At 49.0% G+C, this 70,977-nt stretch overlaps 3 protein-coding genes and 1 pseudogene across 6 annotated transcripts in view; 3 read left to right on the top strand and 1 right to left on the bottom strand.

Moving 5' to 3' along the window:
• TMEM131 (transmembrane protein 131) overlaps positions 1-3,623 on the top strand; it is a 169,210-nt gene extending 165,587 nt beyond the window's left edge. For both annotated transcript variants that reach the window (XM_043467855.1, XM_043467853.1), the window contains exons 39-41: positions 535-632; positions 1,226-1,386; positions 2,574-3,623. In XM_043467855.1, coding sequence (XP_043323790.1) covers positions 535-632; positions 1,226-1,386; positions 2,574-2,858 — 544 coding nt within the window. In that variant the 3' untranslated portion in view covers positions 2,859-3,623. The remainder of the gene's footprint in view (positions 1-534; positions 633-1,225; positions 1,387-2,573) is intronic.
• Positions 3,624-29,117: 25,494 nt separating this feature from the next.
• On the top strand, positions 29,118-29,820 carry LOC122442555 (short transmembrane mitochondrial protein 1). The gene has a single exon (XM_043470407.1). It carries the CDS (start codon positions 29,125-29,127, stop codon positions 29,266-29,268), a length of 144 nt encoding a protein of 47 aa, XP_043326342.1. The 5' UTR covers positions 29,118-29,124; the 3' UTR covers positions 29,269-29,820.
• A 7,100-nt stretch (positions 29,821-36,920) lies between these two features.
• On the bottom strand, positions 36,921-67,080 carry LOC122441383 (tyrosine-protein kinase ZAP-70). 3 transcript variants are annotated; one of them, XM_043467850.1, is made up of 13 exons: positions 66,927-67,080; positions 52,504-52,954; positions 51,593-51,753; positions 45,509-45,647; positions 45,326-45,407; positions 45,194-45,240; positions 44,942-44,993; positions 43,851-44,043; positions 43,130-43,336; positions 41,221-41,413; positions 41,004-41,144; positions 40,793-40,905; positions 36,921-38,985 (listed from the first exon to the last, which is right to left on the bottom strand). In XM_043467850.1, the coding sequence occupies exons 2-13, from the start codon at positions 52,903-52,905 to the stop codon at positions 38,862-38,864; spliced, it is 1,854 nt and encodes a 617-aa protein (XP_043323785.1). In that variant the 5' UTR covers positions 52,906-52,954; positions 66,927-67,080; the 3' UTR covers positions 36,921-38,861. The 3 variants fall into 3 exon arrangements, with proteins under 3 accessions (XP_043323785.1, XP_043323786.1, XP_043323787.1); XM_043467851.1 differs by lacking the exon at positions 66,927-67,080 and adding an exon at positions 66,599-66,877; XM_043467852.1 differs by lacking the exons at positions 52,504-52,954; positions 66,927-67,080 and adding an exon at positions 52,166-52,311.
• LOC122441385 lies at positions 56,685-58,328 on the top strand (annotated as a pseudogene).
• Positions 67,081-70,977: the final 3,897 nt, after the last annotated feature.

Below are 70,977 nucleotides of genomic sequence, written 5' to 3'. Positions count from 1 at the left end.
CTGCGTTGTCACAGTCATTGTGGAAGGGCTGTGACCTCATCATGAGAAACAAGAACCAAAACGTATTTGAGAGGAATGACACTGGAAGATTCCAGGCAGTTATTGTACACTGTCGCTCTTTGACCCAAAGTGGCCTGGGGGCATGCAGGGATTGCCTCGGTTCACTTTCCTGGATAAAATTCCAACAGTAAAATAATAAAAACTGCAAGTAGACTCCCAGTTTTACCTGCTTGATACTAACAAAATGAATCCTAGATTTGAAATAGTTTAATAAATCTTCCATCACCAAAAGGTAAACAAGGCAGCAATACCTCTTTTCTCTGCAGAAGACTTGCTCTGAGCCAGGCTCCCAGCCTGTGACAGAGTGGCCTGAGCTCTGAACCCTCCGTGGGATGGAGCGGCCTCCAGTTCTCCGCGTTTTAACATGCGAGCGCCCGTTGAAGCAGGGCCTCCCGTGTGCAGCTATGAGCGATGGATCTGTCTCCATTGACCATCACATTCTTGTGTGTTGCGTTTTTCTCTCCCAACATTCAGCTCGGGTCTGTGGAGCCCCGTGAGCAACCCCAGCAGCCCTGACTTCACACCCCTCAACTCGTTCTCAGCCTTTGGGAATTCTTTTAACTTAACTGGTGGTGAGTATTTAAGCCCTGGACCGTGACTGATGAGCCGTGGACAGACGGAGGGAGGAGACTGTGGTGGTCATCTGGTGGACGTGTTTGAAAGATGCATTCCACGTCAGCGCTATCAGGCAGCCGTAGGGCATGGGGCTGACTTCCGGGAGGCGGGTCTGTCTCTGCTGTCCTGGCCCTCAGACGGGTCCCTCCCCACACCCCTGCCCGAAGGTGCAGTGGGTCTGCTCCATGCCGTGGGGGTCCCCACTGGCTTATGTTCTGCAGAATTGACTTAAGAGCTTCAAGAAAGTTCTGTGTCTGAGAGGTGACTCCTGGCTACGCTGGAGCTTCTTGTTTTTCTTGCTGTTGAGAATTAGAGGCAGTGATGTGAGTTTCACATCAGCTGTGATGGTGTTTGCACTTGACGATCCAGTGAAAAGTGTGGGTGAGGTGTAGAGACCATGGGCAGGAGTCTGGGGAACCTCCCCACACCCCACTTTCAGTGGTGGGGGCTGCTCGACTGGGTGGGATGCAGACCCCTGAGAGGACACGCGACCCGCCCCGGGAGCACGGCTGGATCCAGCACACACTTGCCTTTGCTGCCTCACTTGCAGAAGTGTTCAGCAAGCTCGGGTTGGCGCGATCGTGCAATCAGGCCTCGCAGAGGAGCTGGAATGAGCTGAGCGGCGGCCCCTCCTACCTCTGGGACTCGCCGGCCACAGAGCCCGGCCCTTCCTGGCCAGCCAGTTCCGGCTCCCCGACCCACACGGCCACGGTGAGTCCTGGGCTTGCTCCGCCTGCCTGCTCAGGCAGCTGTCCCTGGGGTGATGCTGACAGAGATGAATGACAAGAGCAGCATGAAGGCATGGGTCAGCACGCTCACCGTGTCCACTGCTCTGTCTTCATGTCTGCCCAAGTGACCGGCAGTACTCTTCAGAGCCGAGATGGTCCAGAAGTTACAGGAGGGAGGCTGAGACGCTGAGGCTTGAGAGAGAGGCTTCTCTCATTTCAGCCTCTCCCAGCCTGTCAGTCAGACCACAGGGTGACCGAGGGCCCGTCTCGGGTGCCCCCACCTCCAGGCCAGACGGTGCCTGAGCATGGCACGTACCGGCTCCTGAGAGGCCCATGTCTCGAGCTTTTTCTAGGTGCATCTGTTTATTTCTCAGCTAAATGGTTCTGCAAAGATCATGCGCCACAAAAAGTAAATGATTCCTGGTTTCAGCTTTTACAAAATCATGACAGAAAAATAGGATCCCATTGTGATTACTTCTTCATCCTCAGGAAAACTCAATTAGATGTGCAAGGTTTAACAGTAGATATTTTAACTTCACTAGTTCCAAAGTTTGTCTTCACTCGTAATCATTCTGGCTTCAGTTTTACAAGCATCTTAACCATTCTTTTAAAATGGGGTAGAACTCTTTGAAACCTTGCAGGCCATTATTGCTGGGTCTTCCCTGGTGGCTCAGAGGGCAAAAGAATCCACCTGCAATGCAGGAGACTTGGGTTCGATCCCTGGGTTGGGAAGATCCCCTGGAGGAGGAAATGGCAACCCACTCCAGTATTCTTGCCTGGGAAATCCAATGGACAGAGGAGCCTGGCCGGCTCCAGTCCATGGGGTCACAAAAGAGTCTAAGCAACTAACACTATCGCTTTCTTTTCATTGCTGGTGCAGCCTGTCCAGCTCCTCCATGTGGTGCAAAGGTGGCAGGGGCGGCTCACGGCCCTGTAAACTTCACCTTCAGAAACCGGCGGGCTGGACTCAGCCCACCAGCTGTGGTGGGCGCCCCTTTAGAATTTCAGAACCATCTGCTCAGTTGCTGAGGTGGCTACGTGTATAAAACATTCGTTTTAAAGGAAACAGTGAGAGGAACCTGTGTTCTAGCCCGTTTTTGGCATCAGCTTCACTTTGCCGTCCGCCCCCCTCACGTCTGACGCTCAGTGTCGTCTCTCTTGTCTCGTCAGCCCATCCTTGGCAGCACCAGCAGCCTGTGGTCGTCCACTCCGTTCAGCAGCTCCATCTGGTCCAGCAGCCTGCACAGCACCCTGCCCTTCACCAGCCCCGCCAGCGCGTTGCCGAGCATCGGCCTCATGGGCCCCGAGAGCGCCCCGGCACCTCACGCGCCCTCCGCCGCCAGCCCCACCGACGACCTGGGCCAGACCTACAACCCCTGGCGGATATGGAGCCCCACCATCGGACGGAGGAGCTCAGACCCCTGGTCAAATTCACACTTCCCTCACGAGAATTGAAATTAGGCAAAAAAAAAAGAAAAAGAAAACGGTGGTGGCCCCTGGTCTAGATCATGATGTGCCCGTTTCCGAGACATCTCGAAGGCTCTCCCGCTGTCGCTGCCCACGCCCCACCCTCCCCATCTCGCAGGGCAGGCTTATACCACTCGCTTCTTTCAGATCTTTCTTGCAATTATGATAATACGAGATTTGCTGTTGTGCTTTTAGAGAAAAGTCTGGACTCAGCCACAAACTCCAGTAAGCCCTGTACATCTGAAAACCTTACCTGTTATCAACTGTCCACCACCTGTCTTCCTCCCACCTCATCTATCTGTGTGAACACCAATTTGATATTACAGCTAAGGTGACAACTCGAGTTGATTTCAGAAGTCCTGGCATGTGACAGTTTTATTAAATTACCAAGGTTGGTTTTTTAATAATTTCACAATATTACATGCCAAGATCTAATTTTAAAAACGTATGAGGACTTTGTGCTGAAAAATACAGAGTATTTTTTTAAAATAAGGCTGTCTCGGTTTAAAAGCAGATTACAGAAATGTTAAGTCAACTTTAAGAACAGTGAATGAATGTTAAAGCATTCGGTTGAGACCATATGCATTTTCTGTGCTGTTTGTACTTGAGGTATGTAACATTTGTATACCTGAATTTATTTTCAAGATAAACTGAAATGCACATCGCCAAGTCTTGAGATACAAGATTGAAGGTGTATTTCTTAAAAATACAACTTTATGTTGTACTTTGAAATAAATGATGCTTTTTTCAAAAGCCTTGAATTTGTTGTGTGTCTTTTTTTTTAAACACAGAATATGCATATGTTTCATTCTATCAGTGCCTCATTCTGTGGAGTTGGGCTTACTGTGGCTGTAAGCTCTGTGGTCCAATTAAATTCTGAGTATTTCCATAGTGTTCCCTGAAGGACTTTGAGAAAAAAAAAGCTCACACATCTAAAAAGAAGTGTTCGACCCTTTTCCAGTTTTCATATTCGCACAGCTCCTCCAGATGGTGCCTGAAAGACCACACAGTTCCCAGGCCAGTTCCCCGGGCCGTAACACACGAGTTTGGTTTAATTTCTCAGAAAGTGCTGCCTGCCTCAGCAGCCTTCTCGTCATCCTTTTCCTGGCCTGTAAAGCCAGCCTCTGCTGGGGTAACCAGAGATGCTAAACGTGAACATTCTGTGAACCACAGAGAAATCCAGCCTTTCCCATGAAGGTCAGAGTGGCCGAGCTGAAGCATCGTCCGGAGAGATTTTGAACCTGACCTTTTCTGTCCTCTGTCTGAGACTCGACACCAGCTTCCTGTCCATTCAGAGCTCAGGCGTGTCAGGCTCACAGAAGACCTGGGCCTTGGACCTGCGTCTGCCTAGCAGGCGCTTCTGTGTGCAAGTGCAAAATCAAGACACAGTTAAGGCTTGGGGTTCTTTCTACACCAAAGCAACTCATAAGATGTTACAAAGCCACTGAACCACTGAGCTTCACACAAACCCTAGTTTACAGAAAGAAAAGAAAAGTTTTGTTGGCAAACCTTACCTCAGTCAGTATCTCAGGGATCCTAAACTTGCACCTTTGGAAGAATCACCTGAAACTCCCAAATGCCTTCTTTGACCCCACAGGGCCCTCATCCTCAGGCTTGAGAAACACGTGGAAAGGGGAAAAGCACAAAGAGTTTGCTGTTACCTGGGTTTTTCAGATAATTTGGGGCAGGTATTTGAGAGGCAACCCTACTCATCAACCAAACCCAAACCTTTGACCAGATCCAGCCTGACAATTTACCTGCAAAACCGGGTAGCATAGCAGTTTGCTTTGTACTAGGCCAAGGCTGAGTTTAAAAGTTTGTAACAGGGGCTTCCCTGGTGGCTCAGAAGGTAAAGAATCCACCTGTAAAGGCAGGAGACGTGAGTTCAGTCCTTGGGTTGGGAAGATCCCTCCTGGAATCCCCTGATACAGAAAGAATTTTAATTTACCCTTATTTTATGTCAGTGGAGAACAAAACATGCAGATAGTTTTCGATGATAGTATGTTTTTGCCATCTCAAAATTTTAGAGTAATTGAAATAAGTACTCATAAAATATTAACTTGGCAATTTTTATACTTCTGTCTAGAAGGAAGTCTTATGTCTGAAGGAAAAAGTACAGGTTGATTACTGTTATGAGTCATAATTAATGTAGATAGTGATACTAGGTGCAATAATACAGAAACTTCAAGTTACATGCACAGGATAACAGAAGATGTGATTGTCTTGATTTTTTAAAGTTAAAATTCATCTTAATAATTTGATACAGTGCTAACACTGAAAGGTTAATATTTTAAAGCTACAGAAAAACTCTAAATTATCTACTTTATGTCTGTGTGTGCTCACTCAGTTGTGTCCAAATCTTTGTGACCCCATAGAGTGTAGCCCACCAGGCTCCTCTGTCCATGGCTTTCCCAGGCAAGAATACAGCAGTGGGTTGCCATTTCCTCTCCAGAGGGTATTCCCCCCAGGGATTGAACCCGAGTCCCTTACATCTCCTGCATTAGCAGGCAGTCTTTTTTTTCTTAATTATTTATTTGGAGGATAATTACAACATTGTGATGGCCCCTGCCATACATTAACATGAATCGGTCACATGTGCACGTGTTCCCCACATCCTGAACCTCCCCTCCACCTCCCTCCCCACCCTGTCCTTCTAAGTTCTCCCAGAGCACTAGCTTTGGGCACCCTGCTTCACGCATCGAACACACGCTGGTCATCTACTTTACATATGGTAACGTATATGAAAGGGAAAGTCGCTCAGTCATGTCTGACTCTGCGACCGTATGGACTGTAGCCCGCCAGGCTCCTCTGTCCGTGGAATTCTCCAGGCCAGAATACTGGAGTGGGTAGCTGTTCCCTTCTCCAGGGGATCTTCCTGACCCAAGGGTCAAACCCAGGTCTCCTGCATTGCAGGCATATTCTTTACCAGCTGAGCCACCAGGGAAGCGGTAAGGTATATGTTTCAATACTATTCTCTCAAATCATCCCACCCTCGGGCAGGCAGATTCCTTACCACTAGTATCTATATATCTATATATACTTAAATGCATACAAATAAATGTATATTAATCCTTTTTACATTTGGCTTATGTAAATAATGTACCAAAGGAGTAAAATTAATATTTGGGTTTTTTAATGTGAGATGATTTGGTAAGTATATCAAATGAAGAGACTAAATTGTTAACTCTCAGTACTTTTTTAACATACACTTAATTTTGTTGGGGCATAGGCTTGGATTACCATGATATTGAATGGTTTGCCTTGGAAATGAATAGAGATCATTCTGTCGTTTTTGAAATTGCATCCAAGTACTGCATTTCAGACTCCTTTTCATTATAGGGGACAGGAATGCAAAAGTAGCAAGTCAAGAAACACCTGGAGTAACAGGCAAATTTGGCCTTGGAGTATGGAATGAAGCAGGGCAAAGGCTAATAGAGTTTTGCCAAGAGAACGCAGTGGTCATAGCAAACACCCTCTTCCAACAACACAAGAGAAGACTCTACACATGGACATCACCAGATGGCCAACACCAAAATCATATTGATTATATTCTTTGCAGCCAAAGATGGAGAAGCTCTATACAGTCAGCAAAAACAAGACCTGGAGCTGACTGTGGCTCAGATTATGAACTCCTTATTGCCAAATTCAGACTTAAACTGAAGAGAGTAGGGATAACCACTAGACCATTCAGGTATGACCTAAATCAAATCCCTTATGATCATACAGTGGAAGTGAGAAATAGATTTAAGGGACTAGATCTGATAGACAGAGTGTCTGATGAACTATGGACGGAGGTTCGTGACATTATACAGGAGACAGGGATCAAGACCATCCCCATGGAAAAGAAATGCAAAAAGGCAAAATGGTTGTCTGAGGAGGCCTTACAAATAGCTGTGAAAAGAAGAGAAGTGAAAAGCAAAGGAGAAAAGGAAAGATATTCCCATTTGAATGCAGAGTTCCAAAGAATAGCCAGGAGAGATAAGAAAGCCTTCCTCAGCAATCAGTGCAAAGAAATAGAGGAAAACAACAGAAGGGGAAAGACTAGAGATCTCTTCAAGAAAATTAGAGATACCAAGGGAACATTTCATGCAAAGATGGGCTCAATAAAGGACAGAAATGGTATGGACCTAACAGAAGCAGAAGATATTAAGAAGAGGTGGCAAGAATACACAGAAGAACTGTACAAAAAACATCTTTACGACCCAGATAATCACCATGGTGTGATCACTCACCTAGAGCCAGACATCCTGGAATGTGAAGTCAGGTGGGCCTTAGAAATCATCACTAGGAACAAAGCTAGTGGAGGTGATGGAATTCCAGTTGAGCTATTTCAAATCCTGAAAGATGATGCTGTGAAAGTGCTGCACTCAATATGCCAGCAAATTTGGAAAACTCAGCAGTGGCCACAGGACTGGAAAAGGTCAGTTTTCATTCCAATCCCTAAGAAAGGAAATCCCAAAGAATGCTCAGACTACCACACAATTGCACTCATCTCACACGCTAGTAAAGTAATGCTCAAAATTCTCCAAGCCAGGCTTCAGCAATACATGAACTGAGAACTTCCAGATGTTCAAGCTGGTTTTAGAAAAGGCCGAGGAACCAGAGATCAAATTGCCAATATCTGCTGGATCATCAAAAAAGCAAGAGGGTTCCAGAAAAACATCTATTTCTGCTTTATTGACTATACCAAAGCCTTTGACTGTGTGGATCACAACAAACTGTGGAAAATTCTGAAGGAGATGGGAATACCAGACCACCTGACCTGCCTCTTGAGAAATCTGTGTGCAGGTCAGGAAGCAACAGTTAGAACTGGACATGGAACAACAGACTGGTTCCAAATAGGAAAAGGAGTACATCAAGGCTGTATATTGTCACCCTACTTATTTAACTTCTATGCAAGTAACATCTATGAGAAACGCTGGGCTGGAAGCAGCCAAGCTGGAATCAAGATTGCCAGGAGAAATATCAATAACCTCAGATATACAGATGACACCACCCTTATGGCAGAGAGTGAAGAGGAACTAAAAAGCCTCTTGATGAAAGTGAAAGAGTAGAGTGAAAAAGTTGGCTTAAAGCTTAACATTCAGAAAACTAAGATCATGGCATCTGGTCCCATCACTCATGGGAAATAGATGGGGAGACAGTGGAAACAGTGTCAGACTTTATTTTTTTGGGCTCCAAAATCACTGCAGATGGTGACTGCAGCCATGAAATTAAAAGACGCTTACTCCTTGGAAGGAAAGTTATGACCAACCTAGAAGCATATTAAAAAGCAGAGACATTACTTTGCCAACAAAGGTCCATCTGGTCAAGGCTATGGTTTTTCCAGTGGTCGTGTATGGATGTGAGAGTTGGACTGTGAAGAAAGCTGAGCGCCGAAAAATTGATGCTTTTGAACTGTGGTATTGGAAGAAGATCTTGAGAGTCCCTTGGACTGCAAGGAGATCTAACCAGTCCATCCTGAAGGAGATCAGTCCTGGGTGTTCATTGGAAGGACTGATGCTGAAGCTGAAACTCCAATACTTTGGCCACCTCATGCGAAGAGTTGACTCATTGGAAAAGACCCTGATGCCGGGATGGATTAGGGGCAGGAGGAGAAGGGGATGACAGAGGATGAGATGGCTGGATGGCATCACCGACTCAATGGGCATGAGTTTGGGTAAACTCCGGGAGTTTGTGATGGACAGGGAGGCCTAGCGTGCTGCGATTCATGGGGTCGCAAAGAGTCAGACACAACTGAGCAACTGAACTGAACTGACTTTTGTTGGGCTTCCCAGGTGGCTCAGTGGTAAAGAATCCACCTACCAATGCAGGAGATGCAGGTTCAATCCCTGGGTCAGGAAAATCTCCTGGAGGAAATGGCAGCCTACTCCAGTATTCTTGCCTGGAGAACCTCACGGACAGAGGAAACTGGCAAGCTACTGTCCATGAGGTCTCAAGAGAGTTGGCCACATCTTGGCAACTAAACAATATATAATTTTGTTGGAGTCCTTTGAACAGCCCTGACTTAATTTTATTTGTTCCTAAAAGAAAAGGCTATCACAGACTTAAATTCACTCTTAAAATATAGACCTATCCAAGAAATTAAATCATACTGATGACTGAAATATTTGCTTATACCTGGAAAAGTTGGCAAAAAACCCCCCTAAAAACAAATATTTATACTAATTGTTTAAATAAATGGGGGTGGGGAGGAAAGGGTGTCAGTCCACCAAATTTGAATGGTTTAAAAACAAAGAGGCTTTTTTTTTTTCTTTTTGCCTGTACCACATGGCTTGCAGGATCTTAATTCCCTGAACAAAGAATCAAACCAGGACCCCTGCAATGCAAGCACTCAGTCCTGACCACTGTTCCATCAGGTAATTCCCACAGAGAAGCTTCTAAGTTTGGCAAAGCCTATAAAACTTGTGTCAACTACAAATTGGTACTTGCCATGGGTGCTTGTCATCTACCTGTATACCTCTACAAAGATTAAATAACATGCTGCTGCAGCTGCTGACCTTCAACCCGCTGAAGGAATTCAGGGTGGAGAGCAGAAATGAGGCCTCCGTGATAAGGGGAAAAATTGGCAGGATAGGTCTTCAGACAGTTAGATATTTTCGGGAGCTGACTTTATGAGCCCAATTCTTGTATCTCCCCATATCTAGAAAACCACTAAAATCCTTCATGGTGACAATTATTCCTTGTGACTAGCAAAACTTCATGAGACTAGTAGAAACCTTTTGAAAATATATGTGCTTGATTGCATGTACTCCCCCTTCACCAAAATCACATACATACTGACCCTTTGCCCCTGCCTCTTGGGAGCAGTTTCTCAGAGCTGTCTGAGGTGCTGTCTCCTGGGCTAAAGTCCTCATTTTGCCCCAGATAAAACTGAGCTCACCACTCTCACATCGTGCATTTTTTTTTAAGTCGACAGCTGAATGACAAAGACATTTTAGATGCTTTTCTGCTGTTTAAGAAAATACCTACAGTGACAGTAAAAGAGGGCTTCCCTGGCGGCTCAGTGGTGTAAAGAATCCACCTGCAATGCGGAGACTCAGGTTCAATCCCTGGGTCGGGAGGATCCCCTGGAGGAGGAAAAGGCAACCCACTCCAGTATTCTTGCCTGGAGAATCCCATGGACAGAGGAACCCGGTGGGCTAGTCCATGGGGGTCACGAAAGAGTCAGACACGACTGAGTGACAAGACAAGAGTGTAAGTCACAAAGACCCTGGTAAGGCCTGGGCTGGCCGCCAGGCTAAAGGGGAGTACGCCTGCCATCTCACTGGTGAGAAAAGCTGGAGAAATTCGGAGACGCTATATGTTAACTGTCAGGGCAGAAAAGATTAGAAAGAAAGATGGGAGAAGTCACGATGCACATTATATCTTAGGATAGCTGACTTACGCACCAAAAATATTTACAATGGAGTTGAACAAAATTTTTCATGATATTATCCATAAGAGCAGAGATAGAGTGACAATATTCATCCATCACTCACAGAATGTTAGAGGTATTACAAGGATGTCTCCAAACTACATCCTCCCCCAAAATAAAACAATCCTGACAAAATGTAAAGGAGACCAGGGGCAAAACCAGAAGTTTGAAGGTACTTTACACACCTCCATGGGGATGTCAAACACATGTGTCCTGCCAGGGACTATAAATACATTCTGACTGGTGTTTATTTTCAACTGTAGATTGAAATTTTCCTTGTGAGGGCACCACAGACCTAACTAAGGCAAAAAAAAAAAAAAACCCGAGACAGTGCTTAATTGTGTTTCCCAACCTGGAAAATTCCTGCTTACCTGTCTAATATCAGAGTATCTTTTTTCTAGTACTGTTACTAGAAACACTGTTTTGCCTTTAATCCAGAAACTTCACTCTCTTTATGTCTACAATCCTCTAAAAAAAAAAAAATAGAACTAATGATATTTTAAAAATAATAAATACAAAACCTCTCAGAAACCTTAAAAAAATTTTAATGTAAAAAGATTACACTAAGACTTTGCTGGTGGTGCAGTGGATAAGAATCTGCCTGCCAATGCACAGGACACAGGTTCGATCCCTGGTCCGGGAAGATCCTGCGTGCCACAGAGCAGCTAAGCCTGTGCTCCGCAAGAAGAGAAGGCACCACAGTGAGAAGCCCAAGCACTGCTCTCTCCACGACTAGAGAAAGCCCACAGAAAGCAGCGAAGACCCAGTGAGGCCAAAAATAAACAAAATTACATTTTAAATTAAGAAAAAAAATTTAAAGATCACCATTAGCATAGTTTATAAAATCTGTCACCTCCAGGGCCCAAGTCAGCTTCCTATGAATTAATAACATGCCACCTCAGCGACTTCACTGGCAGTGCAATAGTTAAGACTCCATGCTTCCATTGCAGGGGACGTGGGTTCAATCTCTGGTCGGGAACTAAGATCCCGCATGCTGCAAGATTGAGGACAGGAGGAGAAGGAGATGACGGAGGAAGAGATGGTTGGGTAGCATCACTGACTCAATAGACATGAGTTTGAGCAAACTCCAGGATACAGTGAAAGACAGGGAGGCCTGGCGTGCTAGAGTCTTTGGGGTTGCAAAGAGTCGGACCACAACATGCCCTGCAGCTCTAATTACAAAAGTCAAGACAGAAACAGCAAATCTTCACCAACAGATCAAAGCTTAAACAAGATGCCCCACACCTATACGGTGGATTATTACCCAGTCATTAGAGACCGGCACTGAAGTTAGGAAATGATGCCACGGGTGTCCCAGGGTCGACACCAAGGGAACTCTGCCCGACACAGGAAGATAACAGCACAGGGTGTCCTTTCTAGGCAAAAGAGAAACAGAGAAACAAAGGAACAGATTTACAGCCCAAAGAAAAAACCTGAGAATTCAAACTCAAACAATGGTCCCCCCAAAGAGGAAAAACTTAAGGGCCAGGGCTCAATTACAAGGTGGGGACTACCATAGACACAGAGACCTGTATCTGTAATAGATAATGCTCACAAATTAGCAACATCTTTCCATCCTTCCACATACACAAAGAGCTTTCTGTCCTCCACCTATACACAGAAATGTGGATCTCTAAGGGATAATGCACAAGGATATCTATTCGGTCCTTCCGCATATACACCGAAAACTGCCTGTGAGACAGAAAATTCGCAAAAACCTAATATTCAGCACCATGTTCGACATTCTGCAATAAACTCTCCTGCCAAAGAATCCAGGAAAGAGTAGATACACTCCTTGGTTGCGTCACTGCTGAATCAGGGCACTGTACATGGACATGGAGTATACTTCAGCATGTCACTGGCTTGTTAAACAAAAGGAAAGAAATGTGGTAACTATTGTATTCCCTCGGATGTCCCTGAGTTGATTTCAATCGCTTGCCAGAAACCTGAGCAGGCTTGGGTTCCAGGGATGGACTGGGGTGAGCTGGAGACAGCCTGGCAGCGTGCCCTTAATGAAGCCCCTTTTAAAATCTATAATGTCTGTTTGTCTATGGCTGGGACCAGAGTGCTGAGTGGCATAGAGGCCTTGCAGACCTTGGAGGCACTATTCAGCTAGCCTGCAAGTGTGCTGGTGCTGGAGTTCCCAATGCAAGCCTCCCTCCTGACAGTGTAACCTCCTAGGCACCATAGCACCCTCCGCTGGGTGTTGTGGCCAGAACTGACATTAGTCTGACAGTCTGGAATGTGAACTACTGGGGGAAGGACTAGTGGGACACAAGCCTGAAATGATTGCTCGGTCATATTCCACTCCAATTCACAACCCAGGAAGCTGGCTTTGCATGTGGCTCCGTTTGACCCAGGATCCCGAGGTGGGTGAGAACAGTGCCGCCACCGTGTGGACACTGCCTGTAACTACAATGGCACCACCCTTGCTTATCAGTTCAGTTCAGTTGCTCAGTCGTGTCCAACTCTTTGCGACCCCATGAATCGCAGCACGCCAGGCCGCCCTGTCCATCACCAACTCCCAGAGTTTACCCAAACTCATGCCCATTGAGTCGGTGATGCCATCCAGCTCCAGTAGCATATTGGGCACCTACTGACCTGGGGAGTTCCTCCTTCAGTATCCTATCATTTTGCCTTCTCATACTGTTCATGGGGTTCTCAAGGCAAGAATACTGAAGTGGTTTGCCATTCCCTTCTCCAGTCGGCCACATTCTGTCAGGCCTCTCCACCATGACCCAGCCGTCTTGGGTGGCCCCACACGGCATGGCTTAGTTTCACTGAGTTAGACAAGGCTGTGGTCCTGTGATCAGATTGGCTAGTTTTCTGTGATTATGGTTTTAGTGTGTCTGCCCTCTGATGCCCTCTTGCAACATCTACCGTCTTACTTGGGTTTCTCTTACCTTGGACGTGGGGTATCTCTTCACAGCCGCCCCTCCTGACCTTGAACACAAGGCAGAGGGGGCTGTGAATGGTAACAGCTGCCCTCAGGACCTGTTCTGCAGTGGGTATTGCAAATATAAATTCCAAACACAATGGACATTCAGGTAAATCTTCCAACACAAACTTTAAGGGCAAAATAAAACACACATAATACCACACTCAGGACAAAATGCTCAGTATCCCTAATTCTTGACAGAAAGCCAATCAAATGGTCAATGAGAAAGCAAATTTCACCAGTCAGGTTAAATATCCTCAGGAGGCTATAGGCAATAAATGTGGGAGAGGGGCTAGAAAAAAAGGAACCCCCTATACTGTGTGAAGGTACACTGGCAACACCCAGTAAAATGCACGGCCTCCAAGTGCCTGCAAAAAAGCTATCAAGAGAGGCTAAAACTAGGACCTGACATTCCCACACCTGGGCCTGGATCCCCAGAAATCCATCACTCGAAAAGAGACGTGCACCTCAACATGCACTGCAGCAGTACTCACAGGAGCCAGGGAACAGAAACAGCAAAGCCCTCACCGACACGTTAAAGCTTCAACAAGATATGCTACATATACAGGAGGGGCTATTACTCAGACACAGAAAACCACCACCTAAAGATGGAGAGTATGCCCCTGGGGGCCACAGGGATGGAACGGAAGGATCATACCCTAAAGGGACTCAGCCAGACAGCGGAGACCATAGGACCACATGATGTCCCTTCTGGTTAAAATAAAAAAGAGGAACATAGGATCAGATTTATACCCCAAAGAGAGACCCTGAGAATTCTAACTCATACCAAGAGTTCCGGGGTGGGGGGGAAGTGAGGGGATGGGGAGAGTTAGGGGGTCGAGGCCAGCGTAAACAAAACAATCTGTGTCTGTCATAGATAATCCACCAGGACTATCAGCTTTCTAATTTTCTTCTTTCATTCGTTTTTCAGCATACACACAGAAACCTCTATCACTGACTTGTCCACAGAAATGTCGATCTCTAAAAATAATCCACATAGATATTCTCTTTCCTTCCTCACATACACTGAAAACTGGGTCTGAGATAGACAATCCCCAAGGACCCTGTGCTCAGGAGGAGGCTCGACCTTTTACAATAAACTCTGTGACCGGAAAACAAAGAAACACAGATACGCCCGTGGTCACGCCACACCTGACTGGCGTCTGCGGCACTGACAGCAAGGACGGAATGGCCAGTCAACTAACGGCAGCACAACACGGGCACGATGCGAGAGAACCAGAAAAGCAAGACCCCCGGTATCCCTCAAACCTACCTCACTTTGCATTATGTATACCAGAAGTGTGTGCAGATTGTGTCTCAGGCCTGGGCAGGGTGGGCACAAGCGAGCCTGGCAGGCTGCCCTTCACTGAGACCTTTTTTCAATTTCTAGTGTCCTCTTGGCCCTGACTGGGACCATCATCCGGACTGGGACTAAGGCCTGGACGATCTTGGAGGCAATAATCAACTCACCCCCACCTTTCCTGGTGCTAAGGTTCCCAGCTCAAGCCCCCTTCCTGTGAGTGCAGCCTCCTAGGCACCTTCACATCTGGAGCTGGGTGCTCTGTCCCCCTTGGGATTAGTTAAAATTCCGGAGTGTAAAGTTTTAGGGAGAGGAAGTCGTGGGACAGAAGCCCCGAGGTGTTTGTTTAGACACATTCCACTCGAATGCACAATCCAGGAACCTCGCATTCCATAAGACTCTATTGAATGGGAAACAAAAGGTGGCCCTGGGAAAGTGCTGCCGCCTTGTGGACACTTCCCGTAACTACAATCAGGCCAGCGGTGCTTCTGGGCCCCTGGAGCTCACAAGGCATCTGGTGCTATTAAAGACAGCTGCCCTTAGGACATGTTCTGGGGAAGGTATTGCAGAAATAAATTTTGACCAAAATGGAATTCCAGGAAGCCAAGTTCCACAGTAAATTGGTAAATTATCCTCACACCCTGGGAAAAAAAAACACCTAAACCTCAACGACAAACCAAGATGCTCCTCATTCCTAATGACTGCAGGCTCGTCCATCAGAAGGACAAGGAGAAATCAAACCCCACTAGTCAAGCTGTCAGTCTCAGGGAGATACAAAGATTAACTGTGGGAAATAGTCTTGAGAAGAGGAACCCCCTCACACTGTCCGAGGGAACATCCACTGTCGACAGTATAAAGGACAGCAGCTGAATACCTGCTAAAAACTAAAAGAAGAGGCTAGGCCAAGGACCTGAGATTCCGGCACCTGGCCTCCAGATTCTGAGAAATCCATCATTCAAAAAACACGGGCGCCGCAACATGCACTGCAGCGCTAACTGTGAAAGCCACGGGAGGGAAACAGCAAATCCACACCAGCAGATTAATGCCTCAGCAACACGTGCTACATTCATACGACGGAGTGTTACCCAGCCATGAGAAGCCGGCACTGAATATGGAAATAATGCCACTGGCAGAAACAGGGATGGATCGCAAAGGATCAACACTAGCGGAACTCAGCCGGACACAAGAAGACAACAGCATGTGATGTCCTTTCTAGGTAATGAAAAAGAGAGAAACAAAGGAACAGATTTACAGCCCAAAGAGACACCCTGAGAATTCAGACTCAAACAAGGGATCCCAAAGGATGAAAAAAGTTAAGGGCCAGGGATCAATTAGAAGGTCGGGACTAACGTAGACACAGAAATCGGTATCTGTAGTAGATAATTCTCAAAAATTATCAGCTTTCTTCCTTCCATCCATCCTTCCACACACCCACAGAGCATTCTTTCCTCACCTAATCTCAAAAATGTGGATCTCCACAAGGATTATCTCTTCTGTCCTTCCACATATACGCCGAAAGCTGCCTGTGAGATAGAAAATTCGCAAGGAGCTAATTAATGCTCAGCACATTGTTCGACCTTCTGCCATAAACTCATGCAAAAGAATCTTAAAAAGAGAAGATATATTCCATGGTTACATCCATCCTGAATCAGGGGGCAATACCCAGACAACAAGCACAGTATGGCCCATGGACTATACTCCATAATGGCATCGTCTTGTTGCTAAAGAAAACTTAAGAAAAGTGGGGCCTTTTGCATTTGCTCAGATGTCCCTGAATTGATTTTAATCCCATGCCAGGAACCTGATTGGGTTCCAGGGCTGGATTGGGGTGGGGTGAGGTAGAGACAGCCTAGCAGTGTGCCCTTAATTAAGACCCTTTTAAAATCTATACTGTCTGCTTGTCTTGGCTGGGACCAGACTCGCGAATGGGACAGAGGCCTTGGAGAACTTGGAGGCAATGGCCAGCTAGCCTGCAAGTGTGCTGGTGCTGGAGCTCCCAACACAAGCCTCCTTCCTGACAGTGCTTCCTCCCAGGCACCAGGACAGTCTCAGCTGGGTGGTGTGGCCGGGGCGTACACTAGTCTGGTGACCGGGGCGCGAAGCATTGAGGAAGGAATAGTGAGACTGTGACTGTTTCCTCCTGTGACGGTTTCCTCCAGTATATTCCACTCCAATTCACAGCGCAGGGAGCTGACTTGGCCCAAGGTTCTGTTAGACCCAGGAAACTGAGGACAGGAACAGTGCCGCCACCGTGTGGACACTGCCTGTAACTACAATGGCACCACTCCTGCTTACGGCACCTCTAATTCACAAGGCAGAGCGGGCTGTGGATGATAACAGCTGCCCTCGGGATCTGGGTATTGAATTGATAAATTCCAAACACAACAGACTTTCAGGTGGCCTACTGCACAGGTAAATTTTCAAACACAAACCACACTCAGGACAAAATGCTTGGTATCCCTAATTCCTGAAGGGGTGCTAATCACACAGACACAGAGAAATCTAATCCCAACAGTCAGGTTAGGCATCCTCAGGAGGCTACAGGCAATAGTATCAGGGGATGGCCTGGAAAAAGGGAACCTCCTATACTGTCAGTGTGAACGTACACTGGCAACACCCAGTAATATGCGCAGTTTCCAAATGCCTGCAAAAAAGCTATCAAGAGAGGCAAAACCTAGGACCTGACATTCCCACACCTGGGCCTGGATCCCCAGAAATCCATCACTCAAAAAGAGACGTGCACCTCAACATGCACTGCAGCAGTACTCACAGGAGCCAGGGAACAGAAACAGCAAAGCCCTCACCGACACGTTAAAGCTTCAACAAGATATGCTACAAATACAGGAGGGGCTATTACTCAGACACAGAAAACCACCACCGAAAGACGGAGAGTATGCCCCTGGGGGCCACAGAGATGAAATAGAAGGATCCTACACCAAAGGGGCTCAGCCAGACAGCGGAGACCATGGGACCATAGGATGTCTCTCTGGGCAAAAGAAAAAGGAAAAACATAGGATTGAATTTACACCCCAAAGAGAGACACTGAGAATTCTAGGTCATACCAAGAGTTCAGGGGAAAAAAACGCAAGTGAAGGGACAGGGACCAATTAGGGGATCACGGCTAGTTAAACAGAGAAATCTGTATCTGCCATAGCTGATCCACCAGGATTATCAGCTTTCTTACTTGCTTCTTTCTTCTTTCATTTGTTTTTCCACATACACATAGAAATCTCTATCTCTGACGCATCCCAGAAACGTCGATCTCTAAAGACAGTTCACAGGGATGTTCTTTCTTTCTTCAAATACACTGAAAACTGGAGACAGAGGATCCTCAAGCACTCAGCAGTGCTGCGGCCACTGCAGCAGGCAGGGATCGAAAGTGGTTCACTCACAGTTTGGGGAAAAGAAACTAGAAACAGAATTGGGGTTTTAAAGATGGGACCGGGGGACTCAAGACCCCTTGGATCAAGAGTCCTGTTCCTTGGAGCCACACCACTTGTATTTATTGTCTTGGCAAGCAGGAAGTATCTGTAGCGCTACGATGAAGTCAGCCTGTGTCCCCAGTCACGTCTCCCATTTTATTGATTACTTTAAACTATTTGTTATTTTCTTGCGCAAGGGCTATCACCTAGCTGGAGGTCATAGGCCTGCGTATGTCATGGGAAAACATCTTGGTGTGTGCACAGGCAGCGTTCTGAACTTGTGATGACCCGGCGTTCCAAGGTCCACACTGTGTTTTCCCTTAGCTTAGCAGGGCATGACAAGCCCAACTAATCAACCCGATGTACTTTTATTTGGTTATGCTGTATTGTTATATTTTGCTTTTATTCTTTCCCATGGTGATTTTCTCATGGCTTAGCCAGAGCAACAGGCGGCTGACTGTTAACCCCGGCACAGCAGGTTGCTCAACCTTCTGCAATAAGCCCTAGCACAAAAACTAAAAGCATAGATACACCCCAAGGTTATGTCACCCCTGAATCAGGCGTCTGTACACTGGCAACAAGCACAGAATGGACAATCAACTGTTGCAACATACATGGGCACAGTGTTAAAAGAAAAGACAGAAAAGCAATACCTACTCTCTTCCCTCAAACCTACCTTATTTGAGGCATCCTGTACCAGGACTGTGTGCAGGCTTGTGGTTCCACGTCTGGACAGGGTGAGGTTGGGACATCCCGGTAAGGTCCCCTTCATTGAGACCCTTTTTAAACCTTTAGTGTCTTCTTGGCTCTGGCAGGGACCAGAGTTCAGAGTGGGATCAAGGCCTGGACGATCCTGGAGGCAAGAGTCAACTAACCTCCGCTTCTCCTTGTGCTGAGATCCCCAGCGCGAGCCTCCTTCCTGAGAGTGCAGCCTCTTAGGCACCGTAGCGTCTAGAGCTGGGTGCTCTGGCCACCTTGGGATTAGGTAAGATTTGTAAAGCTACAGCGGGAGGAAGAAATGGGACACAAGCCCCTGGGTGTTTGCTCAGACACACTCCACTTAAATGCACAGCCCAGGAACCTGATACTCCCTAAGGCACAAGGAACCAGAGTGGTCATGGGAAGTGCTGCCGCCTTGTGGACATATCATAAAACTACAACTGGACCACCAGCGCTTACGGCACCCGGAGGCCTGTTAATGATAATGGTTGCCCTTAGGATATGTCCTGGGGTGGGTGTGGCAGAAATAAATTTTGACTAACAAATTTCAGGAAGTCCAAGTGCCATAATAAAATTATCTTCAAACCATTGAAGAAAAACAAACAAACAAAAATCCCTTAAATCTCAACGACAAACCAAGGTGCTCCGCAATCCTAATGACTGCAGCCACGTTCATCAGAAGGACAAAGGGAAATCAAATCCCACTAGTCAAGCTGGCATCCTCACAGGGCTACAAGCAATAGCTCTGGGAGAGAGCCTGGAGGACAAGGATCCCCTACACTGTCCGTGGATACACACTGCCTACATTCTGTATAAAGCACAGCGTCTGCACATCTGAAAAAATGCTAAAAAGAGAGGCTAAGCCAAGGATCTGACATTCCTACACCTGGCTCTACATTTCGAGAAATCCATCATTCAAGAAAACACGGGCACCCCAACCAGCAGTGCACCTCCTATTAGGAAAGCCAAGGGAGGGAAACAGCAAAATCTTCACCGACAGATTACAGCATAAACAAGATGTGCTACATCTACATGGTGGGTTGTTACCCAGCCACAGGAAACCGGCACTGAAGTTAGGAAATGATGCCGCGGGTGCCCCAGGGAAGGACCTTGAAGGGTCAACACTAAGGGGACTCTGCCGACACAGGAAGATAACAGCACAGGATGTCCTTTCTAGGCAAAAGAGAAACAGAGAAACAAAGGGACAGATTCACAGCCCACAGAGAGAACTTGAGGATTCAAACTCAAACAAGGGGTCTGCAAAAGAAGAAAAAAAAACTTAAGGGCCAGTGATCAATTACAAGGTGGGGACTAACAGAGACACAGAGACCTGTATCTGTAATAGATAATGCTCGCAAATTACCAGCATCCTTCCTTTCTTCCTTCCACATACACAAAGAACTTTCTGTCCTCCACCTATCTGCAGAAATGTGGATCTCTAAGGGATAATGTGCAAGGACATCTATTCTGTCCTTCTGCACATACACCAAAAACTGTCTGTGAGACAGAAACTTTGCAAGGGCCTAATGTTCAGCACAATGTTCGATATTGTACAATAAACTCTCCCTGCCAAAGAATCCAGGAAAGAGTAGATACACTCCATGGTTACCTCACTGCTGAATCAGGGGGTTGTACATGGACAAGCAGCACGGCGTGGCCCATGGACTATGCTCCAACATGGTATCGGCTTATTGTTAAAGAAAAGGAAAGAAAAATCGTGCTTTTTGTATCCCTCGGATGTCCCTGAATTGATTTCAATAACATGCCAGGACCCTGAGCAGGGTTGGGTTCAAAGGCTGGACTGGAGAGGGCTGGAGACAGCCTGGCAGCGTTTCCTCAATTAAGCCCCTTTTAAATCTATACTGTCTGTTTGTCTCTGGCTGGGACCAGACTCCCAAGAGGGACAGAGGCCTTGGGGACCTTGGAGGCAACAGTCAGCTGGCCTGCAAGTGAGCTGGTGCTGGAGTTCCCAGTACAAGCCTCCTTCCTGACAGTGCAACCTCCTAGGCACCATAGCACCCTCAGCTGGGTGCCATGGCTGGGGCTTACATTAGTCTGACGGTTCGGGGTGTGAAGCCTTATGGAAGGAATGGTGAGGTACAAGTCCATAAATGTTTGCTCAGGCATATTTCGCTTGAATTCACAACCCAGGAAGCTGGCTTTGTCTAAGGCTCCGGGTGACCCAGGAACCGGAGGTGGGTGAGAACAGTGGCGCCACCGTGTGGACACTGCCTGTAAATACAATGGCACCACCCTTGCTTATGGGCACCTCTAATTCACAAGGCAGAGGGGGCTGTGAATGGCAACAGCTGCCCTCAGGACCTGTTCTGCAGCGCATATTGCAAAGATAAATTCCAAACACAATGGACATTCAGGTGGCTAGTGGCACAGGTACATCAACACAAACTTTAAGGAATGACAAAAAGCACAATACCACACTCAGGACAAAATGCTCATATCCCTAATGACAGAAGGAATGCCAATCTCACGGACAATGAGACATCAAATCCTCCCAGTCAGATTAGGCATCCTCAGGAGGCTACAAGCAATAAATGCAGGAAAGAGGCTGGAAAAAAGGGAACCTCCTTTACTGTCAGTGTGAACATACACTGGCAACTCCCAGTAAAATGCACAGTCTCCAAAGGCCTGCAAAAAAGCTATCAAGAGAGGCAAAGCCTAGGCCCTGACATTCCCACACCTGGGCCTGGATCCCCAGAAATCCATCACTCAAAAAGAGACGTGCACCTCAACATGCACTGCAGCAGTACTCACAGGAGCCAGGGAACAGAAACAGCAAAACCCTCACCGACACGTTAAAGCTTCAAAAAGATGTGCTACATACACAGGAGGGACTGTTACTCAGCCACAGAAAGCTGCCACTGAAAGATGGATCTTACGCCCCTGGTGGCCACAGGGATGAAATGGAAGGATCCTACACCAAAGGGGCTCAGCCAGACAGCGGAGACCATAGGACCACATGGTGTCCCTTCTGGGCAAAAGAAAAACCAGAAACATAGGCTTGAACTTACACCCAAGAGAGACACTGAGAATTCTAACTCAGAGCGAGGGTTCCAGAAAAAACAAAAGTGAAGGGATGGGGACAGATTAAGGGGTTGAGGCTAGCATAAACAGAGGAATCTGTATCTGTCACAGATAATCCACCAGGACTATCAGCGTTCTTACTTTAATCTTTAATTCATTTTTCAGCATACACACAGAAACCTCTGTCTCTGACTTATCCACAGAAATTCTCTTTCCTTCCTCATATACACTGAAAACCGGGTCTGAGATAGACAATCACCAAGGACCTAGTGCTCAGCAGGTTGCCTGACACTCTGCAATAAGCCCTATGACAAAAAAACGAACAAGCGGAAACACAGATACACCCCACGGTTACGTCGTACCTAAAGCAGGCATCTGTGCGCTGATAACAACACAAAACGGCCAGTTGACTCCACTGCAACGTAACAAGACCATGATGTTAAAGGAAAACAAAGAAGAGCAAGGCCTATTTTATTCCCCCGAAACTACCTTATTTAGCACTCATCCTACGAGGCAGCCTGGCAGGTTACCCTTCATTGAGACCCTTTTGAAACCTCTAGTGTCTGCTTGGCTCTGGCTGGGACCAGAGTCGGGAGTGGGATCAGGCCTGGAGGATCTCGGAGGCAACAGTCAACTACTCTCTGCCTCTCCTGGTGCTAAGTTTCCCAGCACAATCCCCTTCCGGAGAGTGCAGCCTCCTAGGCACCTTAGCATCTAAAGCTGGGTGCTCTGGCCCTGTTGGGATTTATTAAAATTCGGGGATGTAAAACTTTAGGGAGAGAAAATAGTGGGACACAAGACCTTTGGTGTTTACTCACACACATGCCACTCCAGTGCACAACCGAGGAACCTGACATTCCCTAAGGCTCTGGTTGCAGGAGAAACCAAAGGAGGGTGTGGAAAAGTGCTGCTGCCTTGTGGACATACCTGTAACTACGACGGGATCACCGGGGCTTATGACCACCGGGAGTACACAAGGCATCAGCTCAGTTCAGTCGCTCAGTCGTGTCTGACTCTTTGAGGCCCCATGAAACCAGCACGCCAGGCCTCCCTGTCCATCACCAACCCCCGGAGTCCACCCAAACCCATGTCCATCGAGTCGGTGATGCCATCCAGCCATCTCATCCTCTGTCGTCCCCTTCTCCTCCTGCCCTCAATCTTTCCCAGCATCATGGTCTTTTCAAATGAGTCAGCTCTTTGCATCAGGTGGCAAAAGTACTGGAGTTTCAGCTTCAGCATCAGTCCTTCCAATGAACACCCAGGACTGATCTCCTTCAGGATGGACTGGTTGGATCTCCTTGCAACCCAAGGGACTCTCAAAAGTCTTCTCCAACACCACAGTTCAAAAACATCAATTCTTTGGCACTCAGCTTTCTTTATATTCCAACTCTCACATCCATACATGACCACTGAAAAAACCATAGCTTTGACTAGATGGACCTGTGTTGGCAATGTCTCTGCTTTTAAATATGCTATCTAGGTTGGTCACAACTTTCCTTCCAAGGAGTAAGCATCTTTTAATTTCATGGCTGCAATCACCATCTGCAGTGATTTTGGAGCCCAAACAAAGTCTGACATGGTTTCCCCATCTACTTCCCATGAAGTGATGGGACCGGATGCCATGATCTTAGTTTTCTGAATGTTGAGCTATAAGCCAACTTTTTCACTCTCCTCTTTCACTTTCATCAAGAGGCTTTTTAGTTCCTCTTCACTCTCTACCATAAGGGTGGTGTCATCTGCATATCTGAGGTTATTGCTATTTCTCCCAGCAATCTTGATTCCAGCTTGTGCTTCTTCCAGCCCAGCGCTTCTCATGATGTACTCTGCATATAAGTTAAATAAGCAGGGTGACAATATACAGCCTTGACGTACTCCTTTTCCTATTTGGAACCAGTCTGTTGTTCCATGTCCAGTTCTAACTGTTGCTTCCTGACCTGCATACAGGTTTCTCAAGAGACAGGTCAGATGGTCTGGTATTCCCATCTCTTTAAGAAGTTTCCACAGTTTGTTGTGATCCACACAGTCAAAGGCTTTCGCATAGTCAATAAGCAGAAATAGATGTTTTTTCTGGAACTCTCTTGCTTTTTCTATGATCATAGGGGGCTGTCAATGATAACAGCTATGCTTAGGATATGTACTGGGGTGGTTATTACAGGAATAAATTTTAAAACCAAAATGGAATTTCAGGAAGCCAAGTGCCATGGTAAATTATCCTCTTAACCTTGAAGAAAAAAAAAAAAGTAAATCTAACCCTCAACTACAAACCAAGATGCTCTTCACTCCTAATGAATGCAGGCATGTCCATCAGAAGGACAACGAGAAAGAAATCCCACTAGTCAATCTGTCATCCTCACGGGGCTACAAACAATAACTGCACTACACTGTTTGAGGTAATAGACCCTATTGACACTCAATATAAAGGACAGCTTCAAAAAAAATCTGCAAAATAAACTATCAAGAGAGGCTAAGCCAAGGATCTGACATTCCTACACCTGGCTCTAGATTCCAAGAAATCCATTGTTCATTGTGTCCTATATCCTTCTACTTCCCTGTATATTTATTCTATTAATTTTTGAGAGTTTGACAGCCAACTAAATATCAATCTTCTTAAAAATAATTGTAATATGTAGTGGAACTTTGTTCTGTATTTTTCCAAGTCTCCTGTAAATGTATTAACTTATTTTCATAATTTAAAAGAGAAAAAATTTGTTTATCCAGGCAACACCACAGTGCTACAAAGACATAGTGGTGTGGTACTACACACACACACAAAAAACAGTCACACAGATCAACAGGCAGAATCGTGTGCCAAGAAACAAACCCGCGCACCCAGAGTCAATTAATCTTTTTCTCTAGTTTTTCTTTTCATTTTAGTCAGTTAATCTTTGACAAAGGAGGCAAGACTATACAATTGAGAAGACAGTCTCTTCAATAATTGGTGTTGGGAAAGTTAGACAGCCACATGTATACCAGTGAAATTAGAACACACCCTCTCGCCACACACAAAAACTCCAAGTGGCTTAAAGAGTTAACTCTAAGATGGCAACCATTATACTCCTAGAAGAGACTGTAGGTAAAACATTCTCTAACATAAATCATAGCAATATTTCTTAGTCTCCCAGGGAGAAAGAGCTAAAAGCAAAAATGAGATCTGATCAATCTTACAAGCTTGGCACAGCAAAGGAAACCATGAACAAAGTGAAAAGACACCCACAGAACGGGAGAAAATATTTGCCAATGATTCGGTCAAAGAAGGTTTTAATTTCCAAAATATATAAGCAGCTCATACAACTCATTATCAAAAAAACAAGTGATCCAGTCAAAAAATGGGCAAAAGACAGGCATTTCTCCAATAAGACAGAAAGATGGCCATAGGCACATGAAAACATGTTCAACATCATTAATTAATAGAGAAATACAAATCAGAACTACAGTGAAGGTCACCACACACCAATCAGAATGGCCATCATCAAAGAGTCCACAAATAACAAATGCTGGAGAGGGTGTTAGAAAAAGGAGACACACGGTACCCTGTTGGTGGGAGTGTAAATGATACAGCCACCGTGGAAAACAGTACGAAAGTTTCGTTCCCTGAAAACTAAAAGCAGAGCTACTATTTGATCTAGCAATCCCATTATTGTGCATATATCCGGAAAAGACAAAAACTTGAATTAGAAAATATACATGCACCCCAATGTTCATAGCAGCACTATTTACAATAGCCAGGAAATCTACTTCAAACCCTAAAAGATGATGCTGTTAAATTGCTGCACTTAATATGCCAGGAAATATGGAAAACTCAGCAGTGGTCACAGGACTGGAAAAGGTCAGTTTTCATTCCAATCCCAGAGAAGCACAATGCCAAAGAACATTCAAACTGCCGCACAATTGTGCTATCATTTTACATGCTAGCAAAGTAATGCTCAAAATCCTTCAAGCTAAGCTTTAATGGTATAATGAACTGAGAACTTCCAGATGTTCAAGCTGGATTTAGAAAAGGCAGAGGAACCAGAGATCAAATCACCAACATCTGTTGGATCATAGAAAAAGCACGGGAATTCCAGGAAAACATCTACTTCTGCTTCATTGACTTTGCTAAAGCCTTTGACTGTGCGGATCACAATAAACTGTGGAAAATTCTTAAAGAGATGGGAATACCAGACCACCTTACCTGCCTCCTGAGAAATCTGTGCGCAGGTCAAGAAGCAGCAGTTAGAACTGGACATGGAACAACAGACTGGTTTCAAATAGGGAAAGCAGTATGTCAAGGCTGTATATTGTCACCCTGCTTATTTAACTTCTATGAAGAGTACATCATGCAAAATGCTGGTCTGGATGAAGCACATGCTGAAATCAAGATTGCTGGGAGAAAAATCAATAACCTCAGATACGCAGATGACACCAACCTTATGGCAGAAAGCAAAGAGGAACTGAAGAGCCTCTTGATGAAAGTGAAAGAGGAGAGTGAAAAAGTTGGTTTAAAACTCAACATTCAAAAAACTAAGATGAGGGCATCCAGTTCCATAACTTCATGGCAAATAGATGGGGAAACAATGGAAACCATGACAGACTTTATTTTCTTGTGTTCCAAAACCACTATGGATGGTGACTGCAGCCATGAAATTAAAAGATGCTTGCTCCTTGGAAAGAAAGCTATAACAAACCTAGACAGCAAAGACATCACTTTGCCAACAAAGGTCTGTACAGTCAAAGCTATGGTTTTTCCAGTAGTCAGGTAGGGATGTGAGAGGTAGATCATAAAGAAGGCTGAACGCTGAAGAATTGATGCTTTCAAACTGTGGTGCTGGAGAAGACTCTTGAGAGTCCCTTGGACAGCCAGAAGATAAAACCAGACAAACCTAAGGGAAATCAACGCTGAATATTCACTGGAAAGACTCATGCTGAAAGCTCCAATACTTTGGCCACCTGATGTGAAGAGCCAACTCACTGTAAAAGACCCTCCTGGGAAAGATTGAAGGCAGGAGGAGAAGGTGATGATGGAGAACGATATGGTTGGACGGCATCAACCATATGGGTTGGGGCATAAGTATGAGCAAACTCTGGGAGACAGTGAAGGACAGGGAAGCCTGGCATGCTGCAGTCCATGGGGTTTCAAAGAGCTGGACATGACTGAACAAGAACAAATGCACGCGCGCACACACACCCACACCCCTTTAACTGAATCACTTTGCTATATGTCTGAAACTAACACAATATTATGAATCAACCACACTTCACATTTAAAAAAAAATCAATTGTCCATAGATGAATGGGCTTATTTCTAAACTCTCTTTGAGTGATGGGGAGCTCATTTCCTCTAAAATCTACTCCTTTCAGATCAGGTAAACTCTCATCATTTTCCCAAAACGGAGTTAAAGTCTGGCTTCTCTGGACCCTTCCCTGATCGTCTCTATTCTGTCTTTGGAGAACCTCTCCTCCCATGTACTCTCAAAACCCTGAGGGACTTAATAGATCAGCGGTCCCAGTCCACAGCTCCCCTACTAGTGTGTGAAAGCACTAGTGTGCTTTCCTCCACGGGAGGAAAAAGTATTTTCTAGGCAGCTACTATGTTTGAAACTCATGCATTTTCACCACTTTACACTTATCACCACCCAGAGAGATACATTTGATTATTATCCCCATGTTACAGATGAGAAAACTGAGGCTCCAAGAAGTTAAGTGACCTACTTGAGGTCAGACTCCAGGTCTCACACCTTTTCCGATATACCAGGTTAAACCTTGTCAGTTTTTATTTCACTTCTACCAAGGACAGTTTTGAGTTTGTTCTGCATGCTGAAGGGGAGAGGTCAGTCTCTTCAGCTCACAGAGCAAAAAAAAAAAAAAAATTGTGTCTACAGAACACACTGCCAGCAATTAATCAGAGCTGAGGTGAGCACTGAGGCCACCAGATGCAGAGGAGTGGAGAGGATTTAACCAGATTATAATCCTCCTTTCCAGCCGTGTGTGCTTGAGCAAGTCACGCTAGCTCCCTGGGCTTCCATTTCCTCACCTGTGAATTGTCTGCAGATGATGCAATTGAACTTTCATTCAAAGTGGCCAACCCAGTACCCACTGAAAACTATCCATTCTGCTCCAAACACTCAGAAATGACAGGGAATACAACGTGAACAAAAGACCACAGCAGAGGTGCCAGTGGCAAGGGTGGAGGCCCCCACCCACCCATGGGAGGCTGGGACCCGTGTAGGAGCACCTCATATATGACGTCAAGGACACGTGCCCAGACGTACATGAGAGAACTACCCAGACGCGATGGAGTCACAATCACTTCATGGAGTTTCCCCAAACTCCCCAACTGGAAGAATTTTACATCTAAGGAAACAGAGAAAAAGAACAGTCTAAAAGAGGCTTAACACTACTGAGCATACACCCAGAGAAAACCATAGCTCCAAGAGACACATGCACACCAATGTTCACTGCAGCACTGTTTACAAGATCCAGGACAAGGAAGCAACCCAGATGTCCGTCTACAGAGGAATGGACAAAAGACGTGGTACATGTATACAATGGAATATTACTCAGCCATGAAAAGGAACAAGACTGGGTCATTTTTAGAGACGTGGATGGACCCAGAGACTGTCATACAGAGTGAAGTAAGTCAGAAAGAGAAACACAAATATCCCATATTAACACATACATGTGGGATCTAGAAAAATGGTAGAGATAACCTTTTAGCAAAGCAGAAACAGAGACACAGACATAGAGGACGAATGTATGGACACCAAGGAGGGGATGGGCGGCGGGATGTAATCGGGAGACTGAGATTGACATATATACACATTTGATACTATGCATAGAATAGATAAAAAAGTGTTAATCACTCAGTTGTGTCTGATTCTTTGTGACCCCACGCACTGTAGCCCACCAGGCTCCTCTGTCCATGGGATTCTCCAGGCAAGAATACTGGAGTGGGTAGCCATTCCCTTCTCCAGGGGATCTTCTCAACCCAGAGATCAAACCTGGTCTAATGAGAACCTACTCAGGGAAGTCTACTCAATGCCTGTGGTGACCTAATTAGGAAGGAAATCCAAGAGAGGGGATATGTATACACACACACACACACACCGATTCCCTTTTATAGTATAAAATAACACAACCCTGTAAGGCACACACACACATACAAAATGTTAGTCATTCATTTGTGTCCCACTCTTTTCAACCCCACGGACTGTAGCCCAGCAGGTTCCTCCATCCATGGGATTCTCTAAGCAAGAATACTGGATAGGGTAGCCATTCCCTTCTTCAGGGGATCTTCCCGACCCAGGGATCAAAACCATGTCTCTTGTGTCTCCTGCGGTTCCGGCATTGGCAGACAGATTCTTTACCACTGAGTCACCTGGGAACCCCTTTAAAGCAACTATACTCCAGTAAATTAAAAAAATAAGCTTGCCAACACTATGCTCCAGTTCTTGCTTGGATTTACTCTTGGCAACGTGGTGGGAATGTATCTGGCTCAAAACTATGACATACCAAACCTGGCTAAAAAACTTGAAGAAATTAAAAAAGACATGGACGCTAAGAAGAAACCCCCTAGTTGCTGAAGCCAACTCCAACACTGCCTTCTGGATAAACTGTCTACTGTTCTCCAGGGCCTCCTTTACCAAAAGGAGGTTCAGGGTCTGAACCAAAAGCTTTTGTTTTAATCTCCAGCCTCAGCAGTTTTCGTTTTCGCTAGACCTTGCATTGCCTTACAGCACAAAAGGGACCAGAAGTTAAGAATGACCCTTATTTCTCCAACATCCTCACTTCTTCCCTTCCTCCTTCCAGCCTCTTGGGAGGTCCTGAGAATGGAATCATGGTGCTCGATTAGTTATCATACCTTTAGTTAGTAGTCTCTCCATTATTCTTTGAGATTTCTACTACCTTTTTCAAAAGAAAAATGGATGAGTTTTGTGTAGTTGATGAGATCCAAATAATGCATGTTTCAGAGTCTGGTAATTATAATGGGTTTTTAAACATTTGGTACTAAATTATGTTGTTTCACAGTAGTAATTAAAATGAAAATCTGGAAGCTAATTTCTGTGAATTATCTACTGATTTTATATCATCAGGAAGCTCTGTAGTTGCTAATTTCACCAATAAATCAATTTACTATTCATTAACCAAAAAATAAAAAAATAAATAAAAAGGGCTTAACATCAAATATATTAAATTACTCAAAGAGATAAAGGATGGAATAACTGCCATGAAAGAACAGGAGACTATGAAATATAAACAGGCAGATATAAAAGACTCAGAGTTAGATAGAAAAAGTATAATTGATAGAATAAAAACTCAATAGATGGGGAATGGATGCAGAGCTGGGGAGGAGCTGAACGAGGTCACATCAGGGTTCAGTGGCAGGTATGGAACTAGAACCAAGACTGGATTCTGGGCGCGAGGTTCTCTGAGGAGAGTGGATGTTCTGTTTTCCTCTCTCTTGTTGCTCATTTCTCTTTTCTCTCCTTGCTATAAGGGCTGAACTCCATAGCCCCTTTCTAGTTAAGAGACAGGGCTTCTGTTCCCAGACTGGGCTGGGGAGACAATAAGTTTCTCTTTGGGGTGGAGAGTTAGCAGCCCTCTCCCCTGGAACTTGAGTTAAATCAAACAGAATTCTTAATTACTGAAGAGAAGTTGGTTAAAAGCCTACAAAAGCCACCAACAGAATTGCCTCTTTGAAAGACAAATACTGTATGGTATCACTTATATGTGGAATCTAAAATATAACACAAGCGAACCTATCTATGAAGCAGAAAGAGACTCACAGACGTGGAGAGCAGACTCGTGGTTGCCAAGGGGGTGGAGGAGGGATGGACTGGGATCAGTAGATGCAGGACGAAAGGACACGGTCCTACTGTGTAGCACAGGGAACTATTTTCAATGTCCTGGGATAAACCATAATGGAAAATATAAAAAAAGAATGTATATAAATATAAAACTGAGTCACTTCGCTATACAGCAGAAATTAACACATCGTAAATCAACTATACTTCAATAAAAAAATTAAAATTAAAAAATAATCGTCTCTTCTACATTGGTCATCGGATGCTGGGTTTGTACCTTAACCTCCCTGAGCCTCAGTTTCCTCATCTGTAAAATGGGTATGAGGGTTACCACCATCATGAAAATTAAATGGGGATGTATCAGACGTTCACCACATCGAGCTTTCTCACACGGAACATCTCCTGGGGCTTCACAGCTCTGTCCTTTGAGCTCAAAGACACCCCCAGACACTAAGAACAAAGCTACAGGCACCAAGAGAGACCCCAGCCTCCATCATAGAAGAGAGGTATTTAAAACTGCAAAGGGACATAAAAGGAGAAGAAAAAATAGGAATCAAAAGAGGGCAGGGAGGCTGCTGCACCACTTCCCCACCCATGGGGCCAGAGCATGGAGCTTTGCTTTTGCTCCTGAGATGACGCACATTTTCTGCTAGGTTTGAGGCCTCATATTACAGGCATTTCTGAAAACATTGTCTGACCATGCCACGTATGCAAGAAATGTTGATTTGTCTTCATTTACACAATAAGACATAATCTTTCCCATCTGGAGTTCGAGAAGATTTCTGAAATTATAAAACCCATGCCAGGAAGGATGCAGTCACATGGGAATGGCAAGGGGCAGAGAATTGGGTAGGAGGGGGCTGGGGGTGAGTAAGGAGCCTCTGGGCAGAGCAACTAGAAAATACAAAGCCCCTTGTGTCCCATGAGGGCACCTGCTCCAAGGTGCTCATTATCCCTTTGCTTAAAAGCTTTTGCAGAGCAAAGGAACCATCAACAAAAAGAGAAGTCAACCTATTGAATGGAAGAAAATATTTGCAAATTGTATGACCAGTAAGGGATTACTATTCAACATATATAAACAGCTGGTACAACTCACCATCAATAAAACAAACAACCTGATTTTAAAATGGGCAGAAGAACTGAATAGATAACTTTCCAAAGAGAAAATGCAGATGGCCAACAGGGCTAGTCAGGGAAATGCAAGTAAAAACCACAATGAGATATCACCTCACACCTGTCAGAAGGGCTATCATCAAAAAGAACACCAATAACAAGTCTTGGTGAGGATGTGGAGAAAGGAAACCCTGTACACTGTGGATGGAATGTAACTTGGTACAAACACTATGGAGAACAATATGTAGGTTTCTCAGAAAACTAAAAACAGAACTACCATACGACCCAGGCATTCCACTCCTAGGTGGAATCGAAAAACAAATTTTAAAAAGAGGCATGTGTTCCAGTGTCCACAGCATCATTGTTTACATCGGCTCCTTGTGACCAGGAGAAAACCTGTTGTAAAGTAAGTGCTTGGTTGCACTGAGTGCCCTCTTTACCAAAGTCTTATATCCTGACCTTCCCCCCACCTCTTTGGAGCAGTCTCTCAGAGCTGTCTGAGTGCTGTCTCCCGGGCTGCAGTCCTCATTTTGCCCCAGATAAAACTTAATTCGCAGCTCTCAAGTTGTGTTTTTTTAGATGACAAGTCCATGGGGTCACAAAGAGCTGGACACAACTAGCATGTGCGTACACACACACAATGGAATACCACTAAGCCACAGGGGAAAAAAGGGGAATCTTGCCATCTGCAACAACATGGACGGCCGTGGTGGGCATTGTAAGTGAAGTAATTAACATAGAGAAAGACAAACACTGTACAATAGAACATACGTGAAATCTAAAAAAAATACAACAAACTAGTGAATGTAACAAAAAAGAAGCAGACTCAAGGATATAAACAGCAAACTAGTAGTTACCAGTGGGGAGAGTGAAGCGGGGAGGGGCAAGATAGGGGAGGGGAAAAAGAGGTCCTCAAGTACAAAATGAGCTAAAAGGACATACTGTACAATACAGGGAATATAGCCAATATTTTAAAAATGGAGGTAACCTTTAAAAATTGTGAATCACTATTGTACAACTGTAACTTATATATTATTACACATTGACTATACTTCAAATTCAAAGAAAGTAGAAAAAACTATATAATTCATGCACCATGGGAGGGTGGGAGAAGACAGGGAATAAGTTGCTTTCTGGCAGAGCAACCAGGAAATACAAAAGAAAAGGTCACTTGTCTCCCATGGGGTCACAGTTCCAGCATGACCCCTTTGCTGGCCTCAGCATCCCTCTTCAAACACAGTGTTCCAGCCATTCCAAACCTCTTTTGGTTTCCAAAAGGATGTTCTCTGCCTTCCACATGCTGTTCCTTGTGCCTGGAACACTCTTTCCTCACCTCTTCCATGGCCAAATTTCGTTCATCCTACAGGGGACTCAGGTTAGATGTTACTTCATACATGAAATCCACCAGATTGACCTCCTCTCAACTAGGTCAGGAGCCACTTCTGGACTCCCGGGGTCTCCTGGCCTTCCACCATCACTGCAGCGAGACTCTGGGTCTGTGTACCAGGGACACACATCTCCACAACAGGCATGCAATAAGTATTGGAGGAGTGAAATATTTAGAGAAAGAGGTGAGCCTGGTGTGGTTAGGGGACCACAGGGGAGGGGTGGAGGTCCAGGTTGGGGTCAGCATTTGAAAGAACATTCTAAGAATTCTAGCTCATGGGCCAGCCTGGCTGCCTTGGTAGGTAATGAGCTGCTCATCACAAGAAGTCACACAATGAGATGTCAGACACTGCCTCCCGCAGCCCCTCTCCTTCACCCCCAGGGAGCCTCTGCCAAGGCCCATCCTCCCTCCAGTCTTTGTCCAGCGCCCTCTGCCCCCAGCTGCTCCATGGGCCTTGTACTCCCTCCTCTTGTGAAGAAGGCTACCCAGCAGGGTTGGGCTAAGGGGTCACAGGGGCTGTTCCCACAGCTTTGGGCAGCCCAGCCCATTCCTCAAAAGGCCTCGAGAGCCCTGACTCATGATGAGAAGGTTCCCATGCATGAAAGCCTTAGAATGAGTCCCACCTGGGCCCAGCCAAGCCCCTATCCGCCGTGACAGCGGGCATCACATGAGAGCCGCGTTTGCAGACTGAGCTAGTCTGTGCTCGGAGCCTTGTGTGCCCAACCCCAGAGCTTCCCGCCTCACTTGGAGTGAGGGCAAAATTTCGCACACTCTGCCCCACCCCTTCCACCTGACCCACTCTGCTTAGCCACACTGGCCTCCTTGTCGTGGCCCAGGGCCTTTGCACAAGCTCTTCCCTCCCCCTGGAACACTCTCCTCCCACCCTACCTGCCCAGATATCAGCATGGCTAGCCTCTCCCCTGATGCTCACAGTCCTCTCAGTTCCCAGGGGAGAGACCCTGCACCTGCCCAAAGTCTGTGACTGAGACCCCCGACCCCATACATTCAAGGCCAGTCCAAGCACCCCCTGGACTCAGCCTTAAGGTTCAAAGCAAGGAGCTTGATCAAGGGTTCTCTGGCACACCGCATCCAGCTCTTTCACCCCATATAAACCTATGACTTCAGTCCAAGGACCAGGCTCCATGGCATGGGTCCCACCTCTTCCCCTATAAGCAGGGTCCAGAGCCCTGCTACAGCTGATCTACACACACAGGAAGTGCTCAACACGTGTGGATGGAAAGGAGAAGTGCAAAGAGAGAGATGGAAACAGAAATGTGGGCAGAACAGAGAGATGACATAGGAAGAAGGAAAGCTGAGGGAGCTGATCTCCACTAACTACACCCCCAAGACGACACACACACAACACCCAGACTCCAGCAGATAACAGCCGGAGGCCTATAAGCAGTGACTGCCTGCAACACGCACTCATCCACTGACTCAGAAGCTGGAACTCCCCAGTACCCCCTAGACCCACCACCAGTTATGAGGGGAAAAGGCCCAACAGCAACCAGGCTCCCCAAACCAAAGGCAACGAATGAACACCCAGCAGCCAAGGACAAGCATCGACCTCCCAAAGCCAAGGACAAAAACTTACCTCCCAAAGCCAAGGGCAGCCTCTGACCTCCCAAAGCCAAGAGCAAACGCTGGCCTCCCAGAGCCAAGGGCAAACACTGACCTCCCAGAGCCAAGGGCAGCCTCTGACCTCCCAGAGCCAAGAGCAAATGCTGACCTCCCAGAGCCAAGGGCAAACGCTGACCTCCCCAAACCGATGGCAACACTGACCTACCAAAGCTGATGACAACCACTGACTCAACAGCCCAGCCCATGAACACAAGGTACCAGCCCATGAACACAAGGTACCAGCCCATGGAACCACCCCACACAGCAACCAGAGCTTTGTACCAGCACAGTTACCCTGGATCTTTACAACTGCTTCCCCAGGACAGTCAGACCTCCACAGCAATGCCAGTCTCCCCATTAAGAAGCCCCACATCCTCTACAGCCAAGCCCAAGAACAAGTACACCTAGAGCCACTCAACGGCCAGACCCTCCCTGGCCTCCAAAGTGCTGTCTTCTGAGTCCTCAAGCACCGCCCCAGCCGAGCCAGACTGCACAGCCCACCCCCAGCCAGTGGTCGTGGAAGGACCTAAGATAACCGAGCGTTAGCAGAGGTGCAGGCAGCCGAGGCCTGGCCTTTGGTCAGTGTCAAGGCCGTGGTAGTGGATGACAGGAAAGCCCAGAAGCTGCAGCACGCAGACAGCTGAGCCATGGGTGGGGGTGACACCTACAGAAGCAGCAAAGAAACAGGACAGAGGTCAGAGCCCGGAGATGAGAAAGGGCGCGAAGAGGGAAGAGGCAGCCCACAGTGATCAGGAGGTCATGGGTAAGGCCCTTCCAAAGTGGAGCTCAGCATGGGGTGTGTGACTTCACACAGCAGGTGTGCTCGCCACCTGGCCCTGGCCCCGGCCCCTTCCCTGGGCAGCCCCTTCCTTCTCCTCCCAGGGCGGGCACTGAGGTCAGAGGAAGTAGAACCCAAGAGGAGAGAGGAGGGACCCTCAGGGTTGAGAAGCCCAAAGATGGGAATCAACAGAGACAGCAGTGGACAGAGAGATGGGGCCGAAAGAGAAGGCAGAGGCTGTAAGGGACTTAAGACAGAGAAACTGAGACGGGGCAGAGGGGACAGAGAGAGGACAGAGAGACAGACACAGGCAGACAACGCTGGATGCCACCCCAAGAACATCCCACGCCCCCAGAATGCCGGCGGGCTCAGCCAGGTCCGCGCCTACACACGGGACTTCGCTCCCGGCTGTCTCGCTGAATCCTGTGAGCCTCTCGTGGCCTCCGAGCTCCTCTGTACTGGAGGGAGTCACCAACACTTCCAGAAAGGTGACACCCAGGTCCCACCTGCAGCTGGCAGCTTCCCCACCGGGACTGACCCCGCACACACACCTGGTGTCTTCCAGGGACCAGAGGCCAGCTCAGGCTCAGAGGAGGTCACCAGAGGGCAACAGCCCCACCGGGGAAAGCAAAGAGAGAGGAAGACCCTCTGGGCCAGACACGGCTGGACCCATAGAAGAGGCCTGGGTTGGCCAAAGCCAGAGCCCCCTACACCTGAAGGGCTGGAGGGAGGGGAGGCCTTTCTCCCTTTTTACTTCCCAGGACTCTCCCCTGCTCAAACACCCTCTGTGTCTCCCCACTGCCTTTCAGGTTTTCTAATTCTTCAACCTGGATTTACCTTCTCTTTCTGGCCAAACCAGAAGCACAGAGAGATTAGGTAACCTCCCCCAGTAACTTACTCATATTTTAAATACAGTATGAATTTTGTGGACATTAGTAAAATAGTGAAAACCATTCAGGCAGAAGGAATAGGAATTGCAAAGGCCCAGAGGTCAGCATTAACATGAATATGTTTGGGGAACCCTGGAAGAGGTCAGAGCTGCTCACAGGAAAGATTCTTCAAGTGGCTGTGGAGTGAGTGGATTGCAGGGCACGGCCTAGGGGCTGTGAGACCAGGGTGAGTCGTGGGTTCTGCTCCGGGCAAAAAGATCACTCAAAAGGGGCAGCAGGCGGGAGCCACCGCGGCTTGGGGAACAACACCGCCATCTCGTGGTATCTTTTTGAAACTGCACCCTCTGTCACTGGCTCCAACGGTCCTTTAGTGCAAGCTTCTCCAGCATCACCCACTCAATGCACATGAGTTTGAGAAATCTCTGTAAAATAGTGAAGGACAGGGAAGCCTGGTCTGCTGCAGTCCATGTGGTCGCAAAGAGTCAGACACGACTTAGCAACTGAATGACATCAGCTTTCTCCAGTGTATTTGACACCCAGAGCGATCACTTTAAACACCTCCTCCCCATAAAGTATTTTCAGCAATAATTATAACATGAAACAATAATAGTAATGCCCATAAAAGAAATGCAGACAGCGAAAATGTTTTCCCTTTTGATATAATACTTTATGTAACAATGTAAATAATTATCCAGGAATAACAAGTGGTTTAACAAAACTAAAATACCTGCAAACAGTACAACTTGGGAAGCCACAAAACAGTACTATTGATGTAACTTTTGTTGATTTGTTCATTCACTTGAAAAGTTAAAAAACAATTTTTGCATTTTAATGGTGTTAAAGTCAGTAATACAGTTTACAAACTAATATGTACATTTACCAAATAAAAGAATATCGCATGGTTTGCAAGCCTTCACAGCTTTAAATTTTAAAGACAAATAAAAATCTCCAAGTGGCTGCACAAAATGACAAAATGGAGGTAATTCAAGTTTGTGTCTTTATCTTTACAACAGCTGTGCTCTCCTTGTCTGTTGTCAATCTTTGCAGGAAGATACTGTCTGGCAGCGCTTAGAAACCCTCAAACAATTCCAAACCATGACAGATTTACTCTCCAAACACAGAGCTGAGAGTTTGTGTGTCTGGGGTTGACTATAAAACTGGGCGTTCTCTCAACTACCTTGCAGGTAGAATGCAAAGTTCATGAAAGAGTATGCTAACATGAAGCTTACATGTAAATTATTATAACTCCGTAAGCGGTAAAAATCAGAGTAAGGTCTATACCTAAGTTAATAATCCCAACATCAATTTCCTGGTTTTGACAAAGCACCCACATCACCAAGGTTCCGGGGCCTCCTCCTGGGTGTCCCCTGCCCGGTCACCCACCCAGGTCTCGTGCTCAGCCTCCACACAATCCTGAAAGCCCCTGTCCCCCCACCCGCACCCTATAGTTCTACAAAAGAGCCTCTGACTTTCTAGAGCTCCACAAACAAAAAGAAAGAAAATCTACCTTCCCCGAAGCTGCAGAAAATCTCCTGGCATCTCCTTGGTTTTGAGGGGGATTCATAGCTGCCCTGGAGCCCTCGGCCCTTTGAGGCCAGGGAACAGAGCACGGGGTTAACTGCAGTTGAGGAAGGGGGAGTGAGTCCAGAAAAGACAGGCAGGGACCTGGCTCTGTTTCACCCACCCGGTTGGGTTCTGAGCTCCAGCACCCCAAATCTCCACGCAGGGAAGCTGAGGCAGCGAGGGCCTGGAGATGGGTCTTCTCTGGAGCGGGATTGAGCCGGGACAGAGTCCGCAACAGGGCATCAGGTTGATAAAGATTCCCAGCTGCGACTGCCTGGGCCCAGGGAAGAGGGGGAGGCAGCCGAGTAGGCGGGACAGAATGCTGGAATCACCTGAAGAGACTTTAAAAGCACAGGCTGGGGCGTGACTGGGGGGAGGTGCCAGCAGGGTGTTTTTAAGTCTCTGCAGGTGATGGCTCACACGCAGTGAACATGGGCAGCATCTATTTCACGCCGACCACGAAGGTCTGGCAGCTGGGGTCAGCAGTGACCCTGGCCCCTCAGCCCCCAGGCTCACCTCCCACAGACCCCCGACTCACAGGAACATGTTCCCAGGGCAGAGGGGTGGGAAAAGCAGCCCCCAGACCCACACAAAAACAGCTTCTTCAGGCACTTCTCATGGACCCCTTGCATTGACCCTTTCCTGGTCCTCCCAGCCCCACCCCAGAAAGATGAGGGATCCCAAACAAGGGAGAGGCTGGAGTTTATTCCAATGATTCCAGGTCTCGCAGCCTGAGGACTCCCAGAGTCTGCCTTTCTGGACCCAGAGGAAGGAGGGTCCCAGCTGTAAGCAACCCCCCTCAGCTCAGGGCTCCTCTGTAGCTTCCAGTCCAGGACCATCTTCTTCAGGTCTTGCTTCCTCCTCCAGCCAGAGAGGCCAGGTGCCCGGGCTGGGAATACCAGACCAATGTGGGCCAGAGAGAAACTGGGCCGGGCCCAGCCTGAAGGTCCCGGGAGAGAGCTGAGGGCACAGGAGGAAAAGCTGGGGGCGTGGGGGCCTCAGGCCCTGGGCCGGGTGGAGCTCAGGGACACGCAGCCTCAACCCCATTTGCACAAGCGCCGGGCTCCTCCGCCTTGCTCGCCAAGCTGTAGTAGTAGGTGCGCATGCGCTGTTCAACTGCGGCGAAGTCCGGGCGGTCCTCCCACCTGTGAGGGGTAGTGGAGATCCAGGCGGCTGACCGCACCCCCAGAACCCAACTGCAGCCAGTGGGTGGGCATGCACGAGGCTCAGAAAGCAGTGGGGCAGGGGTTATTGGGTGATGGGGGTCGGGGGGGGGGAATCTCCTGCGTGTAAGACAACTGCATTTCAGGGGTTGCCCTCTGGCATAAGAGAAGAGCCGACATTCAGGATGGACAGGAAGCCTATACTGAGTCCTGACTACTGAGGACTTAGACTGGAGAGGTCACCGAGGGTTGGGGTGACAGCTTGACTCCAGGGAGCTGGGACCCTGAGTGCTGAAGTACTGAGCATGGGTATTTGGGCAGGGTACTTGGGTGCTAGGTGTGGGCTCACATGGATGCAAGTATGCTGTCCAGGATGGAACGGTCCTGGGGTGAGGAGGGGGCTGGGTTCATCTAGTGGAGATTCCAGGTGTTAATGGAACAGTGTGTGAAGTATCCATGAACTGTGTTGGAGTGTTAGACACTAGTCTCTTTGGATATTGAGGTGTTGGTGTATTGAGCGTTTCCTGATAGAGGCTGGCTTAATATATATTGGAGTAGGAATGATCTGATCATTTCTTATTAATTTATCATAAATTTGTTGTTCAGTCACACAATCCTGTCCAACTCTTTGCAACCCCATGGACTGCAGCACGCCAGGTTTCCCTGTCCTTTACCATCACCCAACATAAATAGGGTGTCTATTTATTGGATTGCTTGGATGTCTGGGTATCAGTGTGACAGGTGTTGTCCAGTGGAATAATTGACATTGCGGCAGTAAAGGGATCAAATATTGGAATGCCTAAGCATTGCATGGTTAGTGAAGGGCGACAGCTTGTTTGGGTGCACGTTACCTGTGCTCGGAAGTGGAGACACTGATGGTGTTAGGGGTTAGGTGTTCAAGCACTGGACTTCAAGCACATGAAGGTGGGGGATATTGAATATTTGGGGGCTTCAATGTTGCCTTAATGGGCAACTAGGTGTTGGCTGATGGGGAAAAGGAATTATATTATACAGTGGAATATCACCCCAGGCCCTGAGTACGGGTGTCATATTATTATATTATACAGTGGAATATCACCCCAGGCCCTGAGTACGGGTGTCATATTATTATATTATACAGTGGAATATCACCCCAGGCCCTGAGTACTGGTCTCATATTTTTATATTATACAGTGGAATATCACCCCAGGCCCTGAGTATGGGTGTCATATTATTATATTATACAGTGGAATATCACCCCAGGCCCTGAGTACGGGTGTCATATTATTATATTATACAGTGGAATATCACCCCAGGCCCTGAGTACTGGTCTCATATTATTATATTATACAGTGGAATATCACCCCAGGCCCTGAGTATGGGTGTCATATTGTTATATTATACAGTGGAATATCACCCCAGGCCCTGAGTACGGGTGTCATATTATTATATTATACAGTGGAATATCACCCCAGGCCCTGAGTACTGGTCGCATATTTTGGGTAACAGTACTGACTTGTTTGAATCTTGCAGGATCGCTTGAGTGCTGGCTGAGGGGGACTGAGGTTTTAGATGCTGGAGCCCTGGGTGTCCACAGGTAGGGTGTTGGGGTGCTAGAGCATTGTAGGGCCAGTGTGTTGAAGAGCTGAGCACAGACGCAGGGGAGTAAAGGTACTGTGGGTTGGAAAGGCCATGAATCGAGTGGGTCTCTGGGTGGGAAGAGTGATGTTTGACTGTTGGACAACACAACCTCCTGCCCCAGGCCCACGTGTCAATTCAGTCAGGTACCCTCCCACCTGCTGGCACTCACTTGTAGGTCCAGCAATCGCTCATGAGCTTGTACATCTCAGGGGGACACTCTGGTGGGCACTCCATCCGCTTGCCCTGCTCGATGAAAGCCATGACCTCTGGGCCCTTCATCTTCTGCTCAAGCCAAAGTCAAGTGCACGTGTGAGTAATCAGGGCCCCCTCCCCAGCTCCCCTTCCCACTTGGCCAACCACCCGCCTCTGCCCACGCCTGCCTTGTAGGGCTTCTGTCCGTAGGAGAAGGCCTCCCACATGGTGACTCCATAGCTCCAGACATCACTGCGGCTGGAGAACTTGCGGAAGTTGATGCACTCAGGCGCATACCACTTGAGCGGCCACTTCCCGGCTGAGCGGGCCTGGGGGCGGGAGATAATGCTGAGACAGGGCTCGGGAACCCTCCCCCGTCTGGGCATCCCAGGGCCAGGGGCTCACGGTGTAGTAGCTGTCGTCGGCACCCAGGGCCTTGGAGAGCCCGAAGTCGCTGATCTTGGCGTAGTGCCGGTTGACCAGAAGGACGTTGCGGGCCGCCAGGTCACGATGCACAAAGTTTTTCTCTTCCAGGTACTTCATGCCCATAGACACCTGATGCAGCAGCTCCGCCACATTGCTGACGGGGATCTCCTCCCTAGGGGGAGGGGGAAGAAGGGAGCAGCTGGGACAGGATCCCAAGTCCCCAAGGGGGCAAAGCCCCAGTCTGACCCAGCTGAGCCTCTGTTCAACAGGAGCTTATCGTGCACCTGCTGTGTGCCAGGCATGGGGCGGGGACACACCCAGTGTGTGAACAAAACAGGCACAAACTTCTGCCCTCATTCAGGCTTTAAATTCTACCCACCATGATCCCCAAACCTAATGCATCCCCTGTGTGCCCTCAGGGCGTCTCCTGGCCATCCCTAAGATAATGAAGTCAAGCTCCTGATTGTTCACAGGTGCACACACACACACTCCCCTTTCATCTTGTCATGTACTCAAGCCTTGCCCTCAGCTCCTCTTTTTCACACACAATAGTCAATCCATCAGCAAACCCTGGCAGCTCTGCCTTCAGAATTCCTCCAGTATCCCCCAACTTCTCTCCATGTCTGCTTCTGCCACCCTGCACCAGCCCCCATCATCACTAGCCGAGACCTGAACAGCCAGCTCTGTCCTCACCCGCCACAGCCTGTCCTTCACACACTGGCCTCAAGCCCTGCTCTCCTCTGCTCACAGCCCCCACAGCTCCCACCTCACTCAGCGTAAATGTGCAAGTCCTCCCCAGAGCCGACAAGGTCATGCGTCATCCACCTTGTCACACCCCTGCCCATATCACCTCCCCGCCCTCCTGCACTCAGGGCCCTAATTCATGGTTCCTCCACCACTCCAGGCACCTCAGGGCTTCGCACCAGCCGCCCACTCTTCCCCTACAGCTGCACCTGGCTGCCTCCCTCAGTTTGCAGAAACCTCACATTCTCACTTCTCACCTCCCAGCCTAACATTATATACTTTATTATAATTATTATTAAGGCCTCTCTTCCTCAACCAGAATAAGGGCAAAGAGCTTTGTCTCTCTCTTCAATGATAATCCCAAGTATTGGTAATAGTCCCCAACACAGAGAAATTGCCCAGGAAACACCTGTGGAATAACTGAGTACCTGAGCTGGGACCCGTGAAGGCACGTGCTCCCGTGAGAGCTTGGGTTCAAGGTCACATGCCTCCATGAATGTAAAAGGTTCTGTCATAAGGATAAGAGTTTGAGGCATGAAGAAACCAAATGAAACTGCAATTTCTTTGTATTAAAAGTCGGCCAAATTTTTTTTCTCTAAAGGGCCAGAGAGTAAGTATTTCAGCCTTTGCAGGACACACATGGTCTCTGTTACATAGTCCTTTTTTTTTTTTTGAGACCTTTGAAGATGCAAAACCAGGCTATAGAAAACAAACCTGGCTGCAGTTTTCTGACCGTGCTTTAAGTCAAAGACAGTCAACCATCACAGTGGATCTTGAATTGGCGGAGAGAGCTGGGGTGGCAGAAGCAACAGAGCTAATACTTACAAAGCTCCTACAAGCAGTGCTAGGCCCTGTTCTGAGCACTTTATAAATATCAGCTCATCTGACTTCAAGGGCCCCTGAAGGGAGCATTGCAGTTTTTCAAATGAAGAAACTGAGACACAGACGAATTAAGAGACCCGCCTGGCATCACAAGAGTTAGTGACAGCTGAAACTCAGACCTGAGATCAGATCTGCCAGGGGTGTAAGTGTGGGCGGCAGGTGTAAATGTGTCTACAAACATGGGGACATGAGTGTGGCGCACACCTCTGGGTGGACAGGCTCAGCCCCCAGTCCCAAACGCCCCGCCAGCCCAGGGGCTCACTTCCTCCCGGCCAGGAACTTGTGCAGGGGTCCGCCGCCGGCCATCTCCATGACCAGCATGAGGGCCTCGGCCTGGCAGACTCCGATGAGCCGCACGATGTAGGGGTTGTCCAGCTGGTGCATGATCTGTGCCTCCCGCATCATCTCGTCCTTGTCCGCCTTCTCCGTACTCTGTTTCAGCACTTTGATGGCCACGTCGATCTGCTTCCTACCGTGACACATGGAGGGGCACCGCCTGAGCCCGCACGGGCCTGGACCACTCCCTCATCCCCACCGGACCTGCCTCTCTCCCTCCTGGACTTGTGTAGCGGATACTGTGGTCTGCCGCCTAGACCTCCCATCACTCAGAGCTCACAGCCAAGCCCCTCACCAGGAATTGCCCCTCACAAAAAAGAACCGGTTCAGTTTCACCCTCCCCAGGCGCAGCCTATAGCCAATGACCAGCGTGTATCCAAAGGCCAATCAATGGAGGAGACGAGGGTTGGCCCCTCAGCAGCTCCCCTGCGATCAGCCAAGGACTCCACTGCAACTGCAGCTAGCCCAAACTCTCCCTGCCCCTGGCCAGCTCCTCACTCCCTCTCGGGACTGTCCTGAACTCTCCCAGGTAAGCCCCCCTCACAGTCAATCTGAAGTCTCATCCTGGCTCCACCCCACAAGGCCTGGAGAGGCCACGCCCCCTCCATCCCACCCACAGTGGTTCCCCAGCCAAGGTGGGGGCTTACTTGCGCATGCGGTAGACGCCCTGGCGAACTGAACCAAAGTTGCCGCAGCCAAGTTCGATGTCAGCCATGAGGAGGTTCTCACGCTTCAGGAAGAGCTTCTTGTTTTTGAGCTCCTCGGGGTCGCTGTAGGGGCTCTCGTAGACACTGGTGTCCATGGGCATTGTTCGTGGCTTCTCTGAGGACACTAACCGTGCTGGGCACACACACAGGCGTGCACTCCCAAGTCAGGAGCAGGGAAGGGGACAGGGGTGGGAGGAGGACAGGGCAGCCTTGGCCCCCACCAGGCACACACGCCACAAGTCGCACCATGCAGAGCATGTGTGTGCATGTGCACTTGTGTGCGCTCCTGGTCGCACCAACTGTGAAGCCACATCTAATGTGCACGTGTAACATGTGTGCACCCACAAATTCTCTCACCCATGTCTCCATGTGTGATAGGGGTCCTAAAGTGTGTCTACACAAGCAACCATTAGTGTGCCAGCTGCAGCATGCACATCTATGCACGTGTGCACCCTGACACATGTGCACATGTGTCATGCCCACCCCTGTCCATGTGTGAGCCACACAGCGTGTGTACAAGGACTCCAGGCTTGCATCCATACATGAAACACACGAGCATCTGCGGCAGGCATGTGAGGCATGTGGGCTGTGGAGTCAAACCCCAGCTCCACCCCCGGCCCGCTCTGGGACCTGACAGTCCCTGCCCCCCTCTCTCTTCTGTGAAATGAGAATAATGACCATGACCGCCTCCTGTGGTTTGTCAGGAGGACTCTGCAAAGCTCTCACGCTCAGTGTGCTAGAGCGTGAATGGCACACAGCAGGTGCTTATGGATGTGTTCTACCCCCGGGGTTGCCTGGGCACGGCCAGGTGTACCCTCCGTGTGTCAGCATGCCCCAGGCACACACACGCAGCCAGGCGTGATACGCATGCCCCCGTGCACACCTGCGGGCACACTCTGCACAGGGCAACCCAGCCACTGCCAGAGGTCAGGCCTGGCCTAGGTCCCTCCCCGACACACCCCAGGGCCTAGCCAGGAGCCCGATCTCAGCCTGACATGAACCCCCACACACCTTCACCTCTGCCAGCTCACCTGGTTCAGGGGTATATCCATCTGAGTTGAGAGTGTCGATCCGTCTCTGAGGCTAAAGGTCATGGGGTCAGCAGGGCCTGGGCTGGGGGCACCCAGCCCCTCTCACGGGCCCACCTCCTCTGAGGACTCCCAGGGACAGTGCTCAGGGGGCCCCTCTTCTGTTCCATGGCAGCCCCACTCTTCCCTGCCTGTCCCACCCTGGGAACAGGACCCATCACCCACCGTGCTCCATCCCCGAGGCCCCTGACTCACCTGGGTGAAAGTGGACGGGTGGGCGGGGAGTGTAGGAGCAGCGGCCCCTGGGGGAGCAGAAGGGACAGTGAGGAGGTGGAGCCGTGGTCTCCCGCCTCCCCCTGCCCCGGCCCCCACTGACACCCCACTCACCTGGGCTGGCGCTGCTGTTGGGACAGGCCTCCTTCAGGCAGTAGATGAGTCCATCCGCCTTCAGCTTCAGGTACTCCACCAGCTGTGGGGGGTAGGGTCAGGGCTGGGACTCCCCTCTTCCCCAGGAGCCTGAGCACCCCCCAAATAGTCTCTCCACTACAACAGGGCGGGTGGGTGGCTTACCTGCCAGAGTGTGTCAAACTTGGTCCCCTCAGGAATGCAGTATTTGCCCGCCTTGTCCTGGCTGATGAGGTAGTGGTATACAGTTTTCCCATAGATCAGAGACAGCGCGTACGTGCCCGGTTCCTTCCGGGGTCTCAGCCTGGCACAAGGAGGAGGGGGTGTCACCCTGACAACCACCTGGGCCCCTGGGGGTTCCCTCCTAATGGAACTCAGTTTCCACACATATACCCTACGGGTTCTGCACCCCAGAGCCCCATGGAGAAGTGGCAGGGGTTGTGGGAACCAAGGTCAGGCCCCACTTGACCTCCAGACCTACTGGTAACAGACTCTGGGTAGGGCTGGGGGAGGGGGCACCAGGGCGACCAGAGAGGAGGACCATGTTCACAGTCGTCCAAGCACAGGCATGGGGCCATCCACAGGGGAATATTGGACCACCTGTGGTGGATTTTCAGCCCTACATAGCCGAATACTCAGCCACCCTCAGCTGGATACTTGGCCATTCAGGGGGCAACACTTGGCTATAAACTGGGGACACCTGGTTCTCCGTGGCTCAACATCTTGCCACCCATGGCTAGACACTTGGCCACAAGCGGGTGGGGGAAGACAGTTGGCCACTCATGGTGGGATATTTTTCTGTCTGTGGTGGACACAGAGCCACTCATGGGGGACACACAGTGTTAAGACCATTCTCCTGGGGAAGCAAAGCTATTTCTATACATTGAGCGATAAAGGTAAGCACAGGTCCATGGCTAGATCATAGGGCACCTTCATACAAATCAGAATAAGTCACCTCATCATCACAATAGATTCATCAATTATCATAACAGATGACCTTTAACAGAATGAGACCCTTGATTGTACTCTTCTGGAAATTTGCCAAAATAAATGTTAAGATCTTCCATGTCTATGAATGGGCATGGAGCCCCTCAAAGATGGTGACTTCATGCAGTAAGAACCTGTCCAACCATGCACATGTGCTTGTGCATGGATGCACACAGATACACAGGCCAGTTTAGGCACCCCGCACCCTCCCATCCCATGGTAAAACCAGTCAGTGTCCTGGCACAAGGTTCTATTCCAAGGTTAAGTGTAGCTTTCCAGCAGAGGAGGGAAGGCAGCTGTTCCTGGGGTCTCTAGTACTGTGGAAGTTGCAGACAACTGACCAATAATCTAGAGGATTGAACTGACTTACACAAGAGTCGGCCAGCAGCACGCAGCAGGAAACAGTCATGGGATAACCCATGTGGGTACCCTCAGACCATACACTCTCGGAGCTTGGGTCCTGCCCATGGATATCCATTCAATGGGCAAATATTTACTAAGTGTTGAGCACATGCCAGGCACTGTTCTAAGGGTAGGAGTCCAGTGGTGAACAAGAGAGATGAGAGTTCACCTTGCAACCCTTCCTTAGGCCAAAGGGACAGAGAAATATCCCTTAAATCTCCATGGCAAAACCTGAGTGAAGAATGGAGGGGTGACTGTGAATATCCCATCCATTCCCAGATAGCAAGTTCCCAAAAGAACAATTCAATGAAGGCTGACATGGTTCCCAGGCCAGCTCACAACATTCGAGGACACCTGGAGAGACAGGAAACAGGGTATTTTGGGGAGTAACAGGGGAGCACAAAGTCAAGGAAGAGAATCCTACAACAAACTAAGAAATGCAAATGTCCCACAGAAAGGAAGGAGCTTCCATAACTAGACTGGTAGGCTGGCCTGGAGGTAACGGCCTCTAATTTCTAGTTCTCTCCTTTTGAGAAGTGAAAATACCTCATAAGTTCAAACTCTAAGATTTTTGAACTGACAACAAAAACTCAATGCCCAGTCACTCACCTGCAAATGTGTGTGGAATACTGGAAAAAAAAAAAAAAAAACACACAGCCCCAATATTAGGCATTTCTTCCCATCAACAGATGGACTCTAGTTCTGTATGTTTTGAATCAGAGCTTGACCATATGACTTTCTGTGGCCAATAAAACATTAGCAAAGAGGACACAGGAAGAGACTTGAGAAATGGTTGAGCACTGGGGCTTGCCTGCCCTTTTTTGCTTTTCCTGGCAACCCTGCAACCACCACACAAATGAGCCCATGCTAGCCTGCTGGGGGAGCCACACAAAGGAGAACCCAGGCACCCCAGCCTGCCAACTGCCAGACTTGTGAGTGAGGCCATCCCACACCTTCCAGCCCCAGGCAACACTCCAGTTGTGATCCCACAAACAAGTGCAAAGGAAACCAGCTGAAGAGCCACCCAGCTGAACTAAGCCCAAAGAGCCAACCCACTGAATCAAGGATGAATAAATAACTGGCATTTTAAGCTACAGCACTTTAGGCTGGTTTGTTACACAGCAAAGGCTGACTGATGCCCTGTCTTTGGGATGAGACATGAGCGTTCACAAAAGAGCAGCCACCAGTCCCATATGGGCAAAGACACTGGTGTGTTCACCAAATACATTTCAATACCACAAATTCTACTTTGTTTACTAAAAATCCACCAGTTGGTGGCAGTTCTCTGTCCTTGAAGTTCAAACCTGAACTTAAAAACTAGAGGTACAGGCTAACACATCAACTTCTATCTCCACTTTTAAAATAAAATATAGAGGGCTACCCTGTGGCTCAGTGGTAAAGAATCCGCCTGCCAATACAGGAGACACGGGTTTGATCCCTGAGTTGGGACGATCCCACATGCCACAGAGCAACTAAGCCCATGTGTCACAACTATTGAGCCTGTGCTCTGGAGTCTGGGAGCTGCAACTTCTGAGCCCACAAGCCGCAACTACTGAAGCCCAGGCACCCTAGAGCCTGTGCCCTGCAACAAGAGAAGCCACAATGAGAAGGCCATGCACCACAGCGGAGAGTGGCCCCCACTCTTTGCAACTAGAGAAAAGCCCATGCAGCAATGCAAACCCAGCACAGCCAAAAATAGATAAATATTTACAAAATAATACATGGAACTGGATGATGGTGATAAAAATAAGCTACCATTTATGACTATACTTGCTCAATTCGTCAATATGTGTCCTTTCATCTTCACCACGTTCTCCACAAGATACCCACCCTGTGCTCTAATTACCCACATTTTGCACACGAGGAAGCTGAGGTTCAAGGAGATCACATCTCTTGCCTCAGCTGCACAGTTGGTTTGGGATGGATCCAGGATGTAAACCCATTTCTGACCCTACAACTGATTGCTACCTGGGTCTGACAGATTCTCTGTGCACCTCCAACAAGTTGCTTCTCCTCTGTGTACCTCAGTTGCCTCACATGTAAAATGAAAGAACAAAGCTAACTCAGACGGTCTTATCCTGAAAAGGGCTCCAAAAATGAGGTTCAGGATTAACCATGGTCTCCTATAAGTGTGAGCCACTCAGCTGTGTCTGACTCTTTGTGACCCCATGGACTATAGCCCGCCAGGCTCCTCTGTCCACAGGATTCTTCAGGCAAGAACACTGGAGTGGGTTGCCATGCCCTTCTCCAGGGGATCTTCCCGACCCAGGGATTGACCCTGCATCTCCTGCATTGCAGGCAGATTCTTCACTGTTTGAGCCGCCAGGGAAGCCCATGATCTCACAGAGCTGTCTGCAAAATCTTTGGGGGTAAACATGTATTGGGGATTATGTGTTCAGCTTCAGTACAATTTCCAAAGGGGCCTGTGGTCCATTAAGAAACACTTAATGATATAGTCTTGCAGGCCCTTTCCAGGGTTCAGGTGTCTTTTTCAGTTGAATCAATCAGGACCACGAATGCTGCAAATAGGCAGAAAGGAAGTGAGCTTTGGCAGCAAAGAGCAGTCGGTATAATTCCATCCATTTGCCGGCAGCTCTGAACAGTGGTCAGTGATGAGTATGGCGCTGGTCTTGACTCCTGGCCACAGGGGCCTGTGACTTTCCATCACACCTGCACCCTCATTGCAGAACTAGACCAGTCCTGGGCTTATCCCTGGCATCATGATGAGCCAGGGGTGTTCCTCCATGAGATTTTGTGCCTACAGCTTTGACCTTCAGTCCCTAACCATCCACATATTGAGAAAGCAGTTATTGGTGACAGGAAACACAAGAAGAGCCTACAACAGCTTCTGTCCAGAGCATGCCTTGCCTAATTGTCCAGGAGTCTGGCTCACTGTAGCGGCTCTTCGTCTCAACATGTCCCTCCCTGAGTCATGGCCCTCATAATGTCAGTGCCCCAGCTGTTTCTGAACCCCAGCATCAGCCTCAGTCTATACTGTATCCAGATCCTAGCTCCCTCAGCTTCAGTCTTAGAAAATAGCCTTAAGTTGTTCAGAAGCCATCTTTGCAGCTGAGTATTATCTATAACATGCACTGAAGAACTCCCTCAGAAGCTTTGCAAACTCCACTTCAATTTACAGCCTAGCTTTTTTACGCAGGGTGAAAAAAAATTTTTGTATTATTTGACAATAATATTTTATTATTATTACAAGAATCTTGTAGAGGAATCCCTGCAGATAATCTGGTGCATATGCTTAGGCCTCACAGGGGAGGGGAAATCAAGCAGAAAAGGTCAGTTCCTCCAAGTGGGATGGCCCTGGGAGAGGAACAGCCCTGGGGGAGGTGGGTGAGAGCAAGGATTCAGCCAGGCAGGATCTCAGGCCAAGAAGAGACCACGAAAAGGGAGGCCCTCAAGAATTCACATCTTAGGGGAGGATGCTGTGCTTCCTGAGGCCACAGGAAAGAGACAGGCATCAACTTTCTCTATATGACCTCAGCTGACATCTGGATAACACCTGCTTGATAGAGGAACCCAGGTCCTGACCAGAAAGAGCAGCCCCAGCACAGGGCTGTAAATAGCTTTAGACAGACTCTTTCATAATAACTAACTCATTGACAGCCACATGGCTCAGCCACGGCTCAGGCCCAGGCAGAGATACCGCATTTACCCACATATACTAACATTCAGTGCACTTTTAGTATATGCCAGATACTTGACTTTTGCTTATTGTTGTTCAGTCACCAAGTCATGTCCGACTCTTCACAACCCCATGGACTACAGTACACCAGGCTTCCCTGTTTCACCATTTCCCAGAGTTTGCCCAAGTTTATGTCCATTGCATCAGTTATGCCATCTTGCCATCTCACCTTCTGTCGCCTGCTTCTGTTTAAGACCGCTTAACACATTAATTGGTGTTTTCCCCTAACAGATCCTTGAGTTAGTACTATCGTCATCCACAGAGCAGTTTCAATGCTCCCCAGGGCTCCTACCTCACTCAGGGTCAAAGTCAAAGTCACCTCCCTGGCCTCACCCTCTCCCACTCCATGCATGCATGGGTGCTAAGTTGCTTCAGTTGTGTCCAACTCTGTGTGACCCCATGGACTGTAGCCTGCCAGGCTCCTCTGGCCATGGGATTCTCCAGGCAAGAATACTGGAATGGATTGCCATTTCCTTCTCCAGGGGATCTTCCCAACCGAGGGATTGAACCCACGTGTCTTATGTCTCCTGCATTGGCAGGCAGATTCTTCACTACTAGTGCCACCCGGGAAGCCCTCCCACTCCAGCTGTCACTTACTCAGCTCCAAGCACACTGGCCTCCTCACTGCTTCTGGAACATGCCAAGAACCTCCTCCTGGTCTGAGTACTTGCCAGGAACACCTCCCAGAGAGCTCACAGCCCACTTACCACCTCCTTCAGTTCTTTACGCAAATGTCACCTTCTCTGGCCACCTAAGCTCAGCTTGCAACCCCCTGCCCAACTCCACACGCAGCACTTGACACCATCTGACATACTCTATGTTTCAGTGATTCCTCGTTTTTTGTCTGCCTGCTCCTTAAGGACACTGGATTTGTGTCTGTCTTATGCACTGCCATGTCCTCAATGCCTGGAACAGTGCCTGGCACATAGTAGGCGTTCAGTGAAATATTTGGTGAATGCAGAAGAGTTAATGCAAGCAAGCAGTTACGATACTTGCCCAGCAAGCCCAGCTGCTAAGTAGCAGACGCTGGCTTTCAACCCAGGCCACCCAACTCTGAGTCACTAGCACTTGTGAGCACAGGCACACTCCCTCAATACCCACCTGCACACTGAGGCCCACCCCAGCCTCACTCCCCAAAACCCCAGGCCCCAAGCCCCACATACAGGAACTTGCCGTCGGTCTGGGAGCCCGAGTAGAGTTTGCGCTCGGCCTCCTCGCGCGTCAGGCTGCTGTGGTACCAGGGCATCCGTTCGTGAGCTGTTGTGGCAATGAGCTTCTCCACCTGGGGTGCCTGACTGATGATGGCTTGCTCCAAGGCCTCGCCCTGGGGAAGGGAGGGTGAAGAAGACGTGTGAGTGTCGTTAAGTGCCCGCCACAGGACCCCTCTTCCATCTCCTGGACACTCCCAACTCAGGCGCGCCTAGGACCTAAGTCTTTTAGGCTGATGAGGACAGCCATCCTTCCTCTCATCTCCGTGGTCCCGCTCCAATCCATCCAGGCTCCGGGCATAGGCCACGGCCCAGGCCCCGCCTTCTAGTAGGCCCCACGCTCATCTCCCACTTAAAGACCTGACACTGGTAATCGGGCAGTGCAGGCTGTCGAAGACCACAAGCCACTGCCCCTGCCGGCCAGCCTACCCCAGGGCGCTGCTCCCAGCCCAAACCCCCGCTCCTTGGGTCCCGCTCCCAACCTCGTCCGTCCCGGACTCAGAGCGACCTCAACTTTCCCCGACTTACACTTTGCCTCGGATAAGCACCATAGCATCGCTCAGGCCCCTGCCTCCGAGGTCTCCTCCTAGGTCCTGCCCCCAACCAGGTCCCATCCCTCTAAGCATCTAAAACGGGCGCAGCAAAGCACAGCGCAGGCTGGCAAAGAGTGCCGGTCTCACCAAGACCCACAGCTCCCTCGGCCCCAGGTCCCGCCCTCCCCGACCCCACCTTCTCAAGGCCCGCCCCTCCGGCTCCGCCCCAAGCCCCTCCCCCAGCTCCGCTCTCAAAAGACCCGCCCCCTCCTAAAACTGCTCCTCTCTGGCCAAGCTTCCCCAGGGCCTGCCCCTCGGACCCCGCGCTCTCACCTCCAGCTTCCAAGTCTGGCGCACGTAGTCGCGCACCATGGCATCGCGAAGGTTGTCGAAGACCCCGGGCTGCGGCTCGAGCCCCGACGGCCGGTTGCAAGGCTTGCGCAGGTTGCAGGGCAGCCCGTCGGGGTCGCGCGAGTAGAACTCGCAGAGCTCAGCCGGGCCGCAGTGCGCCTTTCCGCCCGCGATGGCGTAGGTGCCGTTGAGCTGGCGCTCGATGGGGAAGTGGTGGAAGCGCACTTCGTGCACCAGCGAGAGCACGTAGCCGCCCAGCGAGCGCAGGCACTGCCGCAGCAGGAAGAGCCCGTCGGCCATGCCCGCCAGCTTCAGGTGCTCCTCGGCCTCGGCGCGCGAGATGCTGCCGTAGAAGAAGGGCAGGTGCGCCGCGGGGTCCGGCATCGCCGCCGGCGCCCTGTGCAGGGTGCGTGGCCTCGCGCCTCTCCAGACCCTGTGGGTTCGAAACGGGATTGAGGGCACGTCAGGGCCTTGGTTTCCCTTCCTGAACCCACCCATTTGACCCAGAGATAGGAGGAGAGACCCCTCATTAAAGGGCATCCTTGCAGCACTGTGGGCCAGTTGTTTAGAGCCTGACGCGTGCCGGAGTCAAATTGGAAAAGAGCCTTACCCTGCTGGACTCGGACTGGGGAGTCCCAAACCAGCCTTTGACTTTTCAGGCCTAGTACGGAGCACCGAGGCACCCCTCACTGGCCTGCACACACACGCATCGGACACATCCATCTCCCAAACACGTGTTGGATTCTTACTGTGTTTCAGGCTGGAGATATGGGTGAATAAGACAGACATGGTCTCTGCCCTCCCCGAGATGACAGTCTGAGGGAGAGACGATGCAATAAACAAGAAACAAAAATAATAATTACAGATTGAGGTCAGTGTTTTAAAGGAAGTAGAGTGAGACCAAGAAAGAAGCCACTCTAGCCAGGGTGGTCACAATCTCTGAGGAGGTAGCACGTGAGCTGAGATCTGAAGGATAAAGAGGAACCCACTTCTCAAAAAGCATCAGGCAGAGGGAACAGCAAGTACAAAGGCCCTGCAGCTGGAACAACCTTTGCTCACCAAAGGAGCTTGGCCCCATTAGCCTTCCACAACCTGAGAAATGTCCCTTTGCCCTGCCCCCTCTCCCTTCACGAAACTGAGTTTGTAGAAAGCAGAAACTAGCTCGAAGCTGTGGCTTTTCCAGTAGTCATGTACGGATGTGAGAGGTGGACTATAAAAAAGGCTGACAACCGAAGAATTGATGCTTTCGAACTGTGGTGTTGGAGAAGATTCTTCAGAGTCCCTTGGACTGCAAGGAGATCAAACCAGTCAATGCTAAAGGAAATCAACCCTGGAGATTCACTGAAAGGACTGATGCTGAAGCTGAAGCTACGGTACTTTGTTCACCTGATGCAAAGAGCCAACTCACTGGAAAAGACTCTGATACTGGGAAAGATTGAGGGCAGGAGGAGAAGCTGGCAACAGAGGGTGAGGTGGTTGGATGGCATCATTGACTCAATGGACGAGTTTGAGCAAACTCCAGGAGATAGTGAAGGACAGGGAAGCCTGGCGTGCTGCAGTCCATGGGGTGGCAAAGAGTCAGACTGAGCCATTGAGCAACACATAAACTAGTTCAGATAAAAATATATTAGGATTTAACATCAATGTGAACTTTGATATGGCCATTAAACAAAATAAAGTGTGTGACTGGAAAGTATGACCTCTTGTGGTGAGGAGGAATTAAGGACATTTAAATAGATAGATATCTGGAGAGGCAGATAACTTAAAATTGCCCACCTTCAACTTTCCACAGTGATGGTGATGTCTGATATCTTGAGAAGCACTGGGTTACACAGGTGTCTGAATCGCTCAAAATTCAGACGATGTACCAACTTGTTCATTTCATTGTATTTGGGCCTCTCAATTTTACAAAGCACCATAAGAGACATCCCTGGTGGCTGAGTGGTTAAGAATCCGTCTCGCAATGCAGATGACACAGGTTCGATCCCTGGTTGGGTAACTAAAATTTCACATGCCGTGGAGCAGCCTAGCCCGTGTGCCACAACTACGGGGCCCACACACTCTGGAGCCGAAGGGCCACAACTGGAGAGCATGCGCCACAGTGAAAGCGCCCACATTGCACGGTGAAGACGCTGAGAGCCTGTCACAACTAAGACCGATGCAGCCACATTTAAAATAAATTTTAAAATATATTTTTTAAAGGCACCATAAAATATTGAACCCCAGTCAATGATCTGTGTGCAGAAATATTTAGGTGTGATGGGTAGTGATGACTGTAATTTATTTTGAAAGGAAGGCCTCCAAAAACAAAAGTTGATGTATGGATAAGTAGATTGATATAGTTAAGTCTTGCTGTCTGCAATATTTCTATAAGGTATTGAATGAGGAAGTACTAAGCCATTGCTTCTAGAAGAAATTCAGGGTTAAGTTCCTTTACGTCTCTGATCACAAAATTTTCATCAACAGATCAGTATATAACCTTGTTTTATTTACTTCTGTTTAAAGACACCTTACATAATTATACTGACTCATTAGCATTGAACTCTTGGCCAACAGCCCTGTAACTATAAGCTTATTCAACACGTACTTTTTCTGGGAGGCATAGCTCAGCCTTCCTGCACTTAGGGACACTAAATACCACCTCTGTGCTGCCCTTGGGGACCATTTACACAGTGAAATTACGGACAAATAGCACAAAATGTGGTACCAAATAGACTGTGAGAAAGAGACTTGTTTACAATATGAGCTGAAACAAGAAAGCAAAGCATTGCCTTGTTCAGCCTCAGCAGGAACCAGCATGTGGGTTGACAAATCTCACACTGCTTTGCACATGCCTTCCAACCGTAAAAGTGCAGCGAGCATGAGCTTGGAGGTTACAAATAAACTTCAGCAAGCAGGCAAGTTGGCAGATACAGAATCCAATACTAATGAGGATCTAGTGGATGTGATGAAGCAAATATAGCAAAATTCCACTGTAGAATCTAAGAGGTAGATAATTTGTACAACGAATTGTTCTCATTTTCTGTATGTTTGTAAGTTTTTATATAATGTTGAAAAAGTATGCCCATAACAGTTTCTGGTCGTTTCTCTACTAAGATGGGTCCAGTTAAGGCCACCCGGGCATAGTTTTGCATTCAAGGAAGGGTCCTCGGGCACCCTTCTTAGTTCAGCAATTATGAGCAGGGGTGGGAAGAAAGCTTTTGTGGATTGAGAAAGGCTGCCTTTCCCTGGTGTTCAGGAACACGCAGAGATGGCGCTGGGACTGAGCGCGAATCATCCAAGGCCTGAATCGGGGCAGCCAGAGGAGGGGCCAGATCCAGCATTCGAACCAGAAGGCTTCCGGCACTGGGGTTGGGAGGGCCAGAGTCACGGGGCAGGTCCTGGATGTCCCAATAGTTACAGGCAGGTGATTAACTGGGGACCAGGAGAGGCAGTCACCATCCCATTGACTGTTTTTGTTGAGTTGCTAAGTCGTGTCTGACTCTTTTTGACCCCATGGCCTGTAGCCTGCCAGGCTCCTCTGTCCATGGAATTCTCCAGGCAAGAATACTGGAGTGGATAACCATTTCCTTCTCCAGGGGATCTTCCCAACCCAGGGATCAAACCCATGTTTCCTGCAATGGCAGGAGGATTCTTTACCACTGAGCCACCAGGAAAGCCCCCATCATCCCTTAAGAGTGTTTAAAGGATTGGAAGACTTCCCTGGTGGTCCAGTGGCTAAGATTCCGAGCTCCCAATGCAGGGTTGGGGGGGGAGAGGGCGGCGAGTTTGATCCCTGGTCGAGGTATTATATCCCACATGCCTCAACTAAAGATCCTGCAGCAACTAAGACCTGGCACAGCCAAATAAATAAATAAAAATTTTAAAATAAAATAAAAAGCATCAGTTCAAAATTAATAACCAACAAGGACGTGGAGCTTTATAGGACATGGAACTCTACCCGATATCAGGTGGCAGCCTGGATGGGAGGGGCATTTGGGGGAGAATGGATACATGTATATGTATGGCTGAGTCCCTTCAATGTTCACCTGAAACTACCACAACATTGTTAATCGGCTACACCACAATACAAAATAAAAATGTTAAAGTTTGAAAAAAAAAAATAGAGTCAGGATGGCTTCTAGGTATTCATCCTAGAAAAATGGAAACTTAGGTTCACACAAAAACCTGCACAGGGGCAGACCCGGGACACGGAGCAGCTCAGAGGCGGTGAATAATAGCTCTTCAAGTCTGCAATAAAAAATGGCCTCCAATAAAACTACATTGCAAAAAATGGGAAAGAAACAAAATGGAAAGAGTAAAAAAGTTGAAGAGGCAGAACCTGAAGAATTTGTAGTAGAAAAAGTACTGGACCGCCGTGTAGTGAATGGGAAGGTGGAGTATTTCCTGAAGTGGAAGGGATTTACAGATGCAGACAATACTTGGGAACCTGAAGAAAATTTAGATTGTCCAGAGTTAATTGAAGCATTTCTTAATTCTCAAAAAGCTGGTAAAGAAAAAGCTGGAACAAAAAGAAAATCTTTTTGTTTGTCAAGTCTGACAGTGAATCTGATGATAGCAAATCAAAGAAGAAAAGAGATGCTGCTGATAAACCGAGAGGTTTTGCCAGAGGTCTTGATCCAGAACGAATAATTGGTGCCACAGACAGCAGTGGAGAATTAATGTTCCTCATGAACTGGAAAGATTCCAATGAGGCAGACTTGGTACTGGCAAAAGAGGCAAATATGAAGTGTCCTCAAATTGTAATTGCTTTTTATGAAGAGAGACTAACTTGGCATTCTTGTCCAGAAGATGAAGCTCAATAATTGTTTGCATTGCCTTTTATATATATTTATATATATATAAAAAATGTGGGTCTTGGTTTTTTGATTTATTAGTGTGAAGAAATAACTACATTCTCTAATGACAATCAGGTTTGATATGTTTGTTTTAAAGTAATATTGGGGAAGTTACATTGGGTTTTTTGTTTTTTTTTTTTTTTCCATCTGTAGCACTGGTTACTTTGAACAAATAAAAGCTTTCTGTAGTTGCTTCCTTCAGTAGGAAAGAATTTGATACCATGGTATATTATTTCCTCAGCATTAGAGAACAGTTTTTCTAAATGTTCGAGGAAATCTCCATAGTCATTACTCAGTCAGAATTTAGCATTTAACTCATATATGCCTGAGGACCATTCTAAGTTTTTTGTATGTGTATACATAAAAGACACATGTAAATGGTTGGGAGTTAATTTTTTGTTGTGGTTTTTGTTTTGGTAAATATATTTAAACAACAGCCTTTCATAACGATGGATAAGCCCATGTTCTGGAATTACATCATTTTGAGCAATATAAGAAATAACTTCAACTTAGATTGAAAATTTAAGTCTGAACCTTTCAAATTAAATAATTTTGTAATTAATTAGACAAATTAAGCAGTTTAAATTGGGTAATTTTTTAAAGCATCCCTATCAGAATCTGCATCCATATCTGCATATAAATGTAGTTTTATATGCAGAAACCCTGGAAGGAAAATTTTTATCACCATCAACAACCTTCCCAACCAAATAAAAAAGCAGAAAAATTCTGGTATGTTTTAATATAGCAAAGCAAAACTTAGTTAAACAGACACTTGATGGTTCTTTTTGGTGAACCATTGTTTTACAAGAAATTGAAGTCTTTGTGCTATATTTAGGAAAGGTTGTGATACATGGGATGTCTCAGATTTGTTCATGGAAACCTAATCAGATAAATATTGGCAATTTACAATCTACAGGAATAAATGAGTGAACAAACTTTTCTAATCTATGCTTGACCTGCATGTTTTTTCAGACTTGACTCCAATCCATTCCTTACATGAAGGCTCAATTTTCTCAGTATTTTGGGTTACTAGTTCAGCATAAGCCAAGAAAAACAATAACTTTGTAGTAATCAGAATGTTATTCAACTGTATATTGTTTACTTTATTGTAAATACTGGTGAACAGTGGTCAATAAATAGTTTTATATTCCTTAAAAAAAAAAAAAAAAACCTGCACAGGATGTTAACAGCAGCTCTGTTCACAATTGCCAACATGTAGGAAGAACTCAAAGGCTTCCCTGGGGGCTCAGATGGTAGAGATTCTGCCTGCAGTAAGGGAGACCCAGGTTTGATCCCTGGCTTGGGAAGATCAACGTTTTCCAGCAGGTGAAGAAAGTGGGAGTACATCCCACATGGGATCCTACTCTATCATGAAATGGAAGGACATGGTGATACACACACATGAATGAACCTGAAAGGCATCATGCTGAGAACAAGGGGCCAGACTCAAGAGGCTACAAACCATCTGATTCCATTCAGAACTGCAGAACAGGTGGAGGCTGCCAAGGCTCCAGACCTGCTGGGAAGTGGGGGTGTCGGGATAAGGACTGCTTACAAAGGGGTAAGAGGGAATTCAGAAGAATAGCCTGTATCTTAAGATAGTTTCTCAGCTGTATGCCTTTGTCAAATCTTACAGAGTTTTTCACTAAAAGGGGTAAATTTTACTGTATGTAAATGATACTTTATTTTTTTAATGTAAATAGAGGAAAGGCAGCAGGGAACTATAAACATGATGTGCGTGTGTGTGCTCAGTCGTTGCCAACACTTTGTGACCCCATGGACGGTAGTCTGCCAAGCTCCTCTGTCCATGGGGTTCTCCAGGCAAGAATCCTGGAGTGGGCTGCCCTTTCTTCCTCCAGGAGATCCTCCAGACCCAGGAACTGAACCTGCATCTACAAGTCTCCTGCATTGGCAGGCGGATTCCTTAACCACTGTGCCACCTGGGAAGCCCACATATAGATATAGCAGGCACTAAAATATTAATTAGAAAGGGAAGGAGCAGGCTTTCTACACTCCTGTCATTATCTGCTCCCCCCACCTCCACCTGGCTGCCCTCCAGCTGCCAAGATATCACCACCAGATGGGCACCAGGCACCCTCTTTGAGGCTGGGTCCCCTGAGCGATGGACATTGTGACTGCCCCCACTCCTGCTTGAGCATCGCGGCTCTCTTGAGTCCTTCACCAACCCCCCAGCTTGCCTCCTTCCTCTCTGATGGCTCCTGTTCTCTCTCCTTCCCCATCCTCTGTTCCCAACTCAGGCCATTCTGTCTGCCTACCCACGCAGCTGCTCCCACCTGTCTGGTCCAGATCTCTTCCCCTGTGGTCTCTCTCTGCTGCTATCACCTCCTTTGATCTCCACCAGCTGTTTTCTATTAATAAAACCCGAGATCCAGATCTAACTCACATAGTGCCTGTGGTTGGCTGAACCCCACAGTCTGTTTCCCACATGAGCTGAAGCTCTGGGGTCTGCAAGTTGCTTTGAGGTAGTTCTTCCCCAGGGCCTCCCTGGCTCAAGAAGCTACTGTGTGGGACTTCCCTGGTGGTCCAGTGGTTAGGACTTCACCTTCTGATGCAGGGGGTGTGGGTTCAGTCCCTAGTGGGGGGGAGTTAAGATCCCACATCCCTCGGGGACCAAAAACCCAAAACACAAAACAGAAGCAATGTTGTAACAAATTCAATAAAGACTTTAAAAATGACCCACGTCAAAAAAAAAAAGAAAAACCTTTTAAAAAGTAAAAAGGACCTACTGTGGCTCCCTCCTGCCGACATCACTGAATCTATTAACAACTGAATTCCTTGGCCCTTCCTTTGCTCCAGTCAGGCTGTGCTATCAGCCTTTCTTCAAATTCACTTCCCCGCTTGAATCCATGCAGTGCCCTCCACTGGGTACCCCCTCCCCACTCCTCTCTGCTCCCCCAATCCAGCCAGCCCTGCCTGGCGGGCTCACAGCCCTGCTCCTCAAGGGGATCAGAACCTGACATAAGGCAGCAAAGTGGAGGATTGTCCAGGGACAGCAGGGAGGGGTGGGGGTAGTGGAGCTGGTCTCTGGGGCCGGAAGCTGTGGCAGGAAACTGTCGACAACACAGTTTGAGAGGCTCCGCCCCGCGGTGGCCACAGGTGCAGACTGGGTAGCCAGAGGCAGGTTGTTGCGGAGGCGGCAGTGGGGAGAGGCAGGCCCTGGGGACCCCGTCCAGGGCCAGAAGTTGTGATGGCCCACCTCGGACCTGAGTCCAAGGTGTCCCAGAGGCCAGAGCCTTCCCGTGCATCCTCAGTTGTATCCCCACTTCCCTGTCTCTTTGTCAATAACAGACAGCGGTAACCGCAGCAGCTCCAGAGGAGCCTGGCTGGTCTGCAGCCTCCTGGAGGACCAGATGTTTCAGTCCTGAGCCAAGTCCCTGCAGACTGCATGACTTTCCCAGGAGACGTGCCCACCATACTCTCCCACCCCGCTCCCGCCCAGGCTGACTCCCCTCAGCCTCCCCTTGAGCTGGCGAGCTCCTTGTGAGCTCAAAGATGCTCCTCTGGCCTTCCCAGAGTTTGCAGCTCCATCAGGAGACCACCAGGCTGACTCTCACAGCCCAGGCCCTGTGGGGAGGGGAGGAAACTATGATCCTTGGCTAGACAGTTCTGTCTGAAATTCCATCTTCAAGCCTCCTTTCTGGGGAAAGGTAGGGTTAAACTGTATATGTTCCAGGCACAGGATGTCCAAATACATTTGAAAGGAAAAAAGGTCAAGGGACCAACTGCATTTTGAAAAGTTGTGGGGGGCATATTTGCATATTAAAGGCCCTGAGAAGAAGAGGGCGGCAGAGGATGAGATGGTTGGACAGCATCAGTGACTCAATGGACATGAATTTGAGCCAACTCCAGGAGACGGTAAAGGACAGGGAAGCCTGGCGTGCTGTAGTCCGCGGGGCTGCAAAGAGTCAGCTGTGACTTAGAGACGGAACAACAGTCCCCACACTAGGTAGCAGAGCCTGGAAGCACTGCTGTTGCATAGAACAGGCCTTGAGCGTCCCAAGCCCCAGTTAGATGTTTACCTTGAGACACCAGAGGGGAGACTGAGGGCATCGGGCTGCCGACAGAATGAGATGATCCAACTGGACTTGGCAGGGAGGCAGGGGCCAGGGGCAGCAGTCAGGTCTGGAGGCCCTGTGCGCCACCCGCAGCCCGGCGTCAACAGCATTCCCACCCACGGCGCTGCTGGAATGGAGGCACAGTCCCAGCTGCCCAGGCCCCCTCTCACAGACCCCAGTCCTCTGCCCAAGATGCCAAGTCCCCCCTGAAGCCACATTTCCTGCTCCCAGCCCACAGGCCAACAACAGAGGCAGCACAGACATTTGTCAACTAACAAAACGCCAACTTTGTTCCATCCCGAGTCACCAGGACAGTAGTGAGCACTGTGCCGTGGATGGCGACAGGCTCCTTCTCTCTTTTTCTGACACCACGGCATGCGATCTGCTCATGGGATCACAGATCTATGGGTAGCCGCAGTGTGCATCTGGATGGGGAAGTACACTCGCCAAGACCCACCTGGAAGACAGGGCCAGAGAAGGTGCCCAGTGCTGGGGGGCTGTGAGGATCCCCTGAGGTAAGGCTTGCCCAGCACTGAGCACGGGCCCAGCCCACTCTCGTCCTATCACCTCCTTTTCTGCTTGCAGCCCTCCAGGACGCCCACCTCACTCAGGCTTAAAGCCCCGGTCCTTACAGCAGCCCCCGAGGCCGTGCACAATCTGCCCTGCCACCTTCTTGTCCTCACTCACTCCCCACCAGCCACACCAGCTTCCTTATGTTACTTGTTGAGAAAACTGGAACAAACTGGGCCTGGTCCAACCTCAGAGCCTTTGCACTGGCTGTTCCCTCTGCCTGAACACCATTCCCTTAACATCTGTCACTTCATCCGGGTCTCAGCCTCCAAGAGGCCCTCCCTGGCCTCTCTAAAATCACCTCCCCTTCTCTACCACTGACCCAGTGTTACTGTTCTTCACCACTGAAATTGTGATGTTCTATCAACTTGTTGACACAAGACCTTTGTCCCCTGCTAGCATGTAAGGCTGAGGAGAGTGGAGACTGTCTTGTTCTCCTGCCTCTACCAAGGAGGCACAGAGTAGGTGCCCAATAAACTTTGCTGGTGGGCAGAGGCTACCCTGATACCAGGCACCTGAGAGGGTATGTAGCCTGCTGTGGTGGGCGGGGACACCTCTGCAGGTTCTTAGAACTCGGCAGTCTGATGAGGGAGGAGAGGTGATGCGGGCTTCCCTAGGGAAAAAGAGGGAATGGCGGATCTAGAGGCGTCCTTCACTAACAGAGGGTGGAACAGGAGAGGACCTACTGGAGCAGACTTTGCACAGGCTGTTCCCTCTGCCTGGAACAGCTTGCATGCTCAGTCACGAAGTCATGTCCGACTCTTGGTGACTCCATGGACTGTAGCCTGCCAGGCTCCTCTGTCCATGGGATTCTCCAGGCAAGAATGCTGGAGTGGGCTGCCATTTCCTCCTTCAGGGTATCTTCCCAACCCAGGGATCAAACCCACATCTCTTGGGTCTCCTGCACTGGCAAGTGAATTCTTTACCACTGCATCACCCGGGAAGCCACCCACGTTTCTCCTAGCCACGAGCCTCAGGTCCCCTCAGCGGTCCCTTCCACGCGGAGGTATTCCATGACTCCCCCTTCCTTCCCCAGCTGAGTCACCTACTCTGTTCTCCCAGGGCCCCATCCTCCCGCATCACAGCCCTGATGGCCATGTGTGATCAGTGTCTCCGTTTGCCCCACAGTCTCTGACCAGCGTGAGCTCCCCAAGGCAGAGTTGTTTTCACTGTGGCTCCCACTGCCTCCCAATGAAGATTTGTCAGATCAGCAACAATAACAATATCCTGTGTGCTGGAGACTTTATGACACCTCTTCTGAGCATGATCTCTTTAATCTTCACTGTTATCCCCATTCCTCAGATAAAAAGTCTGAGGCTTGGGGAGGGTAAGGTCATGTTCAGAGCCATGTGGCCTAAGAGTGGCAGTCAGGATTTGAGCCCAGGTCTCTCTGACCCAGCAGCCAGTACTAGCCACTGCGGTGCATGGCCATAAAGAAAGTGGCATCTACCGCTCTGAGCTGGGTCCTCAGGGCTCCCACACCTGCCTGGCCCAGGTATTGCTGCACTCTGAGCTGCCTGTGACTGTCAGGGTGCAGAGTGCTAGGCTGCTGCGGGGTCGGAGGCAGGTCCTCAGACCTCAAACAGACTCTGTCTGTTGACTGACTGAATAATGCCCCAAGACCAGCTCCCCACCACCACCACTCCCCACCAACTCCAACCTCTGCTGCTGGGGCTCTAAGGGCTGTGTAACCTGAGCAAGGAGCTAGCCTTCTCCGGGTGTCAGGCTCTGTGACTGTAAAAGGGAGAGAGGAAAAGGCTTATGGGATGGGAAAGGTGGGACGAGTCGGGACAACAGAGCCTGACTGTGAGATCTCACGCTATCGGTGCATTGCAGCGTGTTCAGCAGTATCCCTGGCCTCTGTCTTACTAGATGCCAGTAACACCCACCGAGTCATGACCACAAATGTCTCCAGATGGTACTGAATGTTCCTAGTGGGGATGGGGGAGGCAAAATTGGCTCCAGTTAAGAAGCAATTCCTTGGGACTTCCTGGTGGTCCAGTGGTTAAGAATCCACCTGCCAATTCAGGAGACACATGTTCAATCCCTGGTCCAGGAAAATCCCACTTGCCGTGGAGCAACGAAGCCCATGGGCCACAACTACTAAGCCCGTGTGCCGTATCTGCTGAAGCCCTCAGGCCCTACAGCCATGCTCCACGACAAGCGATGCCTCCACGGCAAGAAACCCCATAAGCCCAACACCACAACTAGAGAGTAGCCCCCAGCTGGCACAAGTAGAGAAAGCCTGAGAACAGCAGTGAAGATCTAGTGCAGCCAAATAGAGAAATGAATAATTTAAAAAAAAAATAATGTTAAAAAAAAGAAGCACTTCCCTGACCCTATGTTCGGGGTCGGTTGGGGAGCGGCCAGCATGGAAAAGGCTGGTTGTTGCAGCTCCTTAGGACACTCTCCAGGAGCCATGAGACCACCCTGAGCTAGTGATAAGAATAAAGCCTTTAACATTATGCGTATACAGTGCCTCCGGCATGCCAGGCACTCGAGAGCAATTCAGTCTCCTAATCCTGACTAGAACACTGTGTGTGTGGAGAATTCTTGGGTTTGGGACATGAAGGAGGGACAGAGAAGAAGGAACTAGCCGAAGGTCGCACGGCACACGCACAGTACAGGTGGCAGAGTCGGGCCCTGAATTGGCCTCCTGGCTCCAGAATGCTCACAAACCACCGTCCGCCTGGGCCCCCTGCCTGCCCAGCATCCCTGCCCGGGCCCCCTGGCAAGGCTGCAGGCCAGGCGGCGGCAGGAAAAAGCACGGGCAGGAGAAGAGCCCCCGCGGGTGACACCCAAGGACTGTCACAGGACGCAGGCCCTAATCTCTCAGCAAAGCTTTATTAAGCACCTACGGTGTACTGGCTGCCCTGGCTGAGACAACAGTAGTTCAGGGGCTTTCCTGCTGGTCCAGTGGTTAAGAATTCGCCCTGCAATGCAGCAGACCCAGATTCAATCCCTGGTCTGGGAACTAAGACCCCCACATGCTGAGCGGCAACTAAGCCCTCACGCTGCCACTACTGAGCCTGCTTGCTCTAGAGCCCGAGAGCCACAACTAGAGTCTGTGCACGGCAATGAAAGATCCCACATAAAGCAACGCAATCTCGAGGGCCGGCTGCAACTAACACCTGAGGCAGCCAAGTAAATAAACAAATATTAAAAAAAAAAAAAGAAATAGAACTGCCATATGACCCAGCAATACCACTTCTGGGCATACACACTGAGGAAACCAGATCTGAAAGAGACACGTGCACCCCAATGTCATCGCAGCACTGTTTATAATAGCCAGGACATGGAAGCAACCTAGATGCCCATCAGCAGACGAATGGATAAGAAAGCTGTGGTACATATACACCATGGAATATTACTCAGCCGTCAAAAAGAATTCATTTGAACCAGTCCTAATGAGATGGATGAAACTGGAGCCCCTTATACAGAGTGAAGTAAGCCAGAAAGATAAAGAACATTACAGCATACTAACACATATATATGGAATTTAGAAAGATGGTAATGATAACCCTATATGCAAAACAGAAAAAGAGACACAGAAATACAGAACAGACTTTTGAACTCTGTGGGAGAAGGTGAGGGTGGGATGTTTCAAAAGAACAGCATGTATACTATCTATGGTGAAACAGATCACCAGCCCAGGTGGGATGCATGAGACAAGTGCTCGGGCCTGGTACACTGGGGAAGACCCAGAGGAATCGGGTGGAGAGGGAGGTGGGAGGGGGGATCGGGATGGGGAATAAGTGTAAATCTATGGCTGATTCATATCAATGTATGACAAAACCCACTGAAATGTTGTGAAGTAATTAGCCTCCAACTAATAAAAAAATTTAAAAAAAAAAAAAAAAGAAAAGGAACAAAGCTCATCTTGAGCTGCTCGCCACACGAACCCCTGTTCCTTCCTGCCAAGAACCTTCCCTGCCTGGGACAGCTTTCCCAACCTCTCACCCAACAGTCAGGAGCCAAAGAGCCAAGCACATACTGGGCGCCATAATTTGCTTCTGCATTTAAAAGATGGGCGAACTGAGGTTCAGAGAGGCCAGGCAATTTGCCCGGACACACAGCAGCTGAGCAGGATTCAAGCTGTTTACTCCTTCACCTGTCTCCCCTTTAACCTGAGCTCCCTACCAATGGTTGGAGCCTGCCCTGGACGCCCTCACGGAAACCATCTGGCATCTGGATGGTCCAGTTTACAGCCCTGTTGATGCTCCCTCATATTCCTGAGCCTGGGGCACAGAGCACATGTTTGCTTTCTCTGGACATTTCTCTGCTTCCTGGAACTAAGTAAGGTTGTCTCACTGATGGGGCCCTGCAGGCGGCTAGGGACCGAACCAGCGTCTGTGGGGCCCCTGGATACACACGTCCATGGCCACTCAGCTGGCGCTCTGGAGAGAGACCTCTTTGCCTCAGGAGGGTCACAGACCACGTCTGCTTCCTCCTCCTGTGGGACACCACCCACGAGAGCCCCTCAGCCCTCCTGGTACCCCAGTTCCTCCTGACTCTCTCCTCCTCCTTTCTCAACCAGACCCAGGCCACCCCTAGAGCTGGCGGCTAAGTGCTGCTTCATCCAGAATGACTTACCTGGGGATGTGCCGATGGACGCCAAGGCCCGGGCCACCTACAAGGCCTCAGGTCCCAAAGCCACCAGAAAACTGGTTCTAGATGAAGAACCGGGGTCCGAGAAACCACTTTGGGCTTCTGTGCAGCCCGAACCCCCAGCCCGGGCCCCTACCAGCTAACCACCCCCTCATACACCCCTGCCAGGTGTAAAGAGGTCATATCCCACTAGGGTTTCTCACTCAGGTTGGGGGGTGGGGGCGGAACCTGAGTCCCCCTCTGCCAGCTGCCCCGGGAGACCCTGCAGTTGGTGGCCATGCTGGACGCTGAAGGCCAGAGGACAGCCACTCACCGAGATGCCCCAGAAGGTCAGCACGCCCAAGCGGGGCAGGGACGGGCCCGGAAGGCCTGGTGTGCTCCTGGAAGCGCCTTTCTGTGAAACTAGGCTTATTTCCTTGATGCGCAGATAGGAAATGGGGCCGTGTTTGAGGTTTACGTCAAAGTCACAAAGTGCTGTGTTCAAGGAAAATCGCGAGGCCACGTGCTCCGGGGAGGGCAGAGGGCACTTCCTGGGCCAAGCAGAGCCCACCCAGCAGTGGGAGGAATGGGGTGAGCCATAGGCGGGCTCACACTAGTAGGGTGCTTCCAACAGCATCCCCCAGACCTGGGGAGCGGAGAAGAGGGAGGCTGTGTGCTGGAGAAGCAGTGGGGTAGTGGCAATGGGAGGGGGATCCCCCAGACTCGCTAGAAACTAGAAAGCCCTTACTTTCCCCTCCCAAGGGGGTGTGGACCTGGAGCCTGACCGTGGCTGAACTGCTCATATGAGTTATTTATTCCACAAGCAGGTGAAAGCTGGAGAGGAGAAATCTAAGAAGTCGGTCCGGACTGCAAGGGTTCAGAGTACTTCCTGTGTGCCAGCCATCAGGCCAATGATGACGGCCCTGTCCCTGCCCTTGGATGGCTCACAGGCTCAACGAGGGGGCAGCTGAGTCACCGGGGAGGCCAGAGCGGGGATGGCAGAAACCTAGACACTGTGTGTACGCCGTGGAGCCCGATGCAGCCCCGTGCTGGGGACAGACTCTAAGAGGGATCGCTCGTGTTGTCCAGTCTGGGGGATAGTGTGTCCCCCCAGCGTCCCCAGGATCCCAGCCCGCCCCACGCCCCACACCTGGCCGCTGACCACCTCCTGTGCTGCTCACAGCCCCTTCTCCTCCTTTCTTCCCACGTTCGCCTGCCCTCTGACCACGCTCACATCTGCTCCCGCGGCCCACAGAGCTGTCGGGTGGCAAGGCCAAGTCCGTCCCGGTATCCACGCTGCCCCATCGGCCCTTGGTGCCCTGAGACCTCAGGGGCTTGCTCACCCATACCTCCTTGCCTTCTTGGACGGTGGGGACCTCTTCAGTGGCCCATCACCGTGGGGCCTCAGGGACCTAGGTGGGGCTGTCCTAGGCCACTGTTGAGACCCCAGGAACCCTTCTCTTGTGCCTGAGCCCTGCCAGAGTGGGGCTGGGCTCAGCTCCCCAACAGGCCTGGCGCTTCCTCCATGCTTTACCCAGATCTCCTTTCCTGGGGCCCTCTCCACAATCTCTGCTGCCTCCCAGTTCCCTAAACCCCACTCTCCCCACTCAGGAAATCTTTTCTCTAAGCTCCAGCTTCCCCTACATATGTGTGTATGCTCGGTACTCAGTTGTGTCAGACTCTCTGTAACCCCATGGACTGCACCCGCCAGGATCCTCTGTCCATGGGATTCTCCAGGCAAGAATACAGCTCTGGGTTGCCATTTCCTCCTCCAGGGGATCTGCCCAACTCAGGGATCAAACCCACGTCTCTTGCATCTTCTGCAGTCACAGGCGGATTCTTTACCACTGAGCCACCTGGGAAGCACCCCCACCCACAGATTTCCCCTAAAACTGTTTTTGTTAGAAGCCTCCCCTTTCCCCAGGGACATGGAGAAATTCAGGATGCAGAAAGACATCTTTGTTTCCATCCTGCATGCTCTTTTCCCGGGGTAGTGAGGAAAGAACACCCCAGAGAACTGGAGAGGAGAGAAATCACAGCATCAGAACCACATGATTTACAATAATAGTAACTCTTACTGAGCACTTATTATGTGCCACACCACTGAATGAATCCATTTTCCAGGTAAGGTAAGTGAAATCCAGAGAGGTTAAACCACCAACTCCAAGTGGCCAGACATGATAGGGCAGGGCGATCTGGCCCCATAGCCTCGGTGATGGTGCACAGAGGAGGCAGGAAGCTTGGCTGTAAAGCAGCTCCTGTGCCCCCCGACCCCCGCCCCGAGAGCTGGAAGGTGTGCAGCCCGCCTGTGGGGCACCTGCGTGAAGGCAGCATTTGGGACTTCGATTCCAGGGTCTTCAGGCCTGAGAAAGGGGCTCCCAGCCTCAGAAAGGTGCTGGCTTAGCCACCCGCTCACCCCCTTCCGTCCCAGAGACCACGTCCTGAGGGGCCCAGGCCAGCTGGATGCTCAGACAGTTCTGAGATGGGCCTGCAGATAAGACCATGTGTTTTGCCAAAGTGGAGGGCGGTGGATGAGTCTTTTGAATGCGCAGAGGAAAGAGTGAACGGATGGAAATGTGGGCTGGGAAAGTTGCGGTGAGTTTGCCCTGCGTGGGTTTGGGTAAACATGCAGTTGAGACACGTGAAGAGCTCGGAAGAACCTGATCACTCTCTTTCACACTCCCCGGGGCCTTTGGCCAGCCGTGTCCCAGCCTGAACTCTCTTTCCTGACCTCTTCTCCCATACCTGACTCCTCCTCCTCCAGGTCTCTGATTAAATGCAGCTTCCTCCAGGATGCCTTCCCCTCCTCAGACTGAGTGTTATGAGACTGGGCTGGTTTCACCTGCCCTGAGCCAGCCAAATTTAGTTTCACAGCTAAAAGGACACCAAGCCGCTGCGGGGGTGGAGGGGACATCCGGCAGGTAGGCCGTGGGTCAGAGGCCTCAGGCTGCCAGAGAAGGCCCAGATCTCAGCACAGCGGTCCTCCCAGGGCCCCTCCTGAACCCCCTCCCTCCTGGGCGTCTTCAGCCGTGCAGCACCTTCCTTTCCTCTGGATGGCCAGACAGCGTGACTTTTATCTACTTGCTCATGTCTGGTTCTTCCACTTACAGCTGAGGGACCTTGAGCAAGCTCTTTGACCTCTTGGTGCCTTCGTTTCCTCACTCAGGAATAGGGATGATAATGGTACCCACCTCACGAGCACTAGAGCAATGCTCCGTCATCACCGTCATCCTCGTCACCATCGCCACCTGCATCTCTGCGGTGTGCTAGTGGCTGCACGTCCAGGGCAGGGACGGGGTTTCCTCGCACCCTCCAGGGACTCGAGTATAGCATCCTTCCAAGAGAAATTTAGGATTCTAAGGGCGAAAGTGACACACCCCTCAATAAAATCAGCCCAGTCTGGCTTAAGTCAGAAAGTCGCTCAGCTGTGTCCAACTCGTCGTGATCCCACGGACTGCAGCCCACCAGGGTCCTCTGTCCCGGCTCCTCTGTCTTTGCCATGCCCTTCTCCAGGGGATCTTCCTGGTCCAGGGATCGAACCCAGGCCTCCAGCATTGCAGGCAGATTCTTTACTGTTTGAACTACCCAGGAATAGAAGAGAATGAATTTGCTACAGTAGCCATGTGCTGCGCCCGCCTCTGAGGGTCAGCAAACAGACGGCTCCTTCTTATTAAACATCCAAACCACAATGACAATGTCATCTCTTTAGGTCGGTCTTTGGGGGCTCCCTATTAATTCAACACTGAGCACCCACCCTCTGGCACACTCTGTTCGAGGCATCATGGAGCTGCTGTGAACAACCCAGACAGAAATCCCCGCCCTTGGAAGGACAGTCAGGCAGTTTGGGATGGACATGTACACACTGCTGTATTTAAAACGAGGAGCCAACAAGGACCTACCGTATAGCACAGGGAACTCTGCTCAATGTTGCGTGGCAGCCTGGGTGGGCGGGGATTTGGAGGAGAGTACATGTGTATGTATGGCTGAGTACCTGAAACTGTCACAACATTGTTAGCTGGTTATAGCCAATACAAAATAAAGCTTTTAAACATAAAATAAATTTAAAAATTAAAAAAAAAGAAAACCCCTTCCCTCATGAGGCTGACATTCTAGTGGAGGAGATAGAGAAGTAACAAAATAATCCAGTATTCTATAGAATAAAATAAATCAGAAAAGGGTAGAAAAGGTGCACAAGTGTGTGATTTTGAACAGAGAGACTAGGGCAGGCCTCGCCGAGGGGTAACCTCTGAGTCAAGACCTGAAGAAGGAGGTGCAGGAGGGGGCCATGGAGATATTGGGGGAAGAGCATTCCAGGCGAGCACAAAGGCCCTGGGCACTGGACCTCTGTGAGGTGAAGACTGTCTCGTTCCTGGTTCCATCCCCAG

Source organism: Cervus canadensis, chromosome 5 (assembly GCF_019320065.1).
Source record: "Cervus canadensis isolate Bull #8, Minnesota chromosome 5, ASM1932006v1, whole genome shotgun sequence".
NCBI classification, from domain to species: Eukaryota; Metazoa; Chordata; class Mammalia; order Artiodactyla; family Cervidae; genus Cervus; species Cervus canadensis.
Note: the sequence above shows the minus strand (reverse complement) of the source record. Positions and strands in the feature narration are given on the sequence as shown.

Bases quoted from the DNA above. Each gene is read 5' to 3' on its own strand.
- LOC122442555 (XM_043470407.1), top strand. From the start codon at position 29,125: ATGCTCCAGTTCTTGCTTGGATTTACTCTTGGCAACGTGGTGGGAATG.
- LOC122441383 (XM_043467850.1), bottom strand. From the start codon at position 52,905: ATGCCGGACCCCGCGGCGCACCTGCCCTTCTTCTACGGCAGCATCTCG. The intron at 51,754-52,503 runs GTGAGAGCGCGG...TCCCTTCCCCAG, and splicing joins GCCAGACTTGGAAGCTGGAG to GGCGAGGCCTTGGAGCAAGC. The intron at 41,145-41,220 runs GTGAGCCCCTGG...TCCCGCCCCCAG, and splicing joins CCGACGACAGCTACTACACC to GCCCGCTCAGCCGGGAAGTG.